Source organism: Coloeus monedula (assembly GCF_965178545.1).
Source record: "Coloeus monedula genome assembly, chromosome: Z".
Classification (NCBI taxonomy): domain Eukaryota; kingdom Metazoa; phylum Chordata; class Aves; order Passeriformes; family Corvidae; genus Coloeus; species Coloeus monedula.
In genome coordinates this window covers 32730815-32787314 of record NC_138822.1, presented here as the reverse complement: position 1 = coordinate 32787314, position 56500 = coordinate 32730815, and the positions used below count along the sequence as shown (strand labels likewise).

The following is a 56500-nucleotide window of genomic DNA, read 5'->3' as shown; positions in this document are numbered from 1 at the left end:
ATAGGAATTTGTAAGAAAATAAATGGACCAGCCACACTGTTTGATGTGTTTTACAACAAAAACAACAGCAATGATAATAACAATAATAATAATAATAATAATAATGATACTAGTTGCTATTATTATTAATATTGGATATTCAAACAAATACTTGAAATATTTATTTGAATAACTGCAACAAAAGTTTCAATAGTGGTTTGCAAGCAGACATTTTATTAGTAGTGACTTGGGGCATTACACACAGGTTACATGAGTGTCGTTAGTTCTATCTTTACTTTTAAAGGACATGACTTAATTTTCATCTAGGTTCTAGGGACTCACCACACCTAACCTCAGCCAACAGAATGAAAATATTTTCTGGCTGAACTGTTCTTTGACAGAAAACTAAATTTTTTAATGAACATTTTCCCCAAGTATATTCTGTCTTCCATGAAGAAAAATCAACCCTTGTTTTGGCCAAATAATGGAATTCCTAGAATTCAGTAAAGGTTTTCTTTGTGGTTGAAGTTTATTACATTTCAGCTGAAATTAAAGACCTCTTCTCTGAATGGTGTCTTTGCAAAGTGTCGTCTATCAGCAATGATTAAACAACATTTTCTATCACACGTCTTAGCTTTGCAAGCACACACGCACACAAAAAAAGAAGTCTTTCTTTTCAGAACAGGAGAACACATAGTGCCTTCCCAGAGGCTTCAGGCAGCCAGGAAACATGGTCAGTAAAGAAAAGTAGCATTCTGACTGGAAAAAATGCTTCGTATGCATGTTGTGCCAACTAGCAGGGGCCATAAGACAGTGCAGGTCTCCTTTCATGGGCTCCTGTTCCTCTATTTACCCTTTTCACATGATTTTTAAGGTTTCAGACAGTACTGTGTCAAGTGGACAACAGAAACCCAAAGTTTTAACTGTGTATAAGTAGCAGAGTAAAAACTAGAAAAGAAATTAAAAGAAGCAGACAAAATTCAATAAATCAAAATGAATCCTTAGCAGCTCAAAAGTCCATGCTCCTAAACCTACTGACTCCTGTTATGAGATGGCTGTACCACACTTTGCAAAGCTTTTGAAGTGATCTAATGTAGTGTCCTAGTACCCAGGCTGGTGAGCTAGGGATTGGATATGCAGGTGGTCAGATACGTGGAAAACTGGTGTGACTGCAGGACTCAAGGGCTTGTGTGACCGTGAGTACAGAGAGTGCTCACTGGTTACTCACTGTGTCTCCCCAGGGAACCAGTACAAGACCCATTCTGCTTAATGACCTGGATGATAGAAACTTAACCCACAGCAAGCCTGCCAGTGATATCAAGCCAGGGGATGGCAGGTATGCTGGAGGGCATGCTGAGAGGAAGATGAAATTCTTGAGAACCTGTAGAAATGAAGTGTCAGAAGCCTCAGGGAGTTTAACAAGGACAAGTCCAAAGTCCTGGTACAACACTACGGAGAATGGGAAGCTAACTTTGCAAGGAGTATTTTAGTGCTATCTGCAACTGCCTCATGGGAAGACATGAGACAGTTGTAGATAGAGACAAAGCCAAACCCTTCATGGAAGTGCCCAGTGACAGGACTGGAGGGAACAGGAACAAATCAGAGCACAGGAATAAGAAACTATTTTCGTTGGAGAATTTCCACTGCACTGGAACAGATTTCCCTGAAAGATGGTCGAGTTTTCATCCCTGTGATATATTCAAAACTCAGCTGACATTTTCAACCACCTGATCTAGTTGGATCCATTTTGAACAAGATGCTGGACTAGATGACCTCCAGAGGTCCCTTCCAACCTCACTTATCCTGTGATTCTTCAATTTTATAAACACTGTATTCTCTTCAGCTGCTGAAGTTATTAAGACAACAAATCTATTTTCCTTTGTCAGTCAGGTGACTGGTAGTTTTCATGGCAACAAGGGGAATTCCTATATCTCAGTTTTTCCTGCTTGTTAGGTTAATTACCATGCTTTAGGAAGATCTCAGTGAAGGTGAAGGAATTCCTGATTACCGCAGGATTATCTTTTTTTTCACGATGCTGTTTCTTTATCAGATGGGGATTATGGAAGACAGTGTTCAGTAAATTGTCTGCATGAGACTGTTGGTAACAGTAAAACATGTGGAGAGACATTTTACCATCTGCTTATTGCACAGAAGTAGCTAGAGAAAGGGAAACTGCTCTTATCTCTTCTACCAGAGTTTCATTAACAGCCTCTCATGTAAGAACAATTCAACGTTAAATTATTACTCCTGGTTTATACCATAAAAAAGTCAATGAAGTTATATTCCTGGATTTAAAGGTATTATTAAGAACCAACAAACAGTTAAATGTTTTACTTGACTTGCTTTGGAAAGGAGCAATTAGGCTTTATATATACACAGAAATCCCTTATTCTGTTTCTCTAATTTTGTGTTGCTTTTTAAGTGATTTAGAAACATTTCAGCAGTGTCTGCGGTCCTGTAACATGAAGTCTTTGCTAATTGCTATTTACCTTAATAGTTCTCAGATTGCATCCCACATAGTTACAAAAAGGGAAACATCAGCTATATTTACAATGTCAAGAAAGACAACATTTTTTTTCCTTAAGCTTTCATCTTGTTTGCTGCCTTAAAAGCACTAAAAATGAATAGAAAAGAATTTCCTGGGGAAAACTCTGAAACACTTAGATAAAATAGAAGGAAATGACAGTGAAAGAGAATGACAGGCCTGTGTGTCATGGATGGGGGTGGGAGACTCCAAATTATGAAGCAGAGGGTAAAAAGCAAAGTCTTTCTTCATAGTCAGTGGCTAAAAAGTCATGACATTATTAATCATTTGTATAGGACAAGAAATGTGCATGGCTCTGTGCTGTGAAAGATAAACAGATAGAAGGATCTGTCATGGGTTTACATTTTAAAGGAAGGGGAAAAGTCAAAGGAACACAGTACTGTACATGTAACCATCACAGCTTTCAACTTTTAGAGAACAGTTGAAGTTTTTATAACGTCAGGAGTGGTTACAACTGAAAATTGCTTTCTGAGTAACTTCTGTCTGAAAAAGTTGTTTCAAATCAACCGTTTTCTCTCCTGCAAAGCTGTACTGGTTTCAGTGAAAATTTCTGCAGTCAGAAAGGGTTTTAATTCAGAAAAGCTTCAGACTGCATTTTGGAATCTATTCTGAAAAAGAATTATTACTTGATGTCGTTAAATGATATTACATAAGTAACATAAGTTGTGCTTATAAATGTTTCTGGACACCTAATAGAAACATCACTAGCTCTTTATTTTATAGTGTAACATATGAATTAGATTTCCATTATACTGTAACTTTTTGTGGACAAGAAGTTGGTATGTATGCTCCAAACTTTTATCCAGGTAAGCTGGGTGTTCACTAGGAAGACACTCTCTTTGCACAGCCAGCAGAGAAAGTGCTGTGTGTATCTGTTTTCTCTGAGGATGAATCACAAGAACAGGGAGAGTAGATTTGGAGGCTGACAGTTACTGCCCTCCATTTGCTGAAAGGGAATCCTGGAAAAGCTTGAGCTCAGAAAGCAGTTTTCTATGGCAATGTTTCAAATTACTCTTCAGCTACACTAACAATTAAGTAAGTATCAAATTGCCTTCTAATTAGAACGGATTCAGCTGGCTTTAGGACCAACCCACCAGCTTGCTCATGCCCATTTCCCACTGAAGAATTAACTAACTCTCCTATTTGATTCCTAAGATGGACTAGCTAGGGATATGCCACATTTCCAAGCAGCCAAGCATTTACTGAATCGAAGTAGTTTTGTCTCACAGCTAATAGCCACTGCTGCTAAGAGCAATTTTGGGGTCGCATTGTTATACCTTCTGGCTTGTATATCATTAGCTGGAGTAATTTTTCAGAACAATGCTGGATGCTTATTACATACTGCTTCAAGCATGTCAGTACATATTAATATTGCACTGAACAGACATATTTCATTTCACAGAAGGAGTCAGAGGTTTAGACGTAAAAGATGACACTCAAAGATGTGACACGAAATTAATTTTAAAGTACCTAAGGTAAGCTGCATTTAACATTTTGAATACTGTTTTTAAGAATCAAATTTTTATCTAGTTTAATTCATATTCAAAGGGAATTTAATCAAGTCCTATTCACAGTACTGTAGCACTAAATAATCTAAATCTGTAAGAATGCTCCTCTTTACATGCATACTTTCATATAGTTCATATTCATCTTCTTAATTCCCAACCTGCCAGTTGAACTCCTGCATACGTAAATTTGTTTTCTTTTAACAAATAGAACACTTCTAGACTAAAAGATGCTGGTAGCTGTCAGAGTTCATAATTTGACATACTGGTGGTTCTCAAACTTCAGTATGGCTGGTTAGAAGACTCTCATATAGATCTCACTAAGAAAATTATTAGATACCTTTTTATTTAGTAAGAGATGAAATGGTAGAAACTGCTATCCGAGTCACAGACCAGCAAGGTTCTAAGGAAAGCCTGGTCTGTACCGGTCAAAAAAGCTTTCTTTAGGGTGTTCTGCAAACACAGATGAATGTGAAACTAGATCATAAGGGTGCATATGTGTAAGTGTGACATGAATCTAACAGAAATGCAGTCAAAAAAGAGGCAGAACCAGCCGAGGAAGTACCAGCAGCATGGATGGTCCTGGAAAAGATCCAGAGTGGGAGAGAAAGTTCTAATTTTGGACAGAATGCTGGCTTAAAACAGATTTGGTTTTCTGAACAAAGAAACTGCCTCCTGTTGCTTGTCCCTACTGTATTCAAAGAGAGAGAATTTTGTGTACTTTCTTTGTAAACAGAGAGCAACACACACCCCAAATTGCAAACTTTCCAGATTTAACATGTTTTGTGTAAAGGCTCTTGGCTGAGAGCAGAAATATACACCTCAGGGTACTTGATACTTGATTCAAATCCACTGCCTTTTCAAGTTCTACTCCTCAACTTTTTTACAATTACAAGTGAGTATTTATCTTACGCAGAAAAAAGTAGGCAATTCAAAGATCTAAACAAAACTGGTTTTTTTCTCCGTGCATATTGTGCATTGACATAAATAGCAGAGCAAGTCACTGTATCTTTCTCTCCCTGCGCTGCTGCCCAGTGATTTCAAGCACGCCTGCAGAAAGGCATAGAATCATAGAATCTATATTTGAAAAGGCCTTTAAGATCATCGAGTCATAACACTGCCAAGTCCGCCGCTAAAAAATGTCCCTCAGTACTATGTCTACATATCTTTTAAACTCCTCCAGGAATAGTGACTCAACCACTTCCTGTGCAGAATAGTCCATACTTGACAACCCTTTCTGTGAAGAAATTTCTCCTAATATCCAATCTAAACCTTCCCTGGAGCAACCTGAGTACCTCTTCTCTTGTTCTATTGCTTGTTATTTGGAAGAAGCCAATCCCCACCTGGCTACAACCTTCTTTCAGGCAGTTGCAGAGAGTAATAATGTTCTCCAGAGCATCCTTTTCTCCAGGCAACGCAGCCGCAGCTGCCTCAACCACTCTTTACAGGACTTGTGCTCCAGACCTTTCAACAGCTTTGTTGTCCTTCTCTGGACACGCTCCAGCACCTCAATGTCTTTCTTGTCATGAAGGGCCCAGAACTGAACACAAGATCTGAGTGCAGGGGGGTACAGGGGGACAATCCCTGCCCTGGTCCTGCTGGCCACACTGTTGCTGATCCAGGCCAGGATGCCATTGGCCTTCTTGGCCACCTGGGCACACCCTGGCTCATGTTCAGCTGCTGGCACCAGCACCCCCAGGTCCTTTTCCTGTGGGCAGCTTTGCAGCCACTCTGCCCCAGCCTGTGGCACTGCCTGGGGTTGTTGTGGCCCAAGGGCAGGACCCAGCACTGGGCCTTGTTGAACCTCATGCCACTGCCCTCAGCCCAGGATCCAGCCTGCCCAGATCCCTCTGCAGAACCTTCCTTCCCTCCAGCAGAGCAACTCACACCTGACTTAGTATCATCTGTAAACCAGCTGAGGGGATGGTTAACAGTCTTCATTCCTGGGAAAGCTCCCTGTGTGCTGGCCTGGGCTGTTCTAAGCCAATGTGGACCCACATCCTACTCTGCAACTTTGTGAGAATGTCCCTTGCCTTAATACACCTCTCAGTCTTCTGCGAAACTGGTGGAAACTAGTGGAAATGATCAGCAAGAGGTAAAAGATTCTCATGAAGTATTGACTCAAAAACTTGCCATGGTCACAATGGTGAAGCAGCTTGGAGGAAAAGTTATTCTGCCAGAAGTATGATATTCTTCTATGAATACCTTTACTTTATTCCTGTTGTGGATTTTTTATCTCTCTGACTCAGTCAAATAGACTATACAGTACAGACCATATGGCTGGATATTAAAAACTTCAAATTATTCTAGTTTCCTTAAAGACTTTCTTATCAGTGACTTTAATTTCCAGTTGCTCAATTAAACAGCAAAACTATAAGGGTGTTAGGGTATAGGCTGTAACAAGGCTTTCTGTTTCAGTTGGAGACAAAAATAAAGGTTCCCCATTTCTTTCCTGCTGCTAGTCCAAGCTTCTCCTTCCCCTTGAGCTAAGGAGCTAAGGAGAGCCTTATTCAAACATGTGGCTTATATTGATGTCTTGATGTTCGTAGACAGAAGTTTCTTCTAACTTTTTGTCCTCCAGGAAGAGTACTATGTATCAGTTTAAGTGACCAGACTAGTGAAACCCATTTGTGAAACCCATTTCGGGCTTTTCTTTAATAGGATTAGGAGTTTCCATGAGGACAGAAAAGAAAAGGAATAAAGTGATCTTGTATAAACAATTTAACCAACAAGTGATGAAGCCCTTCCTACTGCATTAGTATTCCTATCCAGCAAGATAAAGCTAATCAAACTCTGCAGTGGTGCCTTGAATTCCTGTTTTGATTATCACCTTTCATGGTCCAACTTTTCCCAGAGATTTGCAGGTTACAAATTTACAGCTGAATATGGGGTAAGTGCTTCTCTAGGAGCTGTAACTGTGATTCTCTATTGCAAGAACTCATTTTTGCCTTTTCCGGTTTGCCATGGGTAATGATAGTTTTTTCTGCTGGCTAACACAATAAAGCTGAAGTAAAGCCTTGGGTCAAGACCCATATTTTATAGGGTCAAATTGTTCTTTATCTAGCTTAGCATCTTTGACTGCATGCTGCTCAGGCAGAAGAAGAAGGAAGTTTGCATGTCAGGAAGATTGCTTCCTATTGCAGCATGAATAGCCCAACTGGTAGCAAGTTGGCTGTGTGCCACGAAAAATTGAACAGCCAAGTCAAACTGGGTCAGGTTTACACTTTGCCAGGGTAATGCTGTCTAGTCAGACACCAGCACAGGAGCATTTGCAGATCAGAGTCTGCTCAGCCATGGGAGGAGGAAGAGAGAGAAAAGGAAGTTTGGCTGTCAGAAACCTTATTTTATCTTCTATTGTAAATACAAAACTGGCAGCTGGTCAGGCATTCAAAGTTGAAAGGTCTACTGGCACCTGTTTTAGGTACAGTAACATACCCTTCCTCAGTAATGGGCTGAAAGCATAAGCTGCAGACAGCAGCCTCAACTGAGAGCTAAAGCTGTTTTCCATCTGAACTGTGGGGTAGACTATGCTGTCCTGTAAGTTCTGCCTGCGTGCCTTACCTAAGGACAAACAGCTCAGGTTGATATCATTGCCGTTTGATGAAGTGACCAATCTGCTGCTGCCCATTAAAGACAGGAGACAAACCTGAGATGCTGTTCAAGCATGCTGAACTGTCTCCATGAAGCCCTCTTTACTCTCACATGTGTTACACCTGGCTTGTGGTAAAAAAAAGTCAGTTCTGAAAGTCAATTCGACTTTCCCATAGATCATGGTTTTAAAATTTACCCTTTAAAAATCAACATTAATAGGACGGCTGAGGACAAGAGAATTAAAAATTGCATTTAGACATGGAGAGTGCAATCCAATCCTCCACAAATATGGAGCTACTCTTACTTTCTCTCACAGTGAACCTTAACACACTTTGAAACAGCATGCAGTTTTGCTCTATATTTGGTCTTACTGTCTGACTAACATAACTGCCTACAGCTTCCCACTTGTCAAGAGGATGTGCCAGTAGCAGCTGCCTAGAGGAAAGAATAAGCTAAAGGAAGATAGAGCAGAAGGGGAAAAAAGATTGCTAGAAAAGACAGCTGATGGCACTTGAGGCAAGTGACACTATTCCTCCTCTCACAAAGGAGAGCTCCATAACAACTAAATGTATACCCAAAAAGGACATTATTCAGGTTGAAAAGTCAAACACCCAAAGGTTAGCAGAAATAAAGAAGGTGTGAGGAGATGGACATGAAATTGGTTCAAATGTGTCCATCAGCATGGAAACCAAGAGAGCTCACACAGTGAGGGAGATTGGTCAGTCACCTTGCTGAGGGAGCAGCAAGATGGAGAGAGGCATTCAGGAGGGCTGAAGGGAAGGAGTACTGTTTCCCCAGAGCTTGGAGCTAAAGCTGAGGGTTTGGTATGTTTGTTTTACAGACGTTGGGAACAGTAAAATGAGAAAAGGAGCACAAGGACTGGATATCCTTGTCAGATGTTTGCTGGAGATTGGCTATGAGAATGGCTTGTAGCCTGCAGTGGTGAAGGACCTGAGAAAATGGAGGTAGAGCTAAGTGAGGAGCTACAAGCAGTGAAATACACAGCTGCATCTCAGTTATGACTGCATTTTTCTCCCTTGATTGAGCTATGGGGCTGGTTTTCAACATAATTGACTGCTCCTCAGTGTATTCATGCTCTCCTGAAAGGCAGATTTCAAAACTATTTCCTAAAATAACTCCAGCCAATGTACAGAGCAGGTCTAATCAAGACCCTATCTCTTGATCCACTGAGACTGTGCTTTATGGGAGAAATCGTAAGTGCTGACTCATGGTAGTCGTGGCATACAGATGTAGTTCTCTTTTGTACACCTTTTCAATCCTTTTGTTCCTAGTGTGAGGCTGACCCCAATTTCGCTGTGTGCCACAGGGAAACCCTGACCACTTTCTCCCTGGGAGCCACAGGGAGAAAGATTGTGACCCTCTGTTGTAGTGGGGAAAAGCCTCAAGTCTCTTCCACAAACCTGAGTGCAATGGTTTATACCCCATAATCCCAAGGTGAAAAGTTTTTTCTCCCTAACCAGCTTGTAAAATGCAGGAGACTCCTTGGCTGGAGAGGATAGAGCTACAGGGCGAGAGAGATGTTGTTCTTCTGGTGGCCTTGCCTCCAGGCATCCTTCTGTGTAACTGCATCAGAAAGTGGTGGGAGGGTCAGTACAATACTGGGAAAGTACAACATAGCAAAGAAAAAATGCAGTGTAAATCTTGAAAAGCTACATGTTTGATTAAATGGTTTTGGAGAGCTTTCAGGTTTGAACAGTGTAGGACAGCTTTCTACTTACTGGGTAACTAGGCCTTCTCTGTGTGTTAACAACATAAAGCAGCTCTAAAACAAAAGGAATTTTAGGGATGTTTACTCTACAATTTGGAAGGCATTTAATATTAGTAAGATTATCTATTTTATTAATCAAATAGACCTCCAAAAGGATTATGCTGTCTTTCCCTGCTTCCCTAACTCTTTTTGCATGACTCATGGCTGTTTGGGATGAGATTTTAAGGTGAAAAGTTGAAGACACTTGAAAACAAAAAATTGAAAAGGGGAAATTTTCTGATGTGCAAGAAATTCCTCCTTTCCTTTAGACAACACTGTAATTGAGGTGCTTGAGCTGAAAACAGAAGGTGGCAGATAATTCTTGGCAAACAGATCTTTAACTTTGCAACAAGCCCACACAGACCCAAGAGCAAGTGTAGGTTTGCTGGCTATGTTGCTTTATAAAGCTGTTGCTTTGGGATGATAGGAACAGGATGGAACCACTCTTCATAATCTGATTGCAGGATTTTATGGTTGCTGTCAACCCAAAGCAATTTTTTTTTTCATTTGTCTTTGAAAAATCTCATATATGGAAATTGACTCATTAGAAGTATACTCTGTTTAACTAGACTGTTAATTCATGAGATCTAAAAATAAAAGTGAGATTAAAAATTTTGACCACTCTGTGCAAATCCGTGTGTTCTGCCTGTGTGCTATTACTCACATATTCACTCTGTAATCTGAAAAGTTTAAACCCTGAAACAGTTTTTTAAAATTAATCTAAAATTTATTAAGTCTTCATTTTGCTTGGAACAAGGACTGTTGTACTGCACTCACAGTACAATCTCTTGACAATGGTAAGTGCACCCATTTCTGTCATTCTGTCTGCTCATCTGTCACACTACGTTGTTCTTTTTACTTTCAAGCTTTTCATAAGAAAAGGACAGAAATGGCTCTGCAGCAGTGCTCTCAGAGATCATCCTGACCACTTAGAATCCCCTGTAGAAAGGTTATTGGTGGTCTAAGCACTAGGGCTTGGGAGTTAATAAGAACAAGTAGAATGAAAAGAGAAGAAACTTTTTATTTTTAAATACAAAATTTAAAAAAAAAGAGCAGAAGAATAAGAAAATATATTTTGCTATTTGGCCACTATCTGTCAAAAACACATGCAATTAATCATTCACTCTCCTCTATATGCATAATAGGATCTACACAAATATTGGCTCTACATGAAAGCCTAAAAATGCAAAATTAAAGCCCTAGAATAAAATAAATCTGTTAGTATGGGGTTGCAAGAAACTGAGGAAATAGGTCAAGATATCTGTGATGTGGTTAGACTCCTAACAATGGGACTACTAGCACAACGGAAATTCAAAGGTTCTACATTATCCAACAGGTACGAGTAGTGGGGTGGTTTCATGCTCTACAGGCATTGGATCTGCTAGTACAAGTCAGGTAGGAAGACTGCTGATGTCACTGCTGAAATCAGGAATGCTAGTGCATGTCCTCATCAGATGTTCATTAGTGAAATGGCTGCAACTATTTAAAACATTTCTGTCTCACAGCTGCATGTTACAAAAGAGTGGGTTGGACAGGCTGCAGAAGCATGCCTCATACCCTTCAGAGTGAAATCAGACAGGTTGCTTAACCAGGGGATAATATATTTAAAATGAACTAGCTGCTGTGTAATGGGTGACATTTGCACAACTCTCCCTCATGATCCATTCTGCCAGCTGGCTGGGGGTGGTTTCTCCCACAGAGAGCTGGTAACAAACATGTATGAGCCACTGTGGTCGTGAGCAACCCCAGACATTTCTGTAGGAAATATTTCCGTGGAATTAGTTTTGCTGGTGTCTAGTCTTGACTGTTCATGTGAGGTCTGCCTCATGCAATCCTTTTAGAACTTGCTATGTAGTAGCTTTAATGAAAACTCTCATTAGGGAATGACTTATAATTTTTTCCACCTAAGATTGTATTTCTTTCTAAGCTTCCAGGCAGTGTCTGCAAGTATGTTTATCAGACCTATATAATTTTGGACCTGTCTGATATTGATGCTTCTCTCACATGCTTCCAGGATAGATTGTACTAAGCACAATACTGTTTCAATTTTAGTGTAACTTTCATCACAGCAAGACTTCACCACTGTTGTCAGTTATGATCATATTTATGTTGCTGGCTGGCTTTATAAACTGATTTTAAAAACTCATCTTGGCCTTTGAAACAAATAGAAAAGATCATGATTTAGTGTTTCTTGAAAGGTCCTATAATTTGTAGTAGAAATTCTGTAAAGAATAAAGCAATTTGCAGAATTCCTTTGCAACTTATCACTTTGTATCAATAAATATTATTCTGAGTTTATATCTGCCACTTATATAATTGTGTTTCCTTTAGAGACATTTATGTGACATTTTTAGACAGTTCCTATCTCCACCTCCCCACAAGGTAGAAATACCTTTCGGGTTTTCACGCAACTCCATCATTTTCATTTTACTGCAACACATTTTTTAGTTGGCTAATTAGTGTCTTGAACATCATTTATTCTTCAATGATTTTCCATTCAGCAGTGTAAGGGTATTGAAGTACTGAAAAAACACAGTACAATCAGCAAATCCCAACTCCAAAAACACAGGCTAACATTGTCTACTGATGTAAATTGACAGAGGTCTTTTGAATAAAATGTTCCCACTACAAGAAATAATTCAGTACAGGAAATAATTCAGTAAAGGGATAGTCTGGCTTCATCCAAATTAAATAATTTCTGTGATGGGATAGATGTAAAGTATTTTTTCAGAGAGTGTAATCAGAATGATAGGACATCAGAAGACTTATTCATAATGTGTCTGTTCTCTGTTCAGCTGTACTTTCATTACAGGTGATCATTAGGGAAATTTATGCTATATGATCCATCATAGAGCGTACACCATCATATCACACATTATTGTATATAGAAGCAGCATTAGCAGTGTGTTTCATCATTTGTAAATGCTGAAATTACTGGCATTCTGCGTGTGTTTTTAGATCAGATTTTCACTTTATGAACCAGTGGGCAAATATATTTAGCTGTATGACGCTACATGAGCCTAAGAGTGTATTAATGGGACAACTTTGGTAAGAGGCTGTGTATTAATTTGGCTGTCTCCATACCTTTAGATACTCTGGGCCTTTCAACATGTCGTTATAGTCACAGAAATGCCCCCCGGGAACATCTGAGAGGCTCTCTTTCTCTTGTACTTAATTTCAGCTAGTTTGAAAATGTAAATGAAAACATAAGCAAACATAGCCCAGTTTTGAACTGAGCTAAGTTGAAGAGGAAGTTTGTGAAAAATACCAAACATATTTTTCTAAATCAGATTTTTGTGACTGGCAAAGGAGAAACTTCAAGATTCACGGATACTGAGTCACATGGGAATGAGCTAGGTCAATCTCCAACACATCCTCATCCTCCTTATGTAAAGGTAGCTTGTAATCCTACAATCAAAGCATGAGGGACAACAAAAGAAAATGGGGAGGAAAATAAAGATTTAGTTCTGGGGTTTTTTAGCCTCTGGCATGTATTTCTAGTGTTTGCATAAGCCTTCTTCCACTTTTTAAGGCATATACCTCTGAGAATTAGAAACAGAACATCTATTTTGTTATTACTTGAGTTACCATATAGCAAATATTCCAGTTGCTTTCTGTATGCTCAAAACCACTTTGAAATGCTCTCTCTGAAGTCTGATGATGCCAATTCAATCAGGATCTCATTAAAGCAAACAAATTCAAGAGGTTAATTAGTACTTAAAAGTGATTCTTTCCTCTAGAAAAAGTAACATTAGGTCTGATTTCAGTCTTCTGCTTATTCCTTAAGATATAATGGTATTTCTATTTTCTTAACTTCAATCTTACAATACATCTGGTTGTTTTTTCCTCTCTTTTTACATGATGCAGTTCTTTGAAAAATCTCTAAGAAAAAGATCTTTCTCTTTTAGCTTGTCTGAAGCCATGCTGACAAATACCATAATCACTTCAGAGCATTTTTTTACGTCCTCTGTGTAGTCTGTAATAATAAAGTGATCTCTCTTCCTTAGAGGACCTGGCAGCTCTTCTGCTCTTGTCCTCTAACTAGTCCTCCATCAGTGATTTAGCCTTCCCTTTACAAGAACCACTCTTCAGTGGTGCTCAGTGATGAATGACGTTGTCAGACCAGACCCATGCATTTGCGATATAAAATACCTAGAACAGCAAGAACTCCAGATCCATTTCAAAACAAAGTACAGCAGCTTCTCCAGTACATATTTATTTGCTTAAATTAATACAATACATCATACATGCTTTTACTATTGAGACAGAAAGCCAGAAACTAAAGATTCACATATAGTTGGTTCACTTCACGAGCTGTGGCTTTAAATAGGAACTTGATGTTCTACATGAAATAAATATGCAACATATTATTTGCAAAATCTGTTAGGAGTACAAAATGTTAGCTCTATTACATCTTGTTCAGCTAAGCAGACATGACATTTTCAAAAGTGTTAATAATTATTAAAATTTCTAGGAATAATAAATACAGTACTTATATTACTTCTTAACTGTACACTCAAAACAGCAGAGTCCAGCAGCACCATATGAAGAGAGAAGTCAAAGAATAGGTAGTAGACAAACATAGAGTTGTGAAAAAGTGGGTGCAGTAACTTGTTTTACAGGAAACAGCACAGGATAAACTTTAATTATGGTATTATCATGAAGTATTTTACCTTTTGAGCTTCTGAATACAGAGCACCTATCTTTGCCCTCAAAAACTGAAGGCTGTCTGGCAGCCAGGAAAACTCAGTTTCACAAGGGGATGACCGAGTCCTTGTGGCCAGACTGAAACACCTTGTTCCAAGGTCACATACAACTTCACTTTCCCTGTAAATATGTTGTCTATCTTCACTCTTAAACTTTACTAGCCCAGCTTTTGGCTTTTCCTCCACCTACTCTGTACTCCAAAGTGTCTTGCAGAACTCTCCCTGCTATCCTTAACATCAGAAAAGCCTCTAACTTAACAAACAACATGCCTTCAGTTGCCCAGATACATTATAGTAGGGCAAATTTACCTTTTCTCAGCAGGACTTCTGGAAGCATCTCAGCCATCTCAGCTGTACAAGTTTGTAGCCACTCTTACTTGCTGTAATGCTCTCCAAAACAATGAAAGAAAACTGCATATAACAGTGCAGGAAATTGGTATAGATGTGATTTTATGTAGAGGTGGTGGAGACTGGGCTATAGTTTCATGTGTCCCCATAAACTGAAAACCCAAATAACAGAGAGTAAGATAAATACTTTTTTTCCACAACATAGCTAGAAGAAGGTAGATGAACTCACATTAGGAATGAGAAAAAGAAGAAAATATATCCCCCAATGTCCAGGACACAGGCAATGTCTCCACTGGACTTCTGAGCCGCTACACAAGGCAAAATAAGGAAGCTAATCTCTTGAAAATTACAAATGGGAAATAGCTTCATTATGAGAGCAAATTTCTATAAAGCATTTTCAAAGCTATTAAAAAGCAAAAGCTGTTACTGTCTGTTCCCAAAGCGGTGCCAATGTAAATAGTGTGAAAATAACTTATGTTTGAAAAGCAAGGTGCTTCACAATGAAGGCTGTTATTTCACTTTTAAGTTGTCCCTTGAAGCCATTTTGTAACAAGTGTCTTAGACCCATTTGCATTATGTTCTACGGTAGGGAGGACTATCATCTCCTAACCACTTCACTTGAGTCACTTGGCACTGTCTCCTTACCTCAGTAATAATTTTGTTTGCAATTTCTCTTATTGATAATTTACCATTTTAGATGAGTTTTTTAGAATTCTATCATGAATTAGACTTAGGTGTTTGTGAATTAGCTTAGTGTGACTTTGTGACTGGGCAGAATCTCAAAGTCTCATTGTGAAGAAATATTCTGCTTTCTAGAAAAATGCAGTGCAAAGGAGTTCACATTATGAATTATTTGCAAATAGTATTGCCATTCTGGGATTTCTTTCCATCTGTCTGTATGTGGTTGTCAGGTGCTTCATCTCCAATGAGAACTGCAACTGTAGAAGTGAGTAAATTGAATGCAGTGAGTATGGTTGAAGGAGTTTGGATTAACCGTTTAGACAACCCAGAACTATCTGCAGTTATTTCCTTTCCTAGGGACACATCTGACACATTCTCTTACAAGGTCTGTAAGGAAACTCTGGACTGCATGCTTCCAGTAGACATAATTTTTGCAGTTGCAGAATGATGTAATCACGGAAGCATTTAGGTAAGAAAAGACCTCTAAAATCATCAAGTCCAACTTTTGACCAATCACCATCTGGTCAAATAGATCATGGCACTAAAGTGCCACATCCAGTCATTTCTTGAACACCTCCAGGGATGGTGTCTGGCTTCATTGACCTTTGCTGGACATGCTCCAGCACCTCCATGTCCTTCTTGGAGTGAGGGGCCCAAAACTGAACACAGGATTTGAAGTGTGGCCTCACCAGTGCTGAGTGCAGGGGGACAATCCCTGCCCTGGTCCTGCTGGCCACACTGTTGCTGGTACAGGCCAGGATGCCATTGGCCTTCTTGGCCACCTGGGCACACCCTGGCTCATGTTCAGCTGCTGGCACCAGCACCCCCAGGTCCTTTTCCTGTGGGCAGCTTTGCAGCCACTTTGCCCCAGCCTGTGGCACTTCCTGGGGTTGTTGCCCAGCACTGGACCTTGTTGAACCTGACCACTGCCCTCCGCCTGTCAATCCAGACCCCTCCACAAAGCCTTCCTTCCCCCAGCAGATCAACACTCACTCCTAGCATTGTGTCAGTGGCAAAGTGACTGAAGTGGCTCTCCATCCCCTCATCTAGAGGATTAATAAAGATATTAATCAGGGCTGGGCCCATTACTGACCTCTGGGGGACACCACTGGTGAACATCTGCCAACTGCAGTTAACTCCTTTAACCACCACTCTCTGGGCCCAGCCATACAGCCAGGTTTTTACCCAAGTGAAGAGGTCATCTGCCCAAGCCAGGAGCTGCCAGCTTTTTCAGGAGAATGCCATGGGAGACAGTATCAAAGGCTTTGCTGAAGCCCAGGTAGAATACATTCTTTGATATTAGTGGCTGGGAGCTGAACTCTGCTGAAAGTGTCTCCTTTGCTCCATTTGTCTGGACTGCAATTGATATGTAATACTTTGTTTCTTTCTTGATAAAGGCTGTCTAGCTGTCCCATAGCACTCTCCAATGAACAGACAATGGAAGGGCTGTGTACCTTCCTGCTTTGCTTACTACAGGAGTGAAGGGCTTGCTAAATTCAACCCATCTGCATGATCACCTTTCCAGAAATTGTGAAGAGATTCCTGATTTCTTGGTTGTTCTTCTTATCATGAGAACTAGTATGTCTGGAAAGGTGGAGTGGACTGATCTGGAACCATGCACATCTGGAAACTACACCACCAAGAGGGAGACAATTCTAAGAGTTAGGGACTCCCAGCTCTTGGCTGTGTACATACTCAAATGGGAGCTTTTGTCTGGCAGAGACAATCTAGAGCCACGTTAACTGAAGGAGTTGCTCCCATTTCTGAGGGACCACCTACTAGACCATGCTGAATTTCTACCTGATCATTTCCCCCATAGTCTAAGAAAGACTACAGCTACACTCATTATTCTAAAAATTTTCAAATCTTCCTACTTGACCACAACGTCTTCCTTGAAAGAAAGATGGCTCCTTTTTCAATAGGCATCATCTTACAGCTAAAGCAAGGAAGAGGAATGTTTATGATACATCTCTTCATCCCTGAAGAAACACGACTATGTACCTCTAAAATACACATCACTTTCAAAGAATTTTAAATTCTAGGTTTAAAGTGACCTGCCTTTCTGCTCAATTTGCCATAACCTTTCTATTTTAAAAAATATCCACATCTGGCATAGAGTTAATTTAGAAGAATCACCTGTATGTTACTGTTTCTTTTATCAACAGATTTCTCTGCATGAATTTCTGCATGTGTTCTGCCATGTTTCAGCCTTGAGAAAAGAAAACACCATCTGCAGCCAAACTACACAAACCCAGTTTTATACGAGGAATAAGGACTTTGCCCTGATTAACTTGTAGGCATGAGGATCATTAGTTTGAAAGACGTGTTTTCTTATAGGTGCAGAGAGCTGCAGCTACGTGACTTGTCTTAGCAAACCATAAGATATATTTAATTTTAACTTGCTATATATAGAGACCATGATTGGAATGTATTTCAAATCAAGAACTTGGCAGGTAAGTGAAGAAGGGAGTAATATTTGGAAGAGATGTACCACATATATGGATTTCAACCTTTTGACCTGGGGTGTCCGAAGGACTTAGGACAAATTTTATGACTAATTAAATTTTTATTTCCATGTAAGCAATAGGATGGTGAAGGGCTGCTTTTCACTTTTCTTGAAGATGCAGGAACTAATATGCTGTTCAAAGTATTCATGCAACTAATGAAAAGTTTAGTGGAAAATGCTTTTTCCATGTTTGTTATAAACCTATAATTGTATGGGAATCAGAAGATGAAAAGCTGGGTTTGACTCCGTAAAAACATCATGAGTGAAATTCATCTGAAAGGCCTGCAGCTTACTGCTCAAGATGTGTGTAATACAAGAAAATTTCTGACTCCAATAAGAGGAAGGTTTTCCTCTGTGAGGTACTGCTTGTTCTAGAAGGGTTATTTTTACCTTCTGAAACAAAAATTGATCAGATCTGTGCAGTTCAAAATTATTCTTACTGGTCATGATAAACTGAAGAGATAAATGGCAAAACTGCATAATTTTTTCAGTGAAATGACTCATACTGCGCTCGTGTAACTATGGCAAGATTGCGAATGCTGCATGCTGATGCTGCCCAGTAAATGTATAGGTCTAAGCAGGCACTAGAGCAAAATGTCAACACAATCTATGCTATTTCACTTCAAAATTTTCTGAATACTCCCATACTGGCTGACACACAGCAAAGCACAAACGTTTCTTGTGCCAGAGGACTAGATTTTGTAAAAAATTCCAGTCCTTTCAAAGCATTACTGATCTGTCCTTTACTGCCTCCCAAGAAATAGTATTTCTTATTAATTTGTTTCCCATTTCTCTTTTTAAGTAGTTAAAGTAAGAGTCACTTCAGTAAACCAAGGATTTGGACTGTGTTAGTTCTGAATATTGACGGCATTTTCATGCATGCTGTGTTTAATAGTACTCTGGCTTATAATGTGAAATACTTAGTATTTTCAGATATTTTTGAGGCATATGCTTAGAAGTGTTCATATATATTTAGTCAGATAATAAATCAGATGCTGAAGTATGTTGCTTTCTGCTAAGTAGAAAATTGCATGTAAGTATCTATCCCCATATAATAGGAAGTAAACTTCTGTACCCAACCCATTGGCTGTTATACATCAAATGGATAAAGATAAAAGTGTTATTTTTCAATATCTATTGCATTTCTTGCTGACCTCGAGCTGCTTTATTCTTGTAATGTATGTGTTTTACCCTAAATTATTTTTAATAATTTGGCTTATTTATTTCTAAATACTACTACAGACTTCCAGGCTTTAGTAGCTTACAGTTCATGTTAAAATCTGTCTGGTTACCATTTTCCAGCTTTTTTTAAATGTCCATTTTAAATGCCTATTAGCATTGTTTGTTTTTCCATTTTTCTTTCCAGCAATTCTTTCAAACTCTTGTTCCTGTGCTTGAAATACAAGTAATCAGAGAGAGAGTGACCAAGTCTGGCCTTTTCAAAGGATCTAAAGCTGAGGTGTTCTTTGTTGTTTGCAAGCTCTCCCTCTCCACATCTCTCCTCTTTGTCGGAATTTCCTATTCTCTTCCCCAGTCCTCCCTCACTTAAGACTTCTTCCTTCTCATTGCAGTAGGACTCTCTGAAGTCCTTAATCATGCACTCAGGTTTGCCAGAGAGATCTTGAGCCATGTACAGCTTGTTGTCATCATGGTGGTATGTAGCAGGGCTGTACCGCTCTGCCTCATAGCAGTTGTCTTCCTCTTCTTCCTGGCATGAGCTTCCCTTGGCACTCTCACCATCAGAATGAAATGAGATTCCCTTCCCTTGGCTTTTCTGGGAAAGATCAAATGGCTCTTCCTGTTCCAAGCTTCTCAAGACATTTGTCTGGGACAGAGTAATCCTTCCTCTTCCAAAACCTTGTAGTGGTTTGAGGGGAGGAGAAAAGGAAAAATTTATATATAGGAAATTTTACTACTTGATACATGGCTAAAAAACAAAATCTGAAGTGGCTTTGAATTTCATACTTTACCTTTGTCTTCCATCCAGCTATATCCAAGTACTTCACTGTTTATGTCTCATGGCATCTCCTTTGAGATGATGCAAAAAGAAGTGCTATTGTATACACTTCACAGCCAGGTTAGGACACAAAAAGCATTGTTTTGTTCATGCCAGACTCTGGATGATGCAGCTGGGAATAAAGTGAAGTGGTCTGGCCTTTTGTAAAGTGAATTTTACCAATCAACCTACTCACTTCCTCCTTCCTATTCTTTTTTTAAAAGAAAACTCGGATCTAAAGCATCACAGTCCATAATATAAGTCCCAGGTTTTGTATCTTATTTTTCAGAGGAGTGGAAGACACTAAAAACATGTTAATGTGTTTGTTCTATGGACACTGTGGTTCAAAGTTAATACTTTAAAAATGAAAAGACAACAGTCTCAGCAGCCTATGACTCCCCTTAATTTTTCCTCTTTTCATGCACTGAGAAACCAATCAACTGAAAAGCTCTGTGCACTGGACAGTGCTTCAGCTTGAGGAAATCATTACAAACAAATGATGATTTTGAACAGTGTAGTATAAATCTGCATCTAGTCCTGGATCTGGTTTGCCTTAGTATTTGTCAGTGTCTTCCTTTTTGCTGTAAATAGAGACTATCCAAGAGGCATCTGTGGACTCAGATATGCCCCAAACATCATCAGGATATATAGAAAAGAATTCAGATACTGCAGGCAGAGTCCAGCTTCAGTAAAGACTAGTGAAAATACAGGGTGAGGATTTCACCCAATAGCAAACAGCTATGAAAGTCAATATTTTACTCGCTTTTGCTTTCTTTGGTTTCTATTTTCTCCTCAGTAATTGAATCCAGTTTCTGAAGGATCTATGCAGTCTCACTAGATAGCAGATGTAGCTTTGCAACAAGCCGTATTTGTTAAAAGAGTTCATAAACAGGTGTCAGGCCTCACAAATTGTCTTGTATCTGATAAGCCTCAAAGGCTGCAGAATCTCTGTACAATGAAAAGCTCTTAGGCAATCTCCAGTTACAAATAATTGTCTAACTAGCATGGTGCTGTAGGAGATTTACAGAAAAAACACTTATTTCATTAGCCATTAAGATCTTCATAAATTTTACACTGAATGTCATTAGAGGAAGCGTTTTACACATGTACTAGGCTGTCCTAAAGCTTGAATATGAGGGACAACAAGAAATCTTGCCCATTAAAGAATTATTTATCTGCAAAATCTTGAAAAACATATCTTGGATACCCAAACCCTCAAAAAAATTATCCTTAATTGCCCCACTTCTTTAGATAGCATTGACATGTTTACACACATGAAGACATGTTTACACACTACTTCAGGAAGTATATGTGGTAGGTGGCAGACAGGAAACGTTTTGCAGGATACCCTCGGTAGTCAAAAATCCTTTTACTTTGAGATGGGGGAGGAATATCTCCTCCTGTACACGTGCTTCTTTGTAAATGAGATCTTAAGCCTATGGCCTTTATCTGACCCCAGCTATGTCAATACAGCACAGAATGACCAAGGCTCCTAGATGTAGACCCACTGAGGGGTCTGAGGATTCCATTCCCATTCCAGACTGGAATCCAATAAGCAGTGAGAAAGAACCGTAAGTGTTTTAGATTCTCTGTTTCTGTGAATTTAGGATTAATTTAGGATTTTTTGGGGATCTCTGATATGTAACATTATAGTAATATAGCTAATAGCAACTTCCTAGGCTTATGGGATTTTACCTCTTGCAATAACATTGGACCTATGGCACAAGTTGGTGGATCTGTAGTACAAAGCCCATTTGTGTTTACTGATATGCATATTCAGATCCCACAGAGAATAATCTTGCTGAAAATTATTACCTTGAGAGTGAAATCCTCTTTCCATGACCCCGTGTTTGACTTTCATGTGCCTGGTTAGGTTCCCCTTCAAGGTGAATTTGCTGGGACAGTAGAGGCACTTAAATGGCTTACTATCTGAATGCAAGTGCATGTGTCCCATTAAATTGTGCATTCTGTTAAACTCCTTCCCACACAGCTGTAAAAATGGTAAAAATGAAAATTATTAGTTTGAAGCAGTGTTTTCAAGGACAACATTTTTAAAGGAAATAGAACCTACAATTCTCAACTTAAACCCTGACAGTTTTTGGCTGCAATATATTTTTTCAAAGTTCCATGCAAAAGTCCTACAGACAAAAACATATGGTTGACTGTCTAAGGCATTCTGAACTGCTGACATTTTTTAATATCGGTGACCAGGACACATAGTCAAGGATTCCCCAAAAGCAGTCCACGTTGATGTCAGGAGGGGAAAGTCTTAAGGGAGTAATCTGCAAGGCTCTTAATCTGAATGAGATTCAAAGCACAAGTTTCTGCCCTGGTGAACCACGCCATTTGTTTATACATCTATCCTTTAATCAAGGATAATGTCAGGCAGAGATGGAATTACAAAATAAAACCAATTAAGGGTTTCTGTGAAACAGTCAAGCAGAATATTACTTCTCTTTAAATGGAAATTAAATGGCTGCACATTTTGCTAAAAGTTAGAAAAAGCAATTCCTCGTTTTTCTGTGTTTCTTGCTCACCCTTTTTTTCCCTGATCGCTTTATCTTTTGTTTATCAACTGGTATGTTTTGGTGTCTCTGGTGAGTAAGCTGCAATTTAAACACTCCTGAGCCTGCAAGAATGACTCAGCTTTCCCTGAAGCATGTTTCTGCCAGCTCAAGCCATTGATCATTCAATTTTCCCTTTGATGGAACAATAAGGGTTGGTTTTATTCATTGTTGTTGTTTATTTAGATGGGCCCTTTTGTAGTCTGGACTCTTATGCATTCTTAAGACATGAGAGTTTGACATCACTATTACAGGCATCTAGTCTTACTTGTCTTCTGGGCTTTCCTTATCAGGATTTATAATTTTATTCACATTCAAGTGGCTATTTCCATCCTCTGCAAACTTCTCTCTTTGCTCTCTACTTCTTTTGGTTTTTTTCCCCTGACTTGTTTTACCATAAGATTTTAATTTCTTAAGGTTTTCTTTATTACTATATGAGCCAGAATCACCATTACTGAGTAACTGAAACCTCCATCTAGCAGAGCAACCATCTGGCAGACAATTACCAAATAGAAATTACTAAGAATCCACCAGAATTTTTGTATAATCTGAATTCTGATTTTGTTTATTGGGTATTACAGAAGATCTGATTCAGAACTTGTAGATTAAAATTCAGAAAGTCATCACCTGGAATATCTGGATGAAATGTAGATAATAAAAGGATCCTTGGAGAAACAGTGCTGTATGCATTGTGGTTTAAACCCTCTCTTGAGTTAATCAATGAATGTTAATTAATGAATCAGTTCATTAACACAAAAATTAGCAGGTATACTGTTTTAAAATAAAAGCTAGAGCTGAGTCAAAAAGCAAAAAGAAAGACTCTGAAAACATTCACTTGCTTTTAAAGAAATTATTTGCTTCACCTGGTTATGTACCCTTCTGTGATTTTCTGTTTGTGATTTTGCTAAAATAAAAATTCTAGCAAATAAATTTATCAGCAAAGTGTTAGACAAGACAGTTGGTGGAAAAAAAAAGAATAGCCACTGAAAATTAATTTTTCAAAGTAAGGTATCTGTTTCCAAGGGTCATCCATCCACTGAGGAAAGAATACTGGCTTCTTCACATTCAAACAAAGATAACATGCAGGATTGTTTATACTCAGAGAAATGCTGGAACCAAAAAAACAACTCAGAAAGTGCTGGAAGGAAACAGAGGAGAAGAAGTACTGATGGGCACAGAAAATTTGCAAGGAATAACAGCAGCTGATTGTATCTTGACAGCTGCTGGAACAACCTGTAATATATCAATATTACTCTTCCTACAAAAATGTCAACAATAATATCTCTCTAACACCTCTTTGCTGAAGGCTTCTGGTTACCTGCTTGTATTGTGGCTGACTTATGCTGTCACCAGGACTTGCTTTCCTATAGCAGGTCTTCTCTGTCTGAACTGGTAACCAAGGAAAATCATGTTGAATAGATGAGTGGCTAGAGTACTGCATGCAAAACCGTATCTGTATAAGGTCTTGAGTATTAAAACTGATCTAGGAGGAGCATTTGGTTTCTTTCCATCAAGGCAATATTTGTTTCTCTTGCTTCATACTAAAAAGACAGGGACTTGGTAAAGGATAGTTCTTTAGCATCAGAGTTCTGTGTTTCTCAATAAAGTTGACAGGTTTTCCATGTCCCAAAGTCAGGCACATCTTAGAGATGTGTAATGTGTTCATGTCCTGAAATCTTCTCTGGGGACATGAGGAAATGGTGCTAAAGTGCAGAGGTGTGGCAGGAAAATTAAAGTAATGCAGATAGGAAAATTGTTTTTTGGAATGATGGGTCTCTGTGGCATAATTTCTGTTTTACTGGTCCTTTTAAAAAGGCAGAAGACACCTTCCAGATGAATATCTATGATCAAGAGGTAAAAGGAAGTAGGTTTCTCACTCATGCTGGAAGACTGCAACTCAAATATAGCTGGAGTACACAGGTAAAGCTCCCTGAAGAGCCTGAGTCTGCAGATCAAACTAGAAGATGGTACAAGATTTTCTTTCTCTGTGACATAACAGGCTTGTGAGCACTGACTAAGCAGAGTGTGAAAGATGACCCTGAGGCAGCTGCATGGGAGGGGAGCTCCAGCAGAACTCTCTACAGTGCACCATAGCGCTCAGGGAGATGAGAAGTTTATGCAAGAGAACTTGGGATATGAGGAACAACATGGTTTACTTGTGGACTTTCTGTTAGGCTGTCTACTTGAGACAAAACAAAAATAACATCTTGAAGAGAAATACCTGCGCTGCAAGTCTGCTGAAGAGACTTTGTTGCACTGGCTGATGAAACGGACTTCAGTACAGTTTGCTAGAAAAGCCTGTTAGTTCAACCCTAGATTTTCTCCTCCTAAGCCATCACGTGAAGTATCATCCTTCTAGATTTGTCAGCCTGTTTTGTTTCTTCTCAAAGTACTTCTCTCTCACATTTTCTTTGGTTTTGGCTCCTGTTTAAAACACACATTTTTAGATGGGGAAAAAGGTGGAGTTCAAAACATTTGCTGCAGTGTGTGTTTGTCTGGGCTGAAGAAAAATCCGTTGAATCCTTTATTGGAGGTCTGAAACATTGATTACTTCAGCACTAAAAGCAACAGTAAATTCCATGGGATCTTTCTCTACAGATCAGAATTAGTACTGTTGCACCAATTGGTGTAAAACCTTCATAACTCTTTAGTCTTTTTTTTTTTTTCTTAAACAGAAATAAACAAGGCAACATGGGCTCAGGCCTTTAAATTCTACAGACAAGTTCACTCTTCAGAGGAAAATTAAACAGAGATCCAGGCTGCAGCTGGATGAGGAAACAGAAGGGACAACTATTTGCTACTCCCTCACTTCTGATAGTCTGTGCTTAGTTGTGATTAGACACATAGGAAAACTCATGTTTTCCTTTGCTGTGAGAAAAAGGTAAAGAAAACCATTGCATGTGGTGAAGTATAAAGGCTACTGCTGTGCTCTCTTTCCCTTGCATTCTTCTTCTTTTTTTTTTTTTTTCTTCATAAGAAGGGTGTTCCTTTCCTCAAAGAAAGAAGGAGAGGGAGAATGACTGTAAACTGTCCAAAAGGACCGTGAGAAAACAGGAAGCTTTGAAAAGTACAAGAGAAAGCAAGATGAAATCTATTTGCAGGCGGTTCCCCGGGGACATGTGAGCCATTGTTAAGCAGGCTGTTCATAAAGCTATATCCTTCCTTCTGCTGAGGAGGAGCTTGGTGCCAAAAGGCTGCTATCTGGTCATTGCCTTAACCCTCCGAGTACCAGCCAGAAATATTTGCTTTCAAGAGTCTTTTGAGGGCTCTGTCAGAGAGTTAATGTTAAGATGTTCCTAATACAAAAGAGCAATTCCTGATTCTGCCTTTGCTTATTGTTGCAATCGTCTCTGTCAGGGGCACTGATGTTGGTTCACACTGCTTCAGCCATACGAGAAACAGATTCGCTGTGCTTACTTGTTTCTTTCCTCCTAGGGACACTGGGTGGGGACAGAAAAGTAAAAAAATAAGAAAAACAGGTGTTCCTGTAGAGCTTTTGTTACTGGCTGGAAAACATACTGGTGATACTCTGTTTCCCAGTTCCAACTACTGCCCTCTCCAAGTTTCAATAATGTGTCATCATCAAACACTGAGCTGAACACAACCTTCCAGCTTATCTGCACGTACCTAAAAAGTCATGTGTATCCACATACTGCACCCACAAAATCTGATCCAAAAACTGAGTTTCTTTTCTGAACTTTGAGGAGTCAGATGAGGACTTCAACCAAATAGAAGCAAGAAGGAGGTTTGCAGATGTTCTCAAAGAATGAAAATCTCCAGCAGACCTGACATGTTACAGCCTAAGAATTTCAGTAAAAGAAATTCTTTTATCAACATGGAATAATGGAAGCCCTACTATGCAAAATAATATTTTAATAGGACATAAATTAAAATAAAACAAAATACTGAAGTCGGTAGAATTTGCTGCTAGTTTTACAAAGGAAAATTTTTTGAATTTAACAGAGAAAAATTATGAAGTCAGAAAGATTCATTTTGACATTTTCTTACTAAAACTAGGACTGAATATCATATATTCCTATGACATTTTGAATTTCTACATTTTTTCAAGAGAAAATAATTCCCTTTAAATTTTTTATCCGTCTCTGCTTCTTCATGAAATATTCCTTTAAAGAAAATATTCAATACCATAAAGATGTAGGATGAAGGAGTTCTAGAAATTGCTTCCAAATCAGTCTTCAGTTACTTATGCACAAGCTGGGTAATGCTCCACTCTGTATTTAGAGCCCTCTTAGAGCAAATTAAAGTGGGGAAAAAATCTATGACCTTTGACTTCACAAGGTATGACTACAGTAATGAACCAGACTGGCAGCAAAAGAACTTATGTAGCATCCAATACTGAGTAAGAATATAGATATGAATAATTCATAAGGAATATATTAGAGTTGAACAGGGTCAAGAAGCCTTAATGTTTTATGGGGAGGGAGGAGAAGAGAAGATGGAAAGGGTATGTCAGCCTCCAGTGCTGGGGGGAAGGAGCAAACTGGAATTTGCACAGGATTGTAGAAAGGCCAGATGGTCTCAGAGGCTGTTTTGTTAGCATACTGATGTCCTGCCCTGAATTTCAGTCTGGTAATTACACTTGGCCCTTTCAAATCCCTCCTGTAGTTGTATTTTGCAGTGGCTTTTTCTGACTGCTTTCTTGAACTGTTGCATAGCATCACTGTGGGAAGTTGTGGCTGCTGCTTTTCCATGATCCTCTGCAGGGTGCATGACTTGATTAATGCTTTTTGTAAGTGTTTCAAGCTATTAAGCACTTAGACTTCATTTGGGTGGTTGTACAAAGCAAATGTCAGATATGCTTATTGTCCTCAAACATCTGTGGCAGTTAAATTCTCACAAGGCAAAAAACCCCCAAAACTGTGTGAGGATGAAAGTTACTGATATTGAAGGGAAAGGGAGTAAACCACAGGTATTTACCTCCATTATTTTGTGCTACATAAGCAGAACCTGGATAAAAAAAAGAAAACCAGACTGGTTTATGCTAGTTTAAGTGCAACTGCAGTATGTGTTAGCATGTTTTATTTTTCTAATTCTACCATATAATAAAACGCTATATACTGTAGGTTAATGCCTCTGCCACCAAATGCACTTACCTTGCATTTGAAGGGTTTGACATCAGAGTGAACAATCATGTGGGCCTTGAGAGTCTGCTTTTGCACAAAGCTCTTGAAGCACAAATGGCATTGATAGGCTCTGATATTGGTGTGGATCAAGACATGTCGCTTCATGTTGGCCAGCAGGGTAAATTCCCGACCACAAATTCCACATTTGTGCTCTTTCACACCCTGAAAGAAAAGAAAAATTCTGTAGATGGAAAATTTTCTAGATAATTTAATCTTCAGTACAGCAATGTATGAATTATTCATTCTGTATTGGCAAAGCTGATAATAAATTATTTCACTTTTAATATTTTTTCAAGTAATAGGTACCTGTGTATTTTTTCCTGACAAACTCTTACAAGCTTCTGAGAAGCAGAGAAGTAAAACAAAATGTAAGCTTAATGAAATAATGAAGTTTGTTTACAAATCAATGTGACACAGTGTCAGAGCTTCCCTGTCCTGCTCTGCTGCTTAAGTATTGATCAAACATATACACGTATTGACAAAAATAAAAGCCCACCAGTTAAAAGACTAAAGTAGTGCTTGCCTTTAATAATTGAATATTACAGGATTATGAAAAAGACACTATTTTGAAGAAAGCTAGAGAAAATAATCTGAAGTAATTGAGAGTAGTCAAGCAATACCACCGAATAAGATTATACATCTTGCATTTATTGAAGAGAGAAAAATCTGTTTATTCTTAGTGGGATTTTTAGTAACCCTAATGGAATGATCTCATTTTAGATGAGATTTATAGAACATTTTTATCACCTTTTTTGTTAGCCACTCAATTTACTACTGCATAATTCAATATTCTTACTCACACCTGTGTGGTCCATCAGCTTCTCAAAGAGTGATTTAGATACTATGAAAACCAAAGAATTTGCTACTAAACAGCCTAAGAGTTTAACTTGCAGAAGGTAATAAGGGTTTACTAGGTGAGAGCAATTACTCCTTCACAGGCCTTCTTTAAAAACATGTGAAATGACTGTCAGTGGAAGTTTTCACAGTTAATTACAAAGCTAAAACTGAATGTTAACAGCAGCTTCAAGTGTCTGCTCATCTGATATGACGCTGCCTTTAGTCAGCTAAGTACTGTGAACTATATTCAGAGCTGAATCCACCTGCAGCTGTGGACAAATAAGCAGAAGCTCTCTAAGGGCTCAGGGGCATTTTGTTTCCTGTGACAAAAAAACGACCAAGTCTTCAATTAGTGGAATCTTGCATGGTAAATTCAAAGACCAGGGAATCTCCAGGAAGAAGAGAAATTATAATCTTGAAGCAGAAAAGAAAAAGTAAATGTGGAAGTAGAGGTTGTCGGGTTTTCAAAGAATATGTGACTATAAGACTCAAGTGCTCTAGCTTTCTGTATTTTTAATGCTTTTCATGTAAAAGCCAAAATTCAAATGTTAAAGGAAATATATGCAAACCTGGAAGAAAATTTTTATTAAAGTGGAAGGTGTTATTATTGTCTTATTATTTTTGTAAAAGTGGACAGTCAATTTCAGAGGTTCTTGAATAGAACAATTACATTTTTCCTATTTTTGAAAACAATCTTTTTTGGAAATGTTCCAGAGCTTGCTTCTACCCTAAACTGACTCTGCTGTTACCGCTCTCAGCAGTGGCAAGACTTCCACTTGATATGAATTGGCTGTGATTATGATCCTGCTTGTCCATTTCTATTAATCGGCATTCTGGATAATATACACACAAAGGGGAATTTTTCTTAGGGTTTTTTGGTTTTTAAATGTCTCATTATAATGATTCTTCAAAACCTGATGAGTAATAACTTTTTTTTTTTTGGCTGCCGTCCGCTACAAACTCATCTACTACCTAATTAAGGAAACAAAGTAGGAGAACTTATTTTCAGTAAAAAAAATTTTAAAATTTTGGGGTTGGGGAGTGGTTATACAGCTCTGCAAAATTATGTTATTTTACAGAAGGTCATTCTGAAAAAATCCCCAAGAAACAGAGAGATGTGAATCCAGTTTAGGGAAGTAATACAGGTGGTTTAATTGAACTCCTGCTTGTAACAAATTTGGGCTGTGTGTGTTCATTCTTAAGACTGACAAAGGCTTATACTACTGCCAGCAATGCTGAGGTTTCTGCGTAAGCCTCTGCAGGTGGCAAGAGGCCATGTTTCTGAGGAGGTGGGTATATTTGTGTTTAGTAGCCTGTAATCCTTGTGCTACCTTCAGATGCAAGGCTTACCTTGTGAGTCAGGGAGTGTTGCTTCAGGTGGTGGGGCTGCACAAACTCCATGCCGCATTCAGTGCAGATGTATGGGCGGATGTCTTTGTGCTTCATCATGTGGTTTTGCAGCTGACTTGGGTACTGGAAGGTCTTATCACATTCGGTGCAGTTGTACTGTATAGGGCCACGGTGGGTGGTTAGGTGTCTCTTCAGTTGGGCCAGAGTTGGAAAGTCCAGACCACACTCCACACAAATGTTCTCTCGTCCACTCTCGTGCTTAGACTCATGTGCTTTCAGCTCACTGGGGTAGGCAAATCCCCTGCCACAGATCCTGCAGTTGTAAGGCTTGATGTCACTGTGTTGCATCATGTGTCTCTTAAGGTGACTAGTTTGGGTGAAAGCCTTGTGGCACACCTGACACTTATGTGGCCGAGTGCCCTGATGTGTCAACATATGTGTGTGCAAGTGGCTCAGCTGCTTGAAAAGCTTGCCACACCGGGTGCAAGCATGTGGCTTAATGCCACTGTGCCCCAAGATATGGGTCACCAAATTGTACTTGGATGTATAGGACTTCTCACACATGGGACACTGCCAGCGTTTCTGTTCACCCCCCACATCAACATAGTAGCTGTCATCTATCTGAAGGTTGACATCTACTCTTTCCACCTTCTGTTTGTTTTCACCACTTTCTCTTACTTCAGCCCTCCTGAAGGGTGGTTCTGGAGGTCTTTTCATTTGAAAAGGGTTCCTGAAATGAAAGTTTGGTGGCACAATGAAAGGAAACATTAAGCCAGGGTGGACTTTAGGATAATAAGGGTAAGGAGCCTGCATGAATGCTGGGCTATTGGGCCATGCCATGTTAGGCTTCACTGGCTCTTTCTTAATGGGCTTGGCTCCAAAATGCTCCAGAGTTCTGTAGAATTGAAAACCAAAGTTGCAGAGGTCAATCATCTGGGAACTGTACTTGGGCTGAGCTGGCTGTTGGAACACCAAAGGGAGACTGGAAGAGCCTATGTCATTGTGATCTTCAGGTCTGTCTGGTGGTGATGAGGAATCCTCAAGCGTGATGGGAGGAGGCATTTTTGTTGGCATGCTCTTGCGTTTACGAGACCCTCCTTCCAAGGACCCCTGGAATGTTTCCATGTTTTCAAGAGGAGGAGGACCATAGCAGAAATGTGAGAGGTGTGTTCTGAATTCTTCATCAAACGGAGTTGTTCTGTGTGGCTTTGTAACAGGGCTGAGTGGCTGCAGGCAGCGGGAGAAGGGAGAGGCTCGGGTATTGTCCACATTAAAACTTGTTTCTTCATTCTTCATCATATTCAATTTTTTTCTCTGTGACCCAAATTCCTTAAAATAAGCAAAAGAAACCCCAAATGTCTTTATTTCTTCCTGTTCTTCTGGATTTAACATTCTATTGACTATTTTATTGTTTTGAAGATTGTTGGGTTTTTTAACTAAATACAATTAAGAACGTCTTAAATCTATATAAGACAAAGGCCTTTTAAAGCAGAATTATATTGTTAAGTGAAAAGCAAAAAAGCCTTGGTCTTCATGCAGCAGATTTGGCCCACACAACATTTTTACAACATAAACATTCTGTACCGTGACACATTACTTCACAGCTGAATCTGTATGGCAATGTTTCTGCTTAATTTAATTCAGTCAGTCTGTTTGTGGGCAAAATTCTGTCCTTGGCTGCACATCCACAGGCTCTAGAAATTGGCGGTGCATCTAAAGGATATGGCAATACAAACAATAATATGCACATTTATTATGGTTGTGACATGAAAAGCCAAAGCCAAAAAATGTTAAACTTCTTTGTATCATTAACATGTGCTGCTGTGAGAGAAAACAATGGCCAAGTGATCTAAGGACACTGTGTACCATCAGGTTTTGCGCCATGTTTCCTGGCTACTCTCACTTTGTATTGTAATAAGAAGGCGGAGATAAATTTATTTTCTTTGTTTTAATCCCAGAGATATTTGCCTGGCAGATCTGGAGGAGGAAAGACATTTGACAACTCTCCAAATTAAAATCAGTTCAGTAGGCTTTATCTACGATTTGTTTGTTTGTTTGTTTCTAAACAGGTGGGCAAAATCATCACTATAAAACTAAATACAGAGCTGATGTCAACAGAACCCTAGGGACTCCAGAGTAACTGACACCTAAAAATGCTCTGAGCATATCTGATGATACAATGTGATAAAGCAGATTAATAATTTTCACCTAGCAAAATTTTATGTTCCCCTGATCATATGGGGAGCTTCATCTGAATTTGTGGTTCATCTAAAACATTGATTTTAAATTTTGGTTCATCTTAAATAAGGCTGCTACCTTTTCCCTTGTCCTTCTAGAGTCATAGAATCAGAAAACATTCATGTCAGAAAAGACTTTTAAGATCAAGTCCAGCCATTAACTGTCAAGTCCACCACAAAAACATGTCTGTAAGCACCACATCTACACATCTTTTAAATACCTCCAAGGATGGTAACTCAGTCACTTCTGTGGGCAGCCTGGTTCACTCCTTGACCACCTTTTCTGTAAGAGGTTTTTTCCCTGGAACAGCTTGAGGCCATTTTCTCTTGTCCTGTCACTGGTTACCTGGGAGAAGAGGCAAATACCCACCTGGCTACAACCTTCTTTCAGGCAGTTGTAGAAAGGGATAATATTCCCCTGAGTCTCCTTTTCTCCAGGCTAAAAAATTCCAACTCCCTCAACCACTCTTTACAGAACTTGTGCTCCAGACCCTTCCCCAGCTCCACTGCCTTTCTCTGGACATGCTCCAGCACCTCCATGTCCTTCTTGGAGTGAGGGGCCCAAAACTGAACACAGGATTTGAAGTGTGGCCTCACCAGTGCTGAGTACAGGGGGACAATCCCTGCCCTGGTCCTGCTGGCCACACTGTTGCTGGTACAGGCCAGGATGCCATTGGCCTTCTTGGCCACCTGGGCACACCCTGGCTCATGTTCAGCTGCTGGCACCAGCACCCCCAGGTCCTTTTCCTGTGGGCAGCTTTGCAGCCACTCTGCCCCAGCCTGTGGCACTGCCTGGGGTTGTTGTGACCCACGGGCAGGACCCGGCACTGGGCCTTGTTGAACCTCACATCACTGCCCTCAGCCCATGATCCAGCCTGTCCAGATCCCTCTGCAGAACCTTCGATCCCTCCAGCAGATCAACACCCCCACCCCACTTGGAGTCATCCACAAACTTAGCAGGGCTACTCTTGATCCCCGCATTCAGATCAGTGAAGATGTTAAACAGAACTGGCCCCAGTACTTAGCCCAGGCGAACAGCACTGGTGACTGTCTGCCAGCTGGATATAACTCCATCCACGACCACTCTCTGGACCAGGGCATCCTAACATTTTTTACATGCTAAACAGTGCACCCATGAAGCCATGAGCTGTCTGTTTCTCCAGGAGAATGGTGTGAGAAATGGTGTCAGAAGCTTTGCTGAAGTCCTAGAACACAGAATACATTCCCTCTTCCACTAAGCGAGTCATAGAAAGAGTTCCTGTTGGTGAAGTAGGACTTGCCTTTCATGAACCCGTGTTGCCTGAGCCTGATCCCTTGGTTGTTCTGTATGTGCTGTGTGATGGCACTCAGGATGAGCTGCTCTACAACCCTCCTTCCAAACCTTCTTGTAGGTGGGAATCATATTTGCCAACCTCCAGTCAGCTGGGACCTCCTCAAACAACCTGGGGTGATGGTAAATGATGGAAAGTAGCTCGGCAAGCAGTTTCACCAGCTCCCTTGGTACCCTTGGGCAGATCCCATAAGTCCCACAGACTTGTGCACGTCTAAGCATTGTACCATGTTGATGACCATTTCCCCTTGGATTATGGGGGCTTCATTTTGTTCCCTGTCTCCCAGCTCAGAGGCCTGGGCAGTCTGAGAACAGCTGGTCTGACTATGTCAGACTGAAGCAAAGAAGGCACAAAGTATCTCAGCCTTTTCTTCATCGTTCAATGCTAAGTTTCACCCCACATCCAACAAAGAATGAAGATTCTCCTTGGCCTGCTTTTTTGATGTGAATGTACATATAGATGCTTCTTGTGTTATTTTTTGTGGCAGCAGCTGAATTAAGCTCCAGTTGGGCTTTGGCCATTCCAGTTTTCTGTCTGCATAAGCTTGTGACATCCTTGTGGCCCTCCTGAGGGACGCACTTATATGAATGTGTGTGTTTGTGTGCATGTATCTAGCCAACCAGGCAAAGGTTAGGTTGGAAAACTAGACACATTTTCCCTCTATCACCTGTGACATGTTGATGCTATTTATACCATCATTCTTGGAAATGCTGGGTGGAGAGCATGAAGGTGAATGGAGCACTAAATACACTCCTATTTCTATTTCAGGAAGCTACATGCTGGATAAACCTTCTTCTAAAGATAGATAAAAGCACATCTCTGTGACCTAGTTAGGCCATGGACAAGAGAAGGCATCTTAAAAAACTTCCTGCAAAGAGATTGCTTCTTTCTAATAGTGTAGACTGAATAATTATCTTTGAGATAAAAATGTGAAGCTAAAGGCTCAGCGACAAAACTCTTAAGACGGAAAGCTTAGACAATGGGATCAAACAATGCACGAAGGACTAACTGAAGGAAAAACTGAATGCTGTCTAAACTTATAACTCAAAAACCACATTGGATAGAGGTAAAAGATAAAATAATTGCTTACAAGTTGGACAAGTATCTAAAAATTACACCACAATATTACTTTCAGTTGATAGTGCACTGACTGGAAGTAGTGTACCTATATATACACAATATCAATTCATGTAATTATGGAACATCCTGATTTGGAAGGGAGGGACCCACAAGGATCATCCAAGTCCAACTCCTGGCCCTGCACAGGACACCCTCAAGCATCACACCATGTGCCTGAGAACATTGTCCAAATGCTCCTTGAACACTGTAAGGCTGGTGCTGTGACTACTTCCCTGGGAAGCCTGTTCCAGTGCCCAACCACCATCTGAGTGAAACACCTTTTCTTGATATTCAAACCAAACCTCCCCTCACTCTGCTTCAGGCTGTTTCGTCAATTCCTGCCACTGGTCACCAGAGTGAAGAGATTGGTACCTGCCCTGCCTGTTCCCCTCATGAGGGAGTTGTAGACTGCAATGAGATTTCCCCTCAGTCTCCTCTTCTGCAAGCTGAATAGGACAAATTAATTCAGCTGCTCCTCATATGGCTTCCCCTCACGGCCCTCCATTGCCCTCCCTAGGATACCATGTAACAGATTTATATCATTCATATAATGTGGTACCCTAAATTGCACACTATGTCTGTATGTATGCATATATATGTATATATATATGGTATTCATCCTACTGTTTCCTTGTCACCCTAGCTCCCTGGTGAAAATAACAACAGTTAGATCTTGAAAACTCTTTGGGTACAAAGGTTTGACTTATTAAAAAGGGAGAAGGGGAAGGGAATCCCAAGAGTATTGAAAACTTCTCAACTTCTTTCCCAAAGAAAAAAATCTGCTTTAAAAAATCCTTTTTAGCAGAGTGAACTCACACAATTTGAACATAATGCTTTTAGATCAACATTTTCCCTATAAAGGGATGTGCTTTTAGATCAAGATTTTCCCTATAAAGTATGTGCCTCAAACATCTTTCAACTTTGTATGTCACTTTTTTTCCAGCAATAAGTGTATAAAATTCTTTAGAAAGTCCAAAGCAATTGAGGACCCAGCTATGTTATTTACTGCTCTTGCTGGATTATTGAAATGCTGCCAAAAATACACAGAAATTACAGTGAGTTGTGTCTAATTGCTCTCTCTTTTCTTGGCTTCCAGTTACTCCCTTCTTCCACACAGAGTTTTGTGCAAAGTTTCACTCTTTATGGAACACAGAGATGAAGAACTCCTTGAAATAAGAAAGAAACTATTTCCTTGTGCTACTAACCTTTGACTGCTTTCAATGAGCATATGGGCTTATTCCACTGGCCACAGCTACAGGCATCACAGGACCAATCCTACAAGGGAAAGTGTTTAAGTCAGTGACCAGCACAATCAGAGACGTGCTGTATAATCCAACACATAGAGGACTTAAAAGAAAAGGGGAAGTCTAAATATGGATCGCCTTGTTGGTTTTTCTCCCCCTTAAATTGCTATAATATATACATTAATTATTTCTTCTTCCATTCTGGTAGCAAAGCCTTGCTAAATTGAATGGAGGCATGATCTTAACTATGTCCAGAACCTAATTCCACAAAAACATGAGTTCTGAGGAAACCACAGAAGAGAAAACAGATTTGTCTCTTGGTGAAAATACAAAATATAGTTAGGGAACAGTCCCTTGTTCTTTAAATAACTTCAGCAGAGAACTTTAAAGTTTTAGTACAGGTCCATAGTACACTCTTTCTACTCTCTGGCTCTGGAGTAGCAGATGTCATTTTAATACTCAGCAACAAATAAGGCAGGAAGGGAGTTTGAATTTAAATTTTTTTGCATTATTTTAATATATTTTTTATTTAAATATTTTTGTATTCAAATTATCACCTAAGAACCCTTTGTGTTTCTTATATAAGTATTTAAAAGTTTTTTCTTTCTGCAGAATTTATTATTTAAAATGTAGTGCTATGTAGTGTGATTCTAAACATTGGATGGTCATTGCAAATTCTAGCTTTTATCAGTAATATATCAGCTACTTGGTTTTGAAAAATTGGTCTGGAAACTCACCGAGATGGAGGTTTCCATGCTGTATTGGCCCTTAAACATAGCACCCTCCACTAAACTGAGCACCCCAGAACTTATTAAAAAGTCAGTTTCTGTAGAAGAGACAAGCATCCCCAAATTTTATTTCTTTATGCACATGGAAATACAATATTTTGAAAAATAAAACCAAAAATTAGCTCTTATTGCCCTTTCAAAACAAGAAAAGAAATGTTACAGTGATTTGAGATAGTTGTTGAGGAATTTCCAAAATAGAATATCTGTGCAGCAGCTAATAATCTCGTTAACTTCCATGAAAGAGTTAATGCAGAATATGAATTACCATTTACCTTCTCATGTCCACTCATTTCTAAGACAAACAATTCAAGAAAGTATGTAAATGATGCTATTCGCTCTACAAGCAAATATGTTGTTACAGGCTCCAGTTAATACCTGGTACTGGAGTCAAAGCAAATTTTCTTAAGAATTCAGTAGAATCAAGATTCTGCTTCCTGGATTAATCTTTCTGTCTATAGACTAATAATATGTCCAGCCATAAAAACGTGAGGTTATGAAGTTTCTCCAATTTAAACACTGACTACTACAGTTCTGATTTTTCTCCTGGGCAACACAATCACAAAGCCAGAAATAAGGCTGAGTGGAAGTGATATGACAAAGGGAAATGGGTTACTTTATTAGGAGGTTTGCACTTATGTTTGCTCTTTCAGAAGAAGATGAAACAGATAAAAGTGGAGGAAGTCTAAAGGGGACCGAATTGGCCAAACAGCTTCTCTTCTCTGGAAGAGAAATTCCATGTTTAATTGAACACATAGGACTGTAGAAACCATGCCCTGTAAGAGTGCAATTTGAGGCCCTGAAATATGGCCATCTACAAACAAAGAATGAAAACTAACAGCTGTTTCTGTTGGATGTGGTTAGGATTAGTGATGAATATAACACTAATACATTTCTTGAGCTAAACTTGAGCAGTTGCTGAGCTTCAGCTTCATTGAACAAGCAGCTGGGTTTTTTCAATCACTGATTCTTGTCAACAGTTATTATGGGGATAATTATCATTTTCTTAATAGGTTTAATGAACTCTCGGTCTGCTCTTCCAAATATGTTTTGGTTTTAAATGTATTCGGTTATACAGCTGTTGAACTAAGCAGCTAATTATTTACACAGTTTTCTCTCATTTGCTATTTATGCAAACCTTGCATCTGTCTCAGGATCTGACCAAGGGATTTTATTATAATGAATTCATTTCATTTATATAGTGAAGTGCTCCAAACTGAATCTACACTACTTTAAGCTATTTGTCAAACTTTGAAAATGACAAGAACACCTGTGCAAAGGTGAATATGTCCATTACTGGTAAACAAGTATTTTCATGTAGTACATATCTGATCCCTCCTTACAGTTTTCCCTGCTATTTTCCTTCAGTGGCAGCATGAATCTTTCTAGGCAGAAGGTAAAAAATCACATCCAAGCTCACATCAGACTTCCTCTAAAATCAGTGTCAAACCAACTATCCTATTCTTTAGAGAAGTCTGGGCAAGATGTGTGTTCCATCCATGTTCTCCAGGAATAAACATCCACATTTCAAGCAGAACGTTTTTAAAAACGGGCTCCATTAACACATACAAAGTGTATGTTAATAAATTCAATCTGAGTATATACACCGTGTGCATATTATATATAAACTAAGTATATGTTAAGACACCCAAATCAGCCGTCATGTTTCTATGCTACAATATCCAAAGCTAACCTAAAAGATTATTTACATTTTAAATGAAGAGATTACTTCTGCCACAGTTTGGAGCTGGGAGAAGAGAAAAATTTGGACTACCTTGTGAAATTTGGACTACCTTGTAAAAATAAATATGGATTTACAGAAAGTATCCAAAATCAATGAGTGCAGATGCTGATGAGGCAACACAAATATAATGGAAGCTTTTAGAAAAACAGACCTGATCTGGGAATAATAGTCACTGAGTTTAGTAAAATCTTTTTCAATACCACTTCTACAAACACTTGTTTCCTCACTCTCACATGCATGTAGACCCAGTGTACAGATGAAGTCCATGATTCAATCATTAACTTAACTGTCTATGGAGATAAGGCTTCTTGCCCCATGCCTTTTATGAGGCATATATCTGCTTAAATGGAGAACACTATCAAGATAAAGATATTGCCCTAAATATTTCTCTTCCCATTTTGGATTACCATCACTAATAGAACCGGAACTGGTAATAAATAAACAATTGTTCATGAACATGACCTGGAATGACTGAAAATGAGAAGTGAGCCAGATCAGGTTTTTTCTTCCTACATTAGTATGATAGTACTAAGAAGCTCACTGTCTTTTCACTTCTCCCTGGGAAATTACCATCATCTGCTGGTAGCAGGCTTCAGGAAAAAACTTCTTCTTTCCATCAAGAAATGTGGGGTTTTTTTCACAGTAAATGCTTGGTAAAAGAAAAGTGATAACCTTGATAATTTTTCATAGGACATAATCAGAGCTCACTAAGGCTTGTGGGAAGACTTCCAATGAAGTCTGAAAGTACTTCTCACAGTTTGCCTTATTATTTGTTATATATTCTGTTTCCCAATGAGATAGGAACCCATCTATTCCACAACCAACTGAAAAAAATACTTACATCTTCAGAAAGTATGTCAGCAGGCAGCAACCTTTGCAGACAAGCTTAAAGAAAATCAAAGAAAGTTAGTTGATTAAAAAAATATGACAGCTTGACGTGACAAAGTAAACAGATGCAACAAGCAATGAACTTTCAAGGATATCTTATTTATTAAATAAATTTTTTCCCTTCATTTGCTATTTTGGCATCATCCCAGCTTCATGTTTGAAGTTTGGTTACTTTAGATATTCCTTCTGGTCTAAGGGCTTCCTATCCAGCATAGCAGCGTTAATATTGTCTGGGAGGTGGCACCAATATGAAGAAATGGGACTTCTCACAGAAAATTCAGCAGTAGAAATAGTGTCCCTGAATTGTCTTTGCTTTTCACAAATTTTAACATTTTAACTTGCATAATTTTGTTGTATGTTAGCTGGGAAATACAGAATTTTAACATACCCATTTGCCTGCACTGACTATAGACTAGTCTTTTGAAATAACCTTGTATTTGTGTGTAGCTTGTATTCGTTTCATTGTTTGTATTCATTTTTAGAAAGCAAGACACTATGAGCACTTTCACAGAGTATAGTTTCTTTGGTATTCATTATAATAGAGAAAATGCCTTAAAATAGTATCAAAATTAAGCACATTCATGTTTCCATAACTTACAGATATTTTTATTTTGATAATTACTGAAAGTATTAAACTAGGTTTTCAGATTTCCTCTGCTGAATGTCTGGAGCAGTCCCACCATGCAGACTGCCAAAGCTGTGCACTGTTTGTGGCATCAGAAGTGTTTAAATGGTGGTTTATGGCATAATTTGCTTTTCTATGTTTGCATTGATTAGACTTAAACCAAAAATAAAGAAGTTGGCGGGTGCTGTAGTGAGGCAGTTGCAGATAAATTTCTGCTCTCCAGTATGAGTGCTATGTTGTCAGTTTAGCAAAATGGTTTGCTATCCCTTTGTTACTTTTATGTGTGCTCTGTCCTTGCTCTAGGGACACCTTTGCTGTCATTCTCTCCACTCTCCTCTCTGGTGAGGGTGACAGAGAAGTATGGCTGGGTTCCCCACAGATCACCTACCCTAGGGCCTTACTGGCAATGCCCCTAGCAGTACTTGAGCCCTGTGGACCTCTAGTCATTTCAGGGTATGTACAAAGTAGTTTTCAAGTGTAGTTTAGGCTGCTGGTTTATTTTTCTTTTCCTTATCCTCCTTTCTCCTTTTTTCTGTTTTTTCTTCCTCTTTATGAGTTTTCTTAGTTCTTCTCTTATATGTTCTTCCCTCTTCACTTCTGTGCTCCATCTGTTGTTCACTCCCTCTCTACTTCTCTATTCTGTTTGCTAAAATGATCAGCAACACAGAGAAAACCTGCATAATGAAACAAATGTTACATCCACAGACTCTGAATTCAGAGTTAGCTGTTTACACAAAGTCACCCCAAACCACAGCTACATATAACGGGAGCCTGCAAGGCACAGCAAATTATCTGGTCTAAAAGTGTGTAAGGGGGCCAAGACACTATGTTCTCAGCTGAGTACCTCCATCTGCCTGAATTGCTGGTACAAACATGGAATTCAAGGCTGCTTTGGAGCGGGAAGGAAGGGGAGAGGGAACAGCTGTTTGCTAGCAGACCTCTGGGTCCAGAGTGCAGCCCTGCCCCATCTCTGCCCACAGCAGGGTGGCTCTGGCCCAACCTCTTGCCTTTCTCTGTTCCTCCAAAAAAGACCTGTTAAGCATAGCTTAGAGGAAACAGAGCCTCTGGTGAGGCACAGGAGGATGTAAAACCAGGCATGTCAGCTCAGGCTAGCAGTGTAGCTAACCCAAGACACTGGTCTTGTGAAGAGTACAAGAAACAGGAAGGCATATTATGTCAACTTTCCAGCCTGATCTTCAGGCATCTTAAAAAACTTCCCACAAACAGATGGTAGCCTGAAGTTACACCTGGGAGGAATCCAGATTCTAGAGGGTTGGAGTCTGCAGCCCCTAACAATCACATCTGACTTCTCTCTGCTCCCTGCCCCTTGGCACTTGCACTTCTGTTTGTCTAAAAGTCCAGCTCCAGCCAAAGGAGACCAGAGTCACCAGCACCGGCTTTAGCTGGGGCACTCCCCTAAGAGGTTAGAGGTGTGAGTCCAAACTCCTTGAGAGGGAAATGAATCAGCCTACCATCTTGTGCCTGTTGTATTTTGCCCCAAATTTGATGTTGTCAGTGTATATTCAGCTGCGTGTAAACTTACAGGACTGGGTTCCCAAGAGCATTTGGGTATAGGTATCCTGAGTTTTCAGACCCTGCCCAAAGCTCAGGGCTGACAAGATCAAGTTGGCCATAACAGTGACATTTACAGCACATGTAGTAGAAGACTTTCAAATATGCAAAGTGTAATTGGTGCCAGCAGACAGGGTGGAAATGCAGTTTGATCCTGCCCTCACTAGGCATTGGAATTAATGATGGATTGGCCAGCTTTATCAGTTACTCAATTAAACAGCTCTCATCCTAAGCAGACGACTTAATTCTCTCCCTGACATCACCTTTTTTGTACTGAAATAATTATGGAATATCTGGGGTGTAGCTGAGAACAAGATTTGGGATTAGACTGCAGTGAGGTGATGACAATTACACAAATTTCTTCCTTTTCTTAAGCAGATAAAGAGATCTCATGTCATTGACTGGAACCATGGATATGTCCCTGCCTTTATAAAGCATGTGGAGTCATTTTAAGTACTGTTTATAGAAGTCCTATCACTCCATCCCTGTTTCCTGTCTATCCCATATCTGCCACAGCAAATTAAAATAATACATTTTTGGCACTGTAGGAATCCTATGTGTTAAATAGTTTTTCCTCTGGAAAATTATCAAATAGCGTCCATGAAGCTTTAGGAATTTTTTTTTCTCTCCATACAGATATTATAAAAGACAGGGTGAACAGAAGAACAAATGAATAATATAAATATTAGGAAGGATTTTGTAGTAAAATACAGATGTTTGATAGAGTGTGGAGTCCTTGAGGAGATTGGGTATAATCTTTCCACCTACAATGCACAACCATTAAACACTATAAGCAGAATGGAGAGTGCTTGAGCTATTATTTTAAGAAAAAAAAAAAAAGAGTATGCAGAACATCCAAAATTAGAATGATCAAAAAAGCATGCCCTTCCATAACCCTCATGCTGTCCTGCTTGAGCTGTTATTTTGAAAGCAAACCTTTCACTGGCATTCATGACCTTTAAAAAGGAAATACACTGAGCTTTCCTTCCTACTGTAATCCCAGTGTCCTTATCACCTATATGGAGGCCAGAGAGATGGTCTGTTCTCCTCCCATGTCTTTGTTATCTTAAAGGGTAGCTAAGGGCCACCTTCAACTTGGTTCTTCAAGCCAGCCCACTGGCTCCCTCCATCAGCAGTTAATGGCACCTTCTGGGCATCACATGTACCTCAAAAAAGAGGACCAGATAAAATGTGTACACATGACTGGAGAAGGGCCAAGTGAGAAGAGGGTTGTATGGAAGAAATTTCATTAAAAGTTTCCAAAACAGATTAAGTTTTAATGAAAGGCTAGTTTTTCTTAAACATGGAAGAGGATTATTAGTCCTCAGAAGGACCATTGCTTTTTGTATTGCTTTTGTGCTCATTTCCTTGTTTCACACATTCAAAACTCATAGTGAAACTGAAGGTTGCTAAAGTGGTAGGTATTTCATAAAGTGTGTTTCAGTAAGACATATTATATCCTATAAGAACTGAAAGAAGAGGATTTCACCCACAGAGTGACAGAAGTGTATATATAAAAATGTGTGTGCGTGTTTATAAAAATATATCTGCTACCAAACACTTCTCTTGGTGTCCAGTTATTAAAAGTAATTACCAGATAATTCTTTCCTATTTGTTTCGGAAAGATGAATAAAATTTATTTCAGTTGAAGTCTGAGCAGATTTCTTGCTGGAAAAGCTGCTTGGCTGTAAAGACTGATTAATCCTTATTAGCCTCCATTACTCACTTGTAATTAAGCTGGCTTAGTAGTGACTTAGGTATTTCCCTCTGAACCTAAGTACAAGAGAAAACAGTAAAGGAATTAGACATATCAATGCTATTCTTAGGACACCACTGTGTTTATTTTGTTGAGACCCAACAAGAAAGAAAATTAAGAATCATATCAATAAGACAGAGTTTAAAAAGGCTCTTAAGGCAAATTGCTGAGGCATTGGAAGGAACTTCATTTGATTTATCTGCAATTTGATTCTGCCTTCCAAACTGCCTGAGCATAAAACCTCTGTTAAAGCATTGAAACTGTGCTGAATATGCCTTTATTGTCCAGAAAAAATATCACTTGCATATACATCTCACAATTTCATTCAATGAGGGTTCATTTTTTAAAAATCAGTTTATTTAGTTTGAAGAGAAATGTGTTTACTTCCTCAGTTCCAGCAGAGAATGGTATTTTCATCTGATCATATGAAGTACCTGCAAGAAATAATTTAAGACACCTTGCTCACTGCCTTTTCCCTTCACTTGTGGTGCCAGACTTGAATCTTGTCCTTGGCTGAACAAAATACTTTCCCTGTCTGATGCCCAAAACACATTCTGCATATTGCTCTTAATTATTTTGTTAACTTCTAGAAAGTCTTAAAAATAAGCACAAGTTTGTTGCCAAAACTACAGAAAATCTGAAATTTGAAACAAATTTTATCTTGCTTCTGTAATTTTCATCAATTGGAAAAGAAATTCCTATGGTAAATATGGGGGGAAATACTTGAGGTTAATTATTTTAAACTGAAACAGATTTAAAATGCTAGTTTTACTGAATTCAATGAACTAACATATGGAGTGGGAAAGACAGCTCAGACTTAGCCGAGTATCACCAGGAGATACTGGAACAGAGACTAGAATCACAAATAAGTAAGCAACTTTTTTTGGGGGGGGGGGGAAGAAAAGAAAAGAAAGAAAAAAGAAAAAATAGTGAGAAGAAAATCAACATAGCTCAAAACCTGAAGTTCTGAACATTTCCCAAACCACTCTAGTACTAATCCTTCACCGTGAGTGATGACAAAGGCTTGTTCTGGGTACTAACTCAGTTCAGATTTTCATCACAAAGAAAAGGAAACAAAAAAACCCCATCAAACCACTGTGACTCTACAGCATGACCGTATGAATGGCCAACCAGCATTATAAAATGAAGTTTTGCGAGAAATCACCATATATATTAATATAAATATCTTATCAATCCCTGCCTACACCTCCATAACCCTACCCCCGATCATTCTATCCAGGACTTTTTTCCTGGAAAAAAAAACAAGTATCACATACAAAAACCTGGAAAATTTAATAGGAATTATTGCTGTCTTTTATAAAGAATAGTAGGTAAGGGTCTGGTGTGAGCATGGGAACATTACCCAGTGAATTCTGTCATGGCTTACTGTCCTAACCACATTCAGTGCCTTCCAGTGGCAGCCTGATCATGGTTTTTTAGCAGGAAACAAACTAGTCAAAATCCTTATAGCAAGTAATTAGGGTGACTCCTGAGTCCTGATCATTTTCCTGCAGAATCCAGTGATAGCCATTCAACTGCTTTCTTTACCTGTGGCTGAAGTTTAGGTGGGATTCACTTTCTGTGGGATGCGAAAAAATCAGTTAATGTGTTTGGAATAAAAGATTGGTATTTCCATTTTTCTGGCAGAAGAAAGAGGAGTTGATGAGCACCATTTCTCTGATGTATGTGACTCTTTCTGTGACATCCCAACAAAATGCTGCCTACAGACATAAAAAATTCTTCTGGAAATCTTGATGACTTCATATTGTGAGTGCAGCATTATGCAGGAAAGCTGTTGGATACAGCATTCATGCTGGTGCGATTCCTTGCTGTGGTTCTATAGAAAAAATATTTTCCTGCACATTTACAAATGGATGGGTTTAATTTCTGGTGAATCTATGAACAAATTGTTGTCAGCTTGCTCTTCCAGGAAGTCCTCTACAGTTTTCTGGAATTCCTATCACAGGACAATGGTTTTGGACAAATACAGGGTGATCTTCATAGCTTCAGAAATCTGCACTAAGAAACTGACCCAGTGTGGGCTGGTGCCTACCAGATGGTTCAAACAGCTTCTGCTGTTCCTTAGAAGCTGACAGATGCTCTAAAAACAGGTCATCGTTCCCTTTCCACCTCCTGATATTGTTTTCATTACACACATACTCTAAATAATTTTAAGAAAAAACAGACCAGTAGAAAAATATGCTAACTGGAAGTATTGTGTGATAGACACTCCATTTTCAAGTAATGCTCTCTAATAATTTTTACCTGGAGCTGAAGCACCAAGCTGAAATACTACATGGCTTAAAAAGCAACTCAGAAAAACAGCTAAACCTGAAAGAGTCACTACTTTCTGATACATCCATCCTGGACAACTTTAAAGTACAAGTTTGGTTTAAATCCAGTGTACTGCATGCTGGTAAGAGCACATACTCCTTCCAATTTACAAAGACTTTAGTGGCAGGTCCAGCTTAGAGCCCACCATAAAACAGAAGGTCTTTCATCACTGCAGAAAGAGTCTAATAGTTACATTGCAACCCTGAACACGGAAGACTGAAGTGGCTCTTTCGGAGCCGGGAATAGCAGCAATTGAATGAAAAGAAGACTTGAAGAAATCTTGTCCTTCCCAGGCAACACACTTGCGGCTTATCAGAGTGGCTGGTGTCAGAACAAGAAGGAGCAAAGCCACATGCTTCTCTCCCAGACCCACCACATCTGGTCCTCCACTGTGGGAAGACCAAGCTTTAAGATTCTTCCGTGTAGGGAAATTAGGTGGTGTCTATTCTTCGTCAGGCCTTCATCAGAGGACTGCGTGGGTGGTGCCTACTTGGTGTGCACTAGTATCCCTTCTACTACAACATCATCCAAGAAAAACTAAGCTAAAAATGTATGCTGCTTCTCATAGCCTTGATTTCAATCTCAAATTGGTAAAGATGTTATCAGTGTAGGAAACTCACTTTACCTTGTAGCTTTTAGCAATTAAACCAATCTTCAAATTTGTATTTTTCAGTGTTCTCTGAATTCTAGTACTTCTAATGAGCATATGCAGATGAAAAATTGCATGTTTCCAGGTTTGCTTTTTCGAAGATTCACAAGGGAAAAATAGGTTTTCAGGAAACATGATCTTTACCCTAAGATTTTTCCTTTAAATCAAATTAATTCCTGCATATCCGCAAAGTAGAAGGAAAATGTGTTAGTGTTTTAGCTGTCATGGTAGAAGAGGGAGGAAGGGAAGAGAAATTAAAAACAGGGTGGTATTTTCATCCTACATTTAAATAATTAATAATGGGGTTTTCTAACATAAAAAGCAGGAAATAAAAAATGAAAGTTTAAAAAAGGCAATTATTCACATAATTTCTTCCCATAACCCCCAGAGCACAAAAATATTTTCTTTTACTACACGCTTACTTAGCTTAATTACTACCAGTGACATTACAAGTTTTTACAGTACATTAAGAATTATTGGTTGAGAAAGAAAATGCTGTGTTTTGCTTATCAAGAGCAGAGTAACATGTATAAAATCATTCGCTTTACAGAAGCAAGTCAAAAAGTTTTGAAGTTTGGAAGGAATTAACCAAACATTAAGTAATATTTTTTACTGGATCATTAGTATTTTAGAAGTTAAGCAAGAAGGAGTAGTCCCTGCCAGATAGATATAAACAAAATATACACATCCAGCATGCAACTCTATGTGTGTTTTAAGTAACTGCTGAGGATTAACTTAGGCCTCTTCACTGGATAAAAATCTCAATATCATTTATAAAGTGCCCCTGCATTTTTACAGCAATGGAAAGCTGCAGTCCCAATTTCAGAATATCAGATTTTCAGAAAAAAAGAATAATCCCAACTAAACTTTTGTCTCTTTCCCCACCCCCAACGCCAGATTTGTTTCTTTCTTTTTAAAGGCTTTGCATTATTTGTGTCTCTGTAATTCTTTCACCTCCAAGATGACATTCCTTCCGTTTCAGTGGTCTTCTGAGATTGTAAACTAGGTCATGGAAAACTACTGCACCTAAGAAGAAAGTAACTATTTGGTTTTCATAGGTGGTTTATTTTTAAAAATTAGTTGGGTTATAAAAGTAGTCCCTCAAACAAATGAATAATTTGACAACAATCTGTAGCAGTCTCACAGCACTTATAGGGTCTGTTTGAAGGAGTAGTTTGATTGCATCAGTTGCTACTGAAGAACGTGCATTGATGCTCAGAAACTATGGATCATTTTTTATCAACTAGTAAGTAAGATGTTGCCTTACACACTGTTGATTTGTGTCCTTTAACCACAGCCACAGGAAAACCCTATTACCTTCTGCAGCCTTTACTGCTTTTGATTATTATGGTGCCATTCTGCTGACACATACAGAAGAGGGGAGCAGTCCACTCAGAAATCTTTCTGCACCATTGAGTCTGCAGTTTCAAAGACTGGAAACAACATAAGTGCTGTCTGAGATCCATACTCTTCTGTCTCGGTATATGGGGCTTGTCCTGGGTTGCTTCCATGATTCGCATCCCCTCGTGTGTATCCTACTCTAAATTGTGTAATCTCTCTGGCACTACTAGGAACAGCCCTTAAAGATATGACTCTACATTTATCCATGAAATGCACATCATGTCTTTCAGACTACCACTGCTCTGCACCCAGATAGTCCTAAAACAGGCTCTGGTTGATAAGCTTGTTTGTAAGACTGAAATACAAGTGAAAAAAACCTCCTTGAGATTCAAATAATCAAATTATCTCCTGGTCAAAAATATACTTTATACATGCCAAAATGTTAGTAGGAGTGTAACTCAGTGCTACTATTCTGTATCTGAAAAGTGTCAATAGTTTACACCATTAAAGAGGGGGGTCCTAAATATAAAAGGGTAGTTGACATTTACAGAATAACTTCTCTTAATTTCTATGCTTTTTGAACCAGATCTGTTAACTTGGGATTTCCACGGGCTACAAATTCTTTCTGTAACTTCTCTGCCATTACTGGTATAGCTTTGTTTTTCTATTTCCAAACAAAAGCAATATTCTTCTATATTTTATTTCATTATAATTGAGAACAAATCAAATGGAAATAATGGTTTTAAATAATTCTCTGAGGAAATATATACACTGACTGACCATTTGCTTATTTATGTTATATACATAACTGTGGCTATAAGCAGTAGAAGCAGTAAGACTTCAAGCAAAATAAACACAACCTGTTTCTTTTTATTCTTGGTTTGTTGTGTGAATAATTTTTATCATTTTAAGATTTGAGTAATTAACTATTAACAGTCCAGTTTCTCACAAATACTGGGGTGAATAACTGAAAATTCATTTCACAAACATTTAATTTGTGCTGTGAACTGCAGTAGTAAATCTGTACCCAATTCAAAATCAGACTATAGCTTTCTCTGCTTGTAAATATCTCAGTGATGTAGGAATAACAAGTCAGCAAAACAAAAATCATCATCCTGACACCTCAAGAAAGATATTAGTTCTGTTACAGGCTCCTGTTGTATTAAATCATCTTACAATAGTTCTGGCAATAAATTATAGAGGCGAAAACAAATGAACTCCAAAAGATTGCAAAGGTATTTTTTGAAGGAAAGTAAACCTAATAGGTAAAATCTACGAATGACGTTCAAACTTCAAGGTCTGTTTTTAACTGTCAAATTACTAAGCGTTCCTTTAAAAAACCTCTTTCTCTGTGCTCATTATTGGGAACTGGGTTTGAAAACAGTATATACTGGTTTTTTTCACCTACCAGGATTTGAACAAACTTGTTCTTATTTATGTATTTCAGACAGTGTCTCAGAGAAAGAATTTATTGTTTACATGATCTAAATCAAGAATACACAAATGTTTATCATGTTCAGAAACAAAGTCTGTACCTAAAGGCTGCAGCTTGCTCTTACCTACATGATAAACTAAACTTCTGAGCTAACCAGACCAAAACTTACAAGTGAGTGCAATCCAGACTAATACCCTGCAGTTTGAACAAAATACCACTAAAAACACAGAGCTTGTGTAATTTTTTGTGTGTGTTTGGAAGACTCTTATATGTCTCACTTGATGTAAAAACTGGTATTCCAGGTGTTTGACATGTAACTGTCAAAATAGCTGTCCAAATCATCTCTTTAATTTGAATCAGTATTTAGTCACATAAAATAAACCCAGATATCCCGAGTGGAATATGTGGCAAATGGTTTTCATGGCAAGAAGTGGCATACGTTTGTTATTAGCAGATAATAAATTGTTTGTGGGTTGAGTATAACCAAATAAACTATTGACTGGTAGCAAACTAGACTGAGTGGCAACATTAATCTAAGGAGTTCAAGAAACAAGTTATTCCATCTCCTTTGGCAGAACCCCCTCTGGCTGCTCCCAAAGCAAAAGGAATTTACAACTTACCCAGAAACTGGGCTGAATTTGTGGTAGATCATGCCTTCTTAGGGGAAAAACTTGCAGAAAGACACCGGATAGAGGGAGGCAAAAAGTCCTTTCCACTAGTTGTTTCAGTGAGGAGTGGGAGCAGAAGGCTGTCCCAGGGCGGAAGCGCAGCCCAGGTACCCTGGTGGGAATAGGAGCTGGAGTAGGGCAGCTGGACCTGCCTGCCAGCCCTCTGCAATATCTGCCCACCACTTGTAGCCTCTCTGTCTGGGCTCTGGGCATCCTGCAGAGGACTCTGCACTTCAGAGAGCAGCAGCTTGAAGAAATACTGAATCATAAGATGAACAAATTCTCCTTCTGCAAAGAAATGGACACCTGCCCTATATGTGCCCCACTTCTGCATTCTGCTTCTATAAAAGTGTGCAGGGGGGGATTTTTCTCATGCCATATTTGAAACATACGCTTGCATTCAATCACTCATTTTACATGGCAATTCTGATCATTCTGATGCATTTATGAACAGCGTGAAAAACATTATTGATGTCTACAAAAATGCAAACAAGAGATACAAAATTGAGTCCATCCTACTACTGATGTGGATGATCAGCCTCAGTGTTGTTATGTACTACGCAACATGAACTTTTTCTTTTGTTTTGTTGTATTTCAAGTGAGAGCCAGGAACCATCTTACCACCTCTTAAATGTCACTGTTCCTAGACTAATCATATACACAGATGAGTAGAGATAAACATGTGCAATCCTAAACACAATGCAGTTTCAAGGGAACAAAAACAGCCCCAGTAATTCTTCTCCCAGTATAGCACAGGTTGGCATGTTGGAGCAGACTTCAGTACTGGCAGATGATAAATGAAATACATTGATTTCTCTGTGACAGCTCCTCTCTATATTTTACAAATGGCCCTTTGAATCTTGCTGAAACTGTTGGAATAAAGTTAGTGAAGCCTGTAAGAAGATTCTGGTAGCAGAACTTACATATGCAAAATTCACAGCAGGTTATATTATGACTATTATCATCCTTGTTGGAAAATACTTTCCTATCTGCATAGGTTAAACCATGCGGTAATAGCACCAGTATCTAAAAGCCAGACTGTAGGTATCTCTAGCGTAAATAGACTTCTTGTTAATGCATATGGTTATTATTCTTTTATCAGTTAAATGTGTATCTGATTAACACCTTTTCTTAATACAAAAGCAGATATATATATTGCAGTTCTAAAGAGTTAACCATAAAAGCATTTTACTTAACTTACCAGTTGTTGAAGCTGGAAGGAGTCTTGCCCTAAACTCTACCTGCTCTCATGTTTGTAATATCTGTCTCTCTCTCCCGCTGTCTCCCTCCCCCCCCGTGCAGAGATTGCAGTAAACTTAGAAAACTAGCAGGGACAATGTTTCAAATGACTTAAGAAGGAGAACAGGAACAGTCATTTCGTTCTCTTTTTTTTTTCAGATGAGTACAGTACCTTCAGAAAGAAGGAAGGAAGGGAGGGGAGAGGAAGTCAACAACCCTTTGCTTTCCTGCAAAAAAATAAGGAAACAGTAGATAGCAATCTCGTTTTCTCTCAAACAAAATGTTTGGAAAAATAAATATATCCAATCCAAAAGGAATTCCTCAAGTATTATATCTGCATTAATGGCTTCATAAAACCTTCTTTACAGCTTGTTATGTGCAACTACATGAAATGAATTTCCTAAGTAGTGGGTAGGAATAAGACACCCATATCTTACGCAGAACAATTAGCCGTAAGCTTGCATAGATAATGAAGTCTTTTACTCTAGAGAAAGACTAATCATAGATGTATACACGGATCTTGTTTCCATGGTGATATAGGTAAAAAAATGCCTAAACCCCCTCTTTACTCTGATCACAGGAAAATAGCACATTGGCTATTTATAGAACACTGTGGGGGAAAAAAAGGGGGATAAAAGGGGTCAGAAAAGTGGCAAGGATCCTAGCCTGATACTGGCAGTGCAATAACGAGTGATTAATTTCAAAGAATGGCAGCATAGAAGGCATACTGATTTATCCAAAGAAAACCAATGTACTATGTTCTAGAACAGATTTTATACTTTATTCGTTTCTTTCTTTCTTTCCCCATCAAACATATTTTCACAACCAGATACTGGCCAGCTGGCTGAAGTTATACTTGGGATAAGTTTAGCCCATTGTGCTCCACTGTGTTTTTGTTTGCTTGTATCTTTTCCCCTAACTTTATCTATCATCTGAAGGTCATTTATAGTGATTAGATGCTCCCTTTCTTTCCCCATTAATTTTTGTCATCCTAACATACTTGCCAGTAAACATCTTCACACTGTCACGGGAGCTATGTTTTTAGTTTGTTTGGTAATGCAGGAGTGAATTTGGAGCTGCTTCTCAACAAGCAATTCAGGTTGATTTCTGCGAAAGACTTTTTAAAAAGCCTTTTCAAGAGGCCTTCTCCTACACCCTCTGCATCCATAAGTTGCTCTGGAAGCAATATCTAGATCAATGCTGCTGAAATAATTGTATTACTGCTGTAAATCCAGTTTTAATGGAAGGACAAGTTGCTATGTTATCCCATAAAGATTACTATTTCATTTATTGTACAATAATAAGAATAGATAGGCTCTAAACCAACATAGGAAGTAGCTCTTTAGCACCTGTGTTTCTTTATGTGATTCCTGGTGCTATTTCCTGAAGATATCTAGCAATTATTTTGTTGGAAAGGTTTCTATCTTAATATTTAGAAACTGAAATCTTTGATAAGGGACATCAGTATTTGACAGAGTGGTGCAGGTGCTGTGAGTGATCTCTGGCCTTACAACATCTCCAGGATTTTCTGCAATGGGCAAAACCATAACAGGAGGGTGAATTTTAAAAGCAAAAGAATACAATGCACTTAGATTATATACTGCAAATGAAGTCCTTAATTCTCCCTTGGGAATGGAGGTCCTAATCAAATATATCTCCTGTGCATACTGAGCACAAGGGAAGGAAAGAGGTATGGAAGGCCACTGAAGTAATGTATTGTCCTGCAGGGTCAGCCTAATAACACAAAACCATTAATTTTGTTTCAAAATTGTTTTTCATGATCTTGAAGATAGTAGAAACTTCCAGGCCATTCCAGACAGTTTAATTTATTTATTTGCCAGGCACAACAGGCTAATGAGACCCTGTAGGCTGCCATTATGCAGGGTTTTGTTTCTCTCCACTGGGAACCCAATACCAAAGCATATTTGCAAACCTATGCTGATTAAGTTAGGATCATTCTTAAGTAAGTCTCTGAGGGTATGTGATAGTCTGCATAGTCCTCTGTGAAGGACTTAATTGTCACAGTCCTATACTACTTCTTCACTTTCCTTGAGGACTGCAAAGCTAAGGAGCTGGACACAAATATCTATGAAATACCTTGAATAGGTTATAAGACTTTGCTTTCCTGATTGAAGGGGACTGTGAGAGGCCCTGCTTCAGCAAGGACAGCAGGAGATGGGAGGTCTTCCTTCACTTAATCCTACCTCAGGTTCCATTGTCAGCAGCATTTCTACCACCCAAGAGGTCAGGACTTAGTTGCCCCAGACCAGTCCAGGTAGAGTAATCTTGCTTCCTAGGATGCAGCCACTGAAGTATTTGACCTGTTCTTACTTTTGCTGATTTCTCCCAACTGCTGCCAGAAAATCACAACCCAATGAGAAAGAGGCACTAAAACTGTGATTTTCGTGCCAGAAAAATACCTTGCAAGGTCATGTCTTTTGCAATGCATGTCTTTTGCATGTCAGGTCAACATGCAATTAATGACCGTGGAGAAAAAAAAAAAGCATGTACAAAATCTTTGGTATCTAGAGTCGTGCAAACCAAGTAAACCAAGTAACAAGGCATGATACTATGACATTTACCCAAGTTTGAAGGGACAAGTTGATGTGTTTTTCAGAACATTTCTGGAAGAAGTGTTTGCCTGGTTTTCTGTTGTTTCTTTTTTTACCTTTTCTCACTCTATTGTTATCAAAATGAAGGCACTGATACAAATTCAGAGAGATTCAGTGTCTGCCTCAATGCAGTTAGAGGAACAACATTAAGTGTAAGTAGTTCCTGCGTTCAGTACATAATCTTCTGTATGGAGAGGTCATGAAAAAGCCATTATTGTGTTCATGGTCAAGGTAAGTTCTGAAGACCAAGAAAATTCCTCTAATACATGTTTAGACTAGAGCTTTAATTAGATTAGGATATATTAAATTAAGACCCTTATTTATTTTTTTCTTTTTTGCTTCATTGAGGAATAAATTTTGTTTCACAGTCTCCTTCCAATGAAAGCAGGGATACTTTCCTGTATGTTCAAAATAAGAATGGAATAAACAAGCTCAGCCTCTATCCAGCACAATAGGAGACAACACAGAGGTAACTGCACCAGCAATAGTATCCCATTTCATCCTGAGAAAATGAAACCAGAGGCAAAACCCAGAAACATTTACTGGTTTTCTTCATTGCTTTATAATCGTATATATCTGAACTGCCTGTCAAAAAATAAGATTAATAACTTCCTCCAGGTCTACAGCACACCTGTGGCATTTCAGCTGAGTAAAAATGATACAGTTCACATTCAGAGACAAAAAAAACTGAAAGACCTAACAGTTTTGCATAAATTGCTCTCTTCTGTGCTTTCCTGATCTCTTCTCTGCGTTGCATATTTAACATAGATTGTTCAGGAACAAGCTGGCAGAAGGCTAATGGGACCAGAGACAGGTACAGGCTGAATCTAGAGAACTTCTGTGCTGCAGCATGTGGAGGATATAGCTCTAGTTACCAATATGAGGTTATGTTTTGCAATTTATTATATTGTGACACATTAAGCCTGCATACTCTGGGTTTCATTTAGTTTCTCAGCTTATAAAATATTAAAAGGCTAGGAGATATTCCAAAGATTTTACTCTACTGCCTGTCTTTCATGATTATAGTAGGGCCAGAGTATTCTCATGAGTACGTGTTTGTACAGCCAAATTTACTACTGTTTTATCAATGTATTTCTTACTTTTGAGACAGGTAATTAATGCCTAATTGCCACTTTAAAGAACAATTAACATTTGCAGACTATAACTTTTGGACCAACCACATACGTCAATTGTTTTGGGGAGAGAAATGTGGAAATTTGTACCAAAGAGAGTAGTGTTCCTGACAATAAACAGTTTATTATCATTTAAAGTGGCCTTTACAACTTATCCTGGGCCAAGCTCATTTCTGGTAAATGACATTGGCTGCAGTCTTTTAAAGACATGCTTTTCCTGTACTCTGTATGCAATCATCACAACTACCTGTACTAAAACAATACGATCAAAAGCTATTTTAAAATATGATGGTCTGATTAAGAGGATGTGTTTTCATCTTTTAACATGCATGAAGTTATGAGAGCAGGATTGTGAGCCTTATTCAGGTCAGAGGTGGACATGAACTTGGCTTTGGTCAGTATGTTTGAATTTGGTGTCACTTTGAAGATCTGTAACATGTGGAAAGTTGACAAAGTATCCACCAAGTCTTTTGGTGGTTTCTCAAACCGGCCATTTGACAGCAGTTTTACCTGCAGTTTTACCTCTACTTAGACTGGAAAATAAATCCAGCATTTGTTCCTGTCTTTCTTGGTTATGTTGCTCAATTAAGTATGCTCATGGACTCTGATGTCCAATTAACATACTGTAGCACCTGAAATTACTTAATACGTTTATGGGTGAAGGCTGGGCATCTAATGTTGTAAAATGTGTAAGGCTTCACAAAATATGAAGAAAAGGCTTGTCTGCATATTCTTCCCTGTATAGTGATGCTTCTTACCTTGTTAGGTCTGATAATATAACTACTTGTTCTAGAAGCCTGATATTCTATCTCAAAATTAATTTGAAAAGAGTATGAATTTATCTCTTTTTTCAATCAGTCTCCAGCTGCTGTCATTTTCATTTTAAATATTTTAGTCACTTAGCTAATGTAGACTCTGTCTTATATGAAATGAATGGCAGTACTGCTTTTTAAGCTTTAGTTTCTGATACTTTTTCAAAGTATCCAGTGATTGTGCTACAGCTGAAATCCTGTGGGCACTGTACAAAGGTCCTTTCTGAGAGGAAAAGAATGAAGTGCTACCTAGTGGTGCACCACTGATTTATAGCTGCTAGACTGTAGAGACAAAAAAACTCTTGGGAAATAATGTACGCCATACCAGTGTGAATGCTGATAGATTGTGTCCCTACAGCTTTTTCGTAGCATGAGTGTGGGAGGGTGAGAGAAGGAGAGAGAGAATGGGAGAACCAAAAGAAGGTAGGAATTTGAAAGAAATTCAAAAGGAAGGAATTTGGAAGGAAGGTAGGAATCTGGAAGGAATTCGGGAGGAAGAAAGGAATAAGGAAGAAAGGACAGAAGGAAGGAACTTCAAGTTGGAGTTTGGGGTTGTTTGTTTCCTTATTTTGGATTTGGGGTTGGATTTTCTTGTATTTCCTTATTTTGGGTTTGGGGTTGGACTCTCTTGGGGTTTGTTTTTTCCTCAGAATATGAGGCAGAGCAAACACTCCTGAAGTCCTCATTCATTTGATGCTCCTATTGACTGCTGTAAGACTTCCCCATAACTGGAGATAATTGTGTTAGGCCCCATACATGTATTAAAAACTACAGCCAGTAGTCACAATGTAAACTGATTGACTGTAAGTGACAGGGCATATGGATTGACACACAAGCTTACAGTACTTCAAAGCTGTTATTAATAAATAAAAAGTGAGCGTTAATATATGTAAACAAGAATAATTAGGGGAAAAGAAAAGCAGACCTCTTAGGTTTGTTAGATTTCCTCTCTTCTTCCAAAAGTTTAAATGGGTTTTGTTTTCAGACCTTACTCTTTATTTTAACAAAACACTTTTGCTAAGACTGCTATTGTTTTGCAGAAAAGCATTTAGTTATGATTTAAAGCACAGGGGAAAAACACACAGTAAAAAACTCTGACTACACTAGAATTCTTGTCACTAGAATTTCTTCAGCTCTACACTCACTTTTGGTTATTCAGAGCTGCTCGCTTTGATTCGTACACCATAAGCATACTCTGATACAACTCTGCTGGTGATCATTCTGTATAAGCATACTGACAGAATATCCCTTCTGGGAAGTTATCACTCCCGCAACAGTGTTGCAGGGTTCCCGAATATTTCTGAAGAAGCTGTCTTTGTCCTAAAACTTCTTTAATGCAATGATAAAAAAACCCACCAAAACCTCATAGATTATGAAGATTTTTTCCTTCCTTTTCTTCTAATTCTCCCATGTCTGCTTGAAATATAGATCCCCTTTTTATCTTCCTTGGCAACAG

General features: G+C 38.8%; 1 protein-coding gene across 4 annotated transcripts; it reads right to left on the bottom strand.

Moving 5' to 3' along the window:
* Positions 1 to 13588: 13588 nt before the first annotated feature.
* On the bottom strand, positions 13589 to 50527 carry ZNF366 (zinc finger protein 366). Of its 4 annotated transcripts, XM_082301586.1 has the most exons (8): positions 50450 to 50506; positions 49201 to 49360; positions 38822 to 38865; positions 35413 to 35482; positions 29521 to 30849; positions 27304 to 27495; positions 21441 to 21615; positions 13589 to 19486 (listed from the first exon to the last, which is right to left on the bottom strand). In XM_082301586.1, exons 5-8 carry the CDS (start codon positions 30817 to 30819, stop codon positions 18951 to 18953), a joined length of 2202 nt encoding a protein of 733 aa, XP_082157712.1. In that variant the 5' UTR covers positions 30820 to 30849; positions 35413 to 35482; positions 38822 to 38865; positions 49201 to 49360; positions 50450 to 50506; the 3' UTR covers positions 13589 to 18950. The 4 variants fall into 4 exon arrangements, with proteins under 4 accessions (XP_082157712.1, XP_082157713.1, XP_082157714.1 ...); XM_082301587.1 differs by lacking the exon at positions 49201 to 49360 and having other exon boundaries at positions 50450 to 50527; XM_082301588.1 differs by lacking the exon at positions 35413 to 35482.
* Between the last annotated feature and the right edge of the window lie 5973 nt (positions 50528 to 56500).

Excerpts from the sequence above, each read along its gene's own strand:
- ZNF366 (XM_082301587.1), bottom strand. The coding sequence starts at position 30,819 with ATGATGAAGAATGAAGAAACAAGTTTTAATGTGGACAATACCCGAGCC. Across the intron at positions 21,616-27,303 it reads TCAAACCCTTCAAATGCAAG|CTGTGTGGGAAGGAGTTTAA; the intron begins GTAAGTGCATTT and ends CCATTTTTACAG. Across the intron at positions 19,487-21,440 it reads AAGAGGATTTCACTCTCAAG|GTTTTGGAAGAGGAAGGATT; the intron begins GTAATAATTTTC and ends AACCACTACAAG.